Below are 72089 nucleotides of genomic sequence, written 5' to 3' on the forward strand. Positions count from 1 at the left end.
CATAAAGTTGTACGGTAACTGTACGATTATAACCTACATTGTAGTACTTGACTGTCCTGTTATAAATCCCTTTTCTCTATGGATAGGGCTTTGTTGCTAAGTCAAATTCATTTAAAATCCCAAAAGACTATCAAGCGCCCTTTCTTTAGATTAGGCGATTGCTCTTAGGTTGTTTGTATAGTAATCTATACAATACCTTGTAAAGTAGTCAAGAAGAAAAGATGGCAACATGATGATTTGGCAGGGTAAAACTTAAAGATACTATCACTTTCTAGTTATTTTCTATAGTAAAGAAATAATAGTTACATACTAAAAAGCTATAAAGGACTCTGCTTTTTGTCCTTTACCATATATATTCTCATTTATTCTTTAATATATCCAGATTGTCAAGCGAACTTTCAATGTTGCCCTTGAGATATTTCAATCTGCTTGGTATCATATTTAATTAATAGTATATCCATTCAATTTAAGAATGAATTAATAGATTAAATACAAACACTTTGCTATAGTTAGTTACTTCTCATTATGATGCAAGTTATGATAATTCAATTTGAGTACCAATTAATATTTTAATGTCCTATAATAGCTAATCAATTCAATATCATGATTGTCTTTCAAAATAGCTATGTTCTATTCATTAAAAGCTAGAAATTGGATCGTTTAACTACGGTTAATCTATTTAGGTCATATTATTGATTGAATGCCCTATACTTGTTAAACAGTATATAATATCAATTCGATTTGAGTACCAATTAGCATTTTAGTATCCTATAATAGCTAATCAATTCAATATCATGTTTCTCTTTCAGAATAGCCCTATTTTATTCAATAAAAGCTAGAAATTTTATCGTTTTAGATATAGAAATTGAATCTTTTAACTACGATTAATCTATTGGATCATATTATTGATTAGATTGCCCTATACTTGATGAACTCATATTTAAAAAATAATGGCTACTATGGTCGATGCTCTAAAATCATGATCAGTTTCATCGATAAAATCACATAGAAATTTATTTTTTCAATAAACTGATATAAAAATATACCATCTCTTTCCAGTACAATTTTTTATAGGCTATTATTATAGCTTTCACTGATGAATGACTCCACAATACTGCTAGCGGTCGCTAAAGATGATTCTAGTAGAACTGTTCCAATAGTCTTTTACCTTGCTTTAGGTACTGCAGCAATCTTTTATAATGTAATGTAGAGTACACATATCTAAACTTGGCTACGAGATTAGTAAGGGGGTAGCAACCAATTACTGGATTGATTATCAATACGTTGGACGGAAAACTACCCTACTGCAATCGAGTAGAATAAGGGAGTATAGGTACTCTAATATGGCATCGTTAAGCATAGATTCTATACTAATTTCCAAATTGTCTCTAAATCGATATTTATGGGTGAAAATGAAACGAATATCTGGTCTAGATTGTGCCGCCTTTAATCGCCAAGTAAGAAACAACACTAACCTGTTTTAAAGTACTTAGCAGGTTTATACAAGATAGTAGGCAAGAACTTGCTTGAGTGTTAGTATCACATAAATTGCCAATTTGAAGGACATTCTATAATTGCCTATATAATGAAATGCTCATCATAATCATTAGAAAAGAAAATATGTCGAATTACTATGGCTAATGTTCATTTTTTGAAATGAAAGGAATCACTGGCCCAATTTACTGTATGTATATCAGATTAACCGAATTGAATAGTAGATTCCTGTATGGGAGTAAGCAAAAACTTGCTTAGAGCGTTGGTATAACACCAAGTGCCAGTTTGAAGGACGCTTTATAATTGCATATGCAATAAGATGCTTATCATATTCATTGGTCTAATTACTATGGCTAACGTTCATTTTTTGTAGCTAAAGGATTATCATGGGCCCAGCTTACAGTATATCATGTTAACCGAATTGAATGGCATATTCCTATTCGTCAGCATAAAAGAATCTTATCAAATGGTTGATACAGTGGAAATTGAGTGTACTTGATAGATATTTCATAATTAGATACCCTGATATCCATTCCGAAGTGATATTCTTCAGAAAGGGAATAACGCCTGCTAAATATAATTAACTTTGATTTGAAATAGCGTTAGTGGTCCAGCCTATATCCTATTACTCGAATTTTTCGGATAAATTCTTATGGCGTAGTGTGATAGAACCGTAAATATTGATTTGAAAAATATTTCGTAATTAGTTGCAATGAGATATTACATATACGCTTACAACACAGCACGCCATTATCATTTTCGAAGGAATGATGGTATTCATTTCTAGATACATTATGGGCAAATTACAGTCCTAGTCACTTTAAGTAATGCCTTTTCTAAATGATTATACCTTTTATCTTTTAATTATGCTCCAATATATCAGAATGATAAACAGAAGTTGTGACATACCATAGAATTTAATTTAAGGTATACCATCTGTTTCATGTAATATTAAATGGTATTATTAATCGATAAGAATTGAAAATGAAATAAGTTATTGTACATGCCCAACGATAACTGCTTCTTGCAACAATCAATCAATTCTATGAAATTTAAATTGAATTATAGGTTAGTATTTTAACAATACACGATATACAATCAATATCATGTTTATAAATATCATTTACAATATTCGTTTATACTCCTTACAGATCAGAAATAAAGTGATCGGTATATACCAATTCAGTTATTTAACCATTAATTCATTAGAGGTAGCTATCAGATAATAATTTACACATTTCCGAACTACTATTGAATAAATGATTATTACGATGGTGGAAAGTTATCAAACTAATGCGGATTACAGAATGCGAAAACGTTTTTACTTTAAAGGGATTATTTTATCAATCTACAGAATAGATGATTATTGCTATAATACAAGAGAGTTTGATGATATTACAACGGTACAACAAATTATATTGTGGATAAAATTATGTAAGAAATTAATACTTTCAATTTAGGCAGAAATATAAATCCAGGTAAAACTTTCTATAGCTGTAGTATCTGCAACTAAATAGTAATAACGATAAGTATGGAAAGGTTCTTTTCAGATACTATTGCAATACTGATGGAGAATAACTGTACTGTATATAATAGTTGATCTATTTTTTATCCTTATGGGGTGCTTGAAGTTATAATGGAAACTCTCTCCTCGTGGATAGACGATAAAGAGTAGCCAAAGGGCCATAAAGCAACTTTTCCTAATTTAAAATGTTGAAATGACAATGGTATGCATAGAATAGTTGCAAAAAATATTACACCTAGGAGGAAATGCTCGACAGCGAATAAAATCCCAAAGGGTAGCCAAATTAAGTTGCCGCAAAATAATAGACAATTCTAGGAGGACAATCAATGCAAGGGAGATATTTTTAAAATCAAGAATGGTATATTAAATCTTCTGGCGTGCATCTTAGCATTAAAAATACAGAAGAGATAAACTTTAAGCCGCTTACTACTAATATCAGTCAATCCATTTTTATAGCTACGTTATTGAGTTTGAAATGCTATCGTTACGATATGGTGCATCTATTTTAGCGTAGCATCCAACGATAGGGTTGACTATTTTCGATGAGTGCTGCAACTAATTTATCCTATAGGTGTAATATATATATATATATATATATATATCGCAGCTATAATCCAAGATTTTTTAGCAAGGATTATTATACAAATGCAGTAGCAGTAACATCATAAAGACTAACCCCGTCATCTTCCATGGTAAATGGATTTCTGTGAACGATATCCTTGCCAAATGGTAATAGCGTCAACATAGACATCTACATATGAAAGAATTGAATGCTATCAATTATTCTCGTTGAAAACGGCTACTAAAGTACTTGTATTGTACTAGCGATTCTACCTTATATTGGAATGCGCGTACAAGTGCTTACGAAAAGTAAATCTCCTTTTATTAATCTGAATGATATAAAGTAGTAGGGAGCGAAATATTCTAATGGAACTATACCTTTATATCGATTAAATACCACTAACTGGTTAATCTAGTATGATAACTTTATGAACCTTGAAAATATGTAGAGAATTTTACCTTATGTATAAAACTGTAGGCAAACATACCTTAAAACAAACAAGTCCACATGGAATACCGATAATTGTAATGGAGAATAAAAGGCCAAAAAGCAACCATTGAAAAGAGATGAGAAAGCCACCAAAAATTAGCCAAAGAATATTACCACACCACTTATTAATAATAGAAAATTGTTCAATGCTCATTAGTACTCGTAATAGAATCTGCCAAGTCTATTAACGTATACTGTAATCTATCGACTAATTAACAAATCATTGGAAGTCAATTAAACATTTCGCTTGTTCTGAGTAATTTTACTTCTTCGATCTTGTTGCGCGTTAATTAATAAGGGTCAATTAACGTAACCAATCTAAAGTGCAGTATACTGCTGTATTAGAGAAATTGAGGAACTCCCATCTTTCATCTACTACTGATAATAACGTTAATTAATCGCTAATATAAACTAAGATGAAAGAAAATAAAATGCTCATGGACGTGATTTGCAATAGCCAGTTTAGTAGTGTGATATTAAGTGGCAATAGCATTTAGAATGAATTATCATCCAATTTCAATTCTCTATCCATCTCTTTGAAAGTTAGTAAAGTGCTGCGTGCGAATGAGAGTTTGAATGATACTACAGTATTAATTGATGTTCTACTCAGTCCACAGTCCTATCTTACCAACTGACAAATAAAGATTATTCATCCATTAATTATATAAATATTGAAGGATGAAAAATCGATCAATAACTGTTGTAAAGCTAAGGTGATGCATTTTTCTCCAGTTTATTAACGTGGTGCTTATCGATTCATTAACAAATCAGTAGAAGTCAATTAAATATCCTATTTTTCTTGAGTGATTTCACTTCTTGTAATTTATAGTATCTCTTATAAAAGTACAGCATAGGGATTGATCTCTTTCACTTAGTATTGATTCCATGGTTGATAGCACTGTCGTTAATCAATGCCCTATTTAAGCGACTAGTTTTATATAACGAAAAAGAAGATATGCGATTTACGCGTGCAATAGCTACTTTAGCAGAGTAATATGAAGTAGTGTTAGTATGGACGATGTTATCTAATGTAAATCGTCTAACAAGCAGAGATCGTAGTATTATTATTTTACAGTGACTATAGGCTATGGATTCAGTTCAAGATGATTAAGTTAGTAACGATGACAGATTAAGAATCATTTCTAGCTTACATCGACGGCATCGCGAGAATCGTAATCGTAGGTAATATCAGTTCGAGTAACATAAGCGCCATTTTCTTGCCTCTGATACATGATGGAAGAGAAAATAGATTGCTGGATACAGTCTATCTAGGTTACGCAGCTAAGATTATGCCTGGCTAGGCCTAGATCGGGAAAAATTGTCAATTTGAATGTTAGCGATGAAATGGTCACCAGACGTAAATAATAATACTAATAAATTACGTCTCATTGTAATTAGGTGAAATATAACTAATCCAGTTGTACGGACTTGGATGCAATCACTCATTGCAACCTAATCCTCACCGAAGTATCAATTTTCTAAATAACCAAACTATGCAATGCAATTCTACTCTTCTTCTTCCTTATTAATGTACACATTATTATCGAGTAGAATGGATAGAATCGTATAAAATTGTACTTTTTTCACCACGTCGTCATGGCGATCGGTTGTATGCAATCAACCACTACAGTAGAGTATTTGTTGGCCATGTAGGCCACATTTCCCTCATCGGGTTGAAATAAAGCAATTCTACTCTTCTTCTTCCTTATTAAAGTACACATTATTATCCAGTAGAATGGATAGAATCGTATAAAATTGTACTGTACTTTTTTCACCATGTCGTCATGGCGATCGGTTGTATGGCATCAACCACTACAGTAGAGTATTTGTTGGCCATGTAGGCCACATTTCCCTCATCGGGTTGAAATATAGCAATTCTACTCTTCTTCTTCCTTATTAAAGTACACATTATTATCCAGTAGAATGGATAGAATCGTATAAAATTGTGCTTTTTCACCATGTCGTCATGGCGATCGGTTGTATGGCATCAACCACTACAGTAGAGTATTTGGCGGCCATGTAGGCCACATTTCCCTCATCGGGTTGAAATAAAGCATTGACTAGGTTACCGACATTGCATTCCATATCTCTAAGATGGCTATGACAAGATATTGCTGAAATTTTACCTGTTTACTGCCTCCAAACAACATTGTGCAAGTCTCTCCAGATCCTTTTAGGCGGGTAATGATGATTTTAGATGTCCTGTCAAGATGACATTGGTGATGATTTTTACCCCTAGTCACTATCATGGCGTTGCAGTGTTTACCTTAATATTGTAGCTCATGTTTGGGTATCTTCCCTATCGGGGTGGAGAGGACTTTGAAGAGGTTCTTCTAGGTTTTAAAAATACAAACGTAGTGTATACCCAAGTATTTTAGCTCATGTTTGGGTAGCTATACTATTAGAGTACGGATGATGTCATCGCTTTAACCATCCAAATAGAATTGCAGTGTTTCCCTTAGTCTTTAAGCTCATGTTTGGGTAGTTGCATACTCTGAGTATGGATTTTCTTTATTTTTGCATAGTGTTGAAAGTATTACTACCGAAACATGACTTCAGATAGTAGTATAATCACTATATGGCTGGAAAGTAAATTGAAACGTCCATCCGCATGCAAGTATGTTCCACATAAATAATGGCGTTGAAAATGTCTGTGGGCCTTGGCGTTATGGTACATCAACAGAAGAATTCTTCTTGTACATCAATGGAAGAGTTCTTGTATAGCAGTTTATAGCAGTAGATTGGTATTTTAGATATCTAATAGACAATATTATTTTTTGCACAGCACTATACATATAATATGGGGAATCGTATATTGATGTTAAAATTTGTATAGTAGTTTATGGCAGTAGATTGGTATTTTATGCATATAACATACAATATTATTTTTGCACAGCACTGTGCTGTACATAGAATAGCAGGGGAATCGAATATTAATGTTAAAGTTTGTATAGTAGTTTATGGTAGTAGATTGATATTTTATAGGTGTAATGTACAATATTAATTTGCGCAATACTGATCTAGGGGAGTCGTATATTGATGTTAAAATTTATATAGCAGTTTATGGCGCTAGATTGATATTTTATATATCTAATATACTGTACGATATTATTTTTGCACAGTACTATACACATAATATAGGGGAATCGTATATTGACGTAAAAACTGGTATAGCAGTTTATGGCAGTAGATTGGTATTATATACATATAATATACAATTTTATTTTTACACAGCACTATGTACATATAATATAGGGGAATCTTATATTGATATTAAAATTTGTATAGTAGTTTATTGTAGTAGATTGATATTTTATACGTGTAATATACAATATTAATTTGCACAATACTGATCGAGGGGAGTCGTATCTTGATGTTAAAATTTGTACAGCAGTTTATGGCAGTAGATCGATATTTTAGACATGTAGTATGCAATTTTATTTTTGCACAGCACTATACATACAATATAGGGGAATCGTCTATTGATGTTAAAATTTGTATAGCAGTTTATGGCAGTAGATTGGTATTTTATATATGTAATATACAATTTTATTTTTGCACAGCACTATACCGTACATATAATATAGGGGAATCGTCTATTGATGTTAAAATTTGTATAGCAGTTTATGGTAGTAGATTGGTATATTATATATGTAACATACAATATACACTGATCTAGAGGAATCGTATATTGATGCTGATCCCGTATTTCATACGTATGATACGTACATGGGAATCGTCTATTGATGTTAAAATTTGTATAGCAGTTCATGGCAGTAGATCGATATTTTAGACATGTAGTATGCAATTTTATTTTTGCACAGCACTATACATACAATATAGGGGAATCGTCTATTGATGTTAAAATTTTTATAGCAGTGTATGGTAGTAGATTGGTATTTTATATATGTAGCATACAATATACACTGATCTAGAGGAATCGTATATTGATGCTGATCCCGTATTTCACACGTATGATACGTCTATGAGAATCGTCTATTGATGTTAAAATTTATATAGCAGTTTATGGCAGTAGATCGATATTTTGTACATGTAATATACAACTTTATTTTTACACAGCACTATACTGTACATATAATATAGGGGAATCGTCTATTGATGTTAAAATTTGTAGGGGAGTCGTCTACATTAAAATTGGTATAGCAGTTTATGGCAGTAGATCGATATTTTGTACATGTAATATACAACTTTATTTTTACACAGCACTATACTGTACATATAATATAGGGGAATCGTCTATTGATGTTAAAATTTGTAGGGGAGTCGTCTACATTAAAATTGGTATAGCAGTTTATGGCAGTAGATCGATATTTTGTACATGTAATATACAACTTTATTTTTACACAGCACTATACTGTACATATAATATAGGGGAATCGTCTATTGATGTTAAAATTTGTAGGGGAGTCGTCTACATTAAAATTGGTATAGCAGTTTATGGCAGTAGATCGATATTTTGTACATGTAATATACAACTTTATTTTTACACAGCACTATACTGTACATATAATATAGGGGAATCGTCTATTGATGCTAAAATTTGTAGGGGAGTCGTCTACATTAAAATTGGTATAGCAGTTTATGCCAGTCGATGCGTGGGTATGTAATCGATATTATTAATTGGGACAGCACTGATCTAGGGGAGTCGTCTATTGATCTCGTATTTCATCTATAGAATATAGGGAAGTCGTCTATTAATATTAAAATTTGTATAGCAGTTGATGGTACAAGCAGGGACTACTAGAAGAGAGAAAAATGGAGTCCTTGTCCCTCTAGTCGTTAGCACTTTCATGATGACTGTCGGAAGCCATGATGAAAGTCATGTCTAGATGGGTTGGTGTTGATACAGTAGGTTGACAGTCTAGAATCTGACTAGGTTCTGGTAAGTCATCGTTGTTGTCTAATGGTCATAATAGGTTGGTGTCCATACAGTAGTCTAAATACATAGTACCTGACTAGACTACTCAAAAGTGATCGTCCAGTATAGAAAATTGCGTCAGAATACAACACTCCTCATCCATGACTGACTAGGTTGGTGTTCATACACTAGTCTTATGGCATAGAATCTGACTGGACTACTTGCAAATGCTGGTATGGTCTTGATAGGAAAAGGCACTTTTCCCCCCCCTTTCCTATAGTGTTGGATTGGATGACGCCCAATAACAATGATTTACTATCATCAAGTCTGACCTGATTGCGTAGTAGGATAGCTAGTATCGCCCATTCCTCTATAGCTATAGCCACGGTAGGACGGCCTACGTTGCCAACAAATGTTGGATGACCAGGCGATTCTACCAGGAGGAAGAAGAAATAGGAGAAAATTTCAATCATGTTCGTCTATCTTTTAATAATCGTAGAGGATGATTACAGTATCGATTGACTAGTTTATGTATTGAGAGATTTTGTAGATGTTGTATTATATCGATTTGATCGTTGGATTAGGAGTAGAAAAAAAAAAAGAAGCAATTGTTTGAGTATCATGTAGGATGCGATTGAATTCAAAATCATCATGTCTTGTAATCTTTACAGGTCTAAAGTATCCTTCAAGATTACGCTGACTTCTGATCCTAAACTACCCTTTAAAGTGTAAGTATAGTATCCACTTGATACTAGGATAGCTAATGGAACTGTTAAAAAGTATGTTTGAGTCATCAACGTACTTTTAGCAGCAATCAATAAAGTAATTCAGAAAGTTATTCTCCCCATTACTGCTCTGTTAATCGACGCGTATTGTGTCCTTGCCATTATGTCATGGATTAATATAAATGTCGCCAATAAATCAACGTACTTTAGCACAGAAAGCAACCTAGTTCCCTTCATCGCCTATTCTCTTCATATCGTGTTGTTATGATAACGTTGTAGATTAGTAAATAGGGCTAAAATGAATCAACGCACTTGAGCAGAGAAAATGACCTTATTCTCTCCCATTTCGTTATTGATCGGTAAATACTGTATGCCCATGGATCATCGCAGATCAATTGAGCAGGATTAGTAACCTAATTCTCTTCATCGCTTTTGACCTTGATACATATACAATTATACATGTACTATATTGACCATTTCTCGTTACATGTCTATGAGATGTTACTTTTATTCTAATACCATTTTTCAAACCCCTACTATTAAATCATGCCACTATATCGAAGGATAAAAGTGATTAACCTAATATACGATAGTGAATTAAACATGCTTCAACAGAACTGCACTATAATTTATTGAATGAACACGATACAGTATATGTACTGTACTGTATTCCACTACACGTTCTTAAGCATCTTCATTTTCTGATTCTATTTCCATTGCAATACTGTATAATATCCTTAGCATTACATGCTATATAGTGATATATTCTTACGTACAAGTAAGTAGTTGCTGTAACGTTTCAGGATATCATGGCTAAGCGCTAGAGACTCTCTTTGATAAACAGTGCCATACTTTATTTGATGGATGCGATGCGATCCGATCCCACGTGTTGGTTCTCCCTCATATTTACAATGAAAGGATAATTTAAAGTTATCGAAATGTCCTAAAAATATCCTGAAAAATTTTGACTAAGAAATTCAATTATACTTATAGTTGATAGATAACGATAAAATAGTAAATATACATAGCTTGATCAATAATGCTGCTTACGATACTGCAGTGGAATACTTGCTCGATATAGCGTATATTTATTCGATATTGTGTTGAAGTATACATCTCTACAATAGAACTAGAGTTATTCTTAAATAATTATAATCTGAAAGATAAAAATTGACAAATTGGCGACTTACAATTGGATATTTGAGAAATTTTATACAGTAGTTATTTGACGCACGTACCAAGTATATGTTATCAAGATATCATAAGACAAAATCAAAAATTTTAAAATATCATTCTTATACAGTGATCGAATAAAACGCTATCATCAGTAGGGTTCCTATTGGTGATAGGATTCGATAAAGAATGTATCGAAATTTTCAACATATCCAAACATAATAGACTACTCACTTGATGAAAGCCCAATAGCATGATAGCCATCTGAGTTTGGTATGAATAATAACGACTTGCATTTCAGTCTTTCATGTGTGCCTATTATTCTTATCACATAAGACATTTTAAATTTTTTTACGCTATATACCTAGAATAAAACGCGTTACGGCACTGTAATAGACTGTGCTGGATAGTGATAAGTGTTGTCAAGCTCAAATTGATCATGCTAGTGTCTACTCTCAAGTTTGCTACTGTATTTTGGCAATGACACTATTCCTTGAAGCTAAAAGTCATGGATTGTGCCCAAGCACCTTCATTTTCCTACTCTACTCGTAGTTATATGATCTCGCTAAGTTACAAACTGTATATTCTACGTGGAACTAAATTGTCAGCATAGCCAACATAATTATAAATTCGTAATTAATACGATGTAGTCATAGCGAAATAATAGGGGACCATCACCGGGTAGATACTGTATAAAATAATACTTAATTGACTAATTATAATATAATCACTTAGAGATGGTATTTTAATACTGTGTGCCAAACTTACTAAAGTATAATCGTACTATGCAATTTCTACTGTTACAGTCTCAGTGTACCAGAATCGACTCCTTTTACAGCTGTTTTGAAATTTGCGGCCGAAGAGGTATGTTAAATTTATAACATTATTACAGAAGAGGCATTCCTTTTATTTTAAGATATTGATATAATTTCGGTTAAGAATTTAAATTGGTTACAGCTGGTCTACTTTAAATTAGAATTAGTATAGTACTATACAATTTCAGAATCAGCTTTTGATTCAGTACATTACTTATGATTGTCACATTATCCATTTAACATATACAGGAACAGCGTAGTTGAAATTTATAGAATTGAAAATTACAATTTAATCATCTAGTATTTCTTAATATTTCTTCTATGCTTCGGACTGTTCCAGTCGGTGGTGTATTCAATCGCTATTCAAAATTCTGCAATAGTTATACTAATTTACCATAAATAAATAACGATGACTTATACGAATTAGCTATCAGCAATTGCAGTTGCGATATATTGCTAAATGATTAAGAATAACAAAGAATATGAAACTATTAAATTTTTCTCTTGTAGTTCAAGGTCCCGCCTGCAACGAGTGCCATCATAACTAATGGTTAGGAATGTGTAGTATTAAGATCTGATATGGTGACCGATTTTAAAATTCGTTTACGTTGCTGTAATTTCTTCATTTAGTGAAATGTAGTAATTACTTGATCACGGTTGTCTTTTCCCAAATACATGTCATTAGAACGGTAGATTATGCTCTATACGAGTATTACTAAAGTAAACATTTTTAACATCTTTCAGATGGTATTGGTATCAATCCCTCACAAAGCGCAGGTATAGTATCGTTGACCTTATCCTACTTTTTATGTCCGTTTAGAATATTTAAAAAGTAATATTGATTACATGCCAATACTGTCGTAATAACCATAAAAGTTTTGAAATTTTGAATTTTGAGTAGTGTTCAGCAGTAGCTACTAATTTACTATCTTTTCATACGTAAAAAAGAAAGCATAGTAATGCTACAAGTTAAAATCTAACCAGCTGTCCCTGTATGTGGTATACGTACATATGTACATTATAGGCAATGTCTTCCTAAAACATGGATCAGAACTTCGACTAATTCCACGAGATCGTGTTGGTCTAAACTTGATGTACTCCGCATAGACTCAATAATAAAGTGATTATAAAATTAAGTATTCGACTGATGGATCGCACGATTATCTTATTTAAATGATTTAAAAGTCGCCTAATAGGCCATTACTATTAACAACTGATAACTTAAAAGAACAAGGTATTAAACGTCAAGCTACACTTTACTATTACAATACAGTACGTCGTCTAAATTGAAAAGAAAGAACATTCATTCTACCGTACGTTTGTGATATTATAGCATGCAAATAGGATGCCATGAGTGACAACTTACTGCTACCATAATATTCTAATATTTAGTGCAAACCAAATATTGAAATATTAGTTAATTATATTACTGGAATGAATTTGTAGATGTTTCGGCTGTGTCGTAGGCATAAATAGCATATTAATGCGCCAACAACTACTTTCATGCCGTAGACTGCAATTATACAAGAATTAAGGCAAAATTCTTCGGTAGAAGATTAAAAATGACTCTATTAGAAAAGTTGGGCAGAAAATGAATACGCGTGTATCGGACTAAGTTTAATGATATACATGCAAAGAAGTACTTAACTAATACAGTAGGATCATTACTTGATACGATCACCACGAAGATCTATTGATGTATTATGTATAATTTATCATCAAAGATCTAATAATAAAATTACCAACACTCGGACGTTATAGCTCGATCAATGACATACTTAATGACTGAAACAGTTAAATTAGAACGCTAAACTAAACATCACGAATGCAGCACTAAAGAGTTGACTAACTTAATGAATAACATTAATAAGATGTACATATGATTACAAGACTATTCCATGCATATCAAAAATGATCAGAACACAATAGATTAATAATGTTCCACTTTACATTTGCCAATTACGTGCCATCTACAAATCGCATATCTACATTTATTATACCAACATGCATAATAGATATTATCTGTTTTCGCATTACTTTTTCTTCTTTCGTTTTCGTGATTCAGCATTACTATCGGCCTTGCGTTTGGATTGAGCAGCCTAAAGAATTATACGGCATATGAATTTTTTTCATTACACATACATAGCTACAATCACTTTTCAAATTATAATTAACTACATGTATGGTATTATATGATGGTACTAATTACCTTCGTAGTTGAACTGGCTCTGCCACGCTTTTTACGCTTCTCTTGTTGTTCTTTTTCCTCCAATTCTGAATTTTCCCTTTCAATTAAAGTTATAAGGGTATTGCAACGTCGTTGAAGTTCCTGCAGTAAGATTTACAAATCGTCAAATCAGATCACCAATATAGCAAAAATTATGTAAAGAATATTACAATATTGCTGCCTCAGATGATGACTGCTACACACTATCGAAATTTCGATTAAAATAATCTGCGAGTATATACGCGTAAGCAATTTTTTATTTCAAGGTTTAAAAACAATGTTGATTGTACCGTTGCAGTTCTCGATTTTAAAAACCAATCAAATCGGAACTGTGGAGCACTCCTTGCAGCTGATCTTAATTCCTCATAAACGTTTTCTTTGTCAATTCCGAGACGATGCAGCATGCAAACCTAATATAATAATCATAAAATTAGTTTATATCATCCAAATACTAGTTAGTTTACATCAGTAAACTATTTTACATATTCAACAAAATTGTATACAATACGAACCAAATATCTATCTTCCTCTTCAGTATAATTTTTTCCTTTGTTGGTTCCATACGCAATTCTCAACTGATGAAATGGTGTTCGATATCTTGTAATCTTAGAATACACGGAATATCAATTTTTAGAGCAGATAAATTATTTATTATGCAAAATAATTTACCATTGACTTACTTTCCAATCTAATGCCTTCCTGATACTAATTCGTCGTTGTATTTTACCCTCACCACGTTCAATTTGAGCCAAAATCTTATCAATATCTTGTAGCTCATTACATCTTTCCCAAAATATCTTTGCATATTCTACTACCTGCGGTTATTAAAATATCTCGGTATTACGCCAATATCACCCGCATTGAAATGTATATGACTAATAGTAATTCATAAATCATAAAGAGACCACCAGTAAATTAGAAAAGTTGATCCAAGAAAAATTACCTCATCCGGTGTTTTTCCCTCAATATCAAGCCTAATATTGTCGATATCATTTCTGCCATACTTTTCACATGCTTTCACAAATTGGTTAAAATCTCTTTTCGACCAGTTAGTAAAGCCCTATAAAAGTAATAATGGGAAAATGGTTTTATGATTAAATTTTAATATGTACAGTATTAAAGTAAGAGTCGTTATTATATTACCTTTTCAAGAAGACCTTCTTTCTCTTCGAGTTCTTCTGCTGTCAATGGCTCTGAGGCATCTACTCTTGCTTGCTCTTCACGCTGTTGGCGGACACCATCTGCGTGGGGTAAATCTGGGTTTGCGGGTACCTACATACAATAGGCAATTAATACGGTAATATTAAACAGTAAGTTAATACTTTACCGTATAAATAGTGTAGTTGTATGGATAATATTTACCTTATAGTTGATACTTTTTCGGAAAGCGTAAATCTCCTTATCTAACAATTCGAATAAACGAGGCGGAAAGAACTGAAAGTCCTGTACGTTAGGTTGCTTAGGAGGACGAGGAGCCTAAATATTGCATATTTATAAAATACCGACATATGTTATGACTAATAAGACAAAAAAATATTACATTTGTACTGTATCATTTTAACATTAACTAATATACTGTCAGATAGCTGATTATGTACAACCTTGGGAGTTTTAGGCTCCGAAACACGCAAAGCTTCTCTAAAGTAAGCATCGACGGCATAATTAGCTTTACGTTCACGCTTTGGCGGCTCTATCCAATAGCTTCGAAGGTTGGACTAAGGATTTGAAAAATTCTCAATTTAATCTTCACGGCATAGATACAACTACAGTCACAGACTTTGTATAATCAGAATCTCACTTAAAACTATCTTCGATAGTATGCTTTATTAGACAAATGAAACACACGTTATAGAATCAATTTATTCCAATTACAATTTTATCAATAATATATAGTTAACCCATTAACCTTTTGCTTTTCTCTGTAATCTTGACCTTCGAAATCAAAAATACTTCCTGGGGTATCCAGAGAAAAATCTCGGAGTGCAGATTCACCAAGATTTTCTAACTTTTGATTAATCGCTGCGGTCTAATAACATCGGAACGATAGTAACACTTTTAGCTAAACTAGTTTCCTAGATAATAACAAGTAAGTTTATTTTGAATATAAGATTTGTATTTAGTACCTTTCTTTCAGCTTTATCTAGAATTTCATCAATGCTATCGTCAGTTATCTCAGAATCTTTGGAAGCGAATACGTGACCAGCACCATGACGAATCATATTCAACATTTCATCTTTACTAACTGTACGGCTTTGATCTACAAGTCGACCTTGCTGGATGACAATTCTATCCAATCTTAATTTTGTTTCAGCTCTTTCGACTATTCTCTCTTCAATAGTATTATCAGTAATGAAACGAAAAACTTTAACCTCTTTGGTTTGCCCAATACGATGTGCTCGATCCTGTCAATAAAAATGGCTGATTAGGAAACTTGATTATTTTAAGTAGTCAAAGTAAAATTGAAAAAAATCGAAGAATTATTATACTTGGGCCTGCAAGTCAACTTGAGGATTCCAATCGCTATCGTATAATATGACGACATCTGCGGTTGCTAAATTGATGCCCAATCCACCAGCTCGAGTACTGAGCATAAAGAGAAACTTATCACTATCAGGCATATTGAAAGCTTGTATAGAAGCCTAAAAAAAAGTTGACCGATGGTTATGAATAGTAGTAATCTATTATATATTTATTATCATATAGGTTTCAATATACACATACTTGACGGTCTTCATGTGGTGTTGAACCATCTAAACGGCAATATTTATAACCTTTCCACATGCAATAGTCCTCCAAAATATCCAGCATACGAGTCATTTGGCTAAATACTAACACCCTAGATCCTGTTGAAAGAAAATAATGGTTACATAACTATTTGTAGCTAATTACTATACAGCCAAACATAAAAATTGCCAACTAGCTGATACGGCGCATATGCGTATCACGTATCCAACCTTGTGCTTGCAATCGTGGTAAAAGCTTTTCTAATACAACCATTTTGCCACAATTGGTAGCAAGATGGGTATCAGTTGTGTAGGGTGGACCTAAAATTTATAAGATTAATTAAGAGTGTGAAATTTTTGCTATTGAAACTACTGTAAGTTAGGCATTTCTAATGTTGGATTAAAATACTATTCATTGAGAAGTACATTAAAATTCTTACCAGGTTCAGCACCATCAAAAAGATATGGATGATTGCAGCATTTACGAAGTTGCATAAGAATATTTAATAGTCTCATCTTATCCGTTTTACCAGCACCGTTAACGATATCAATATCTTTCATCAAAATTTTTGTATACCTATAAAACGGAAAGGGTCATCAAATTAGTATTTCGACACCGAATGTTGAACATAAAATATTTATCACGAACCATTCGCGCTGCATACGACTGAGTCCGACATAAACTTTGACTTCCTTTTTTGGTTTTAATCCTTTCTCTACTTCTGATTTCAACCTTCTTAAGAGAAAAGGTCTTAAAACCTAAGAATACAGACAGAGTAATTTTATATGTTAAAATTCGTCCTCCCATGAGAAATAAGTTCAGCATTATCAAGCTCAATACCGCATGCAATCTTTCAACTAAACTGTTGTCTCCAAGGCAACTATTCGTATCGAACCATGCATCGAAATCCTAGTCAAAGTTCAATTAATTATAAGCACGTTAGAGTTACTTGCAATCGTCAATTGCAAAGAACAACAACTACTTAGGCAATATTAACACATTTTATTAACTGTGAAGAGTTACAACCTCAGAACAATTGAAAACATCCGGTAAAAGAAAATTAAGCAATGCCCATAATTCATGCAAGTTATTTTGCAGCGGAGTACCAGTCAGTAAGAGCCTATTTACGGACTTTAACTCCCTTACAATTTCCGACAACTACCAATAACATAGAATTAAAATATTTTGTTATAATTTGTTCATTTCCAAGCCAGAACAATTTAATTATTTAATTCATTGAAAAGTAGGGAAATTTTCACTAGAGTACCACGTACCTTCGACTTTTCATTCTTTATTCTGTGCGCCTCATCAATGATCAAATAGCGCCATATAAACTTTTTAAAGACAGCTTTTTCTCGTAACATCATTTCGTAAGTTGTGACACAAACACTCCATTTGCCAGGCAACATTGTTTCCCTAATAAATGTAGCCTGAAAAAGGATTATAATTATCCGATGATGAACTACTTCTATTTCGACGTAATTGAAAAGGTAATTACTTACTCTTTCTTCCTGATTGCCAATCAAGCAGACTACTTCCAGAGACGGACACCATCTCCGAAATTCAGATGACCAATTATGAAGGGTTGATTTAGGCACTATGACCAAGTGAGGGCCGTCTACATTTCGAAAGTGCTTCATGTAGCCTAATAGAGATATAGTTTGCAAAGTCTTACCGAGACCCATTTCATCGGCTAATATTCCATTGATGCTATTCTCGTGTAGTGAAATTAGCCAATTCAAACCACGGATTTGGTAATCTCTCATTGCACCATTTTTGATATCTATTCAAAGGTAGTTATTGTCATAAGAATAGTAAACACTGTACATTCTCCTTGTTTATCATGTAATGTAAAGCACTTCAGGTAACTTTCATTATTTTTTTTCTTACAGAGACTGCATCATTTTGCGCATGTTATTGGTATTTTATAACAATACTTACATGGAGGTGAACTCTCAAATCTATGAAAGATGTCCTTATCTATTTGACTTTCTTCTATAAGTTCTTCATCTTCTTCTTTTTCAGTCCTTCGATGACGGTGACTACATGATAAATTGGATAAAAAGAGATGATAAGAATGAAATGGTTGAGTCGTACTCGTATCTCCATGTCTACAATTTCAATATAGTAATTTTAAGGTAGGTGGCGGGTACCATACTGGTATGGGGCATGGATTATTATTTTAGAATAGAAGTTCCTGTACTAGTCCATATTTAACTAACTTATTTATCTACAACTGTACAGAAGACACTTGGAATTGGTCTATCTACCAGTCCTTCTCTCAGTTGTCCCTGACTGTTAGTACAGTACATTGTACAGTAGCAATGCTACAGTACCTTCAGTCTACTGTACTGTACAGTACAGTACTGTTTGACTGAGCTCTTCACTACTACAGTACAGTACAATGTAAGTTTGTACCATTGTACTGTACCGCCACAGCACAGTCCATACTGCCACTAGCGTGATTTTCAATCCTTTCAGTTTCGGAAGCCCGTAATACAGTAATAAAGGTTAACACACTTACTGCTTCTCGTCCTTGGTACTAGTACCAATGATCAGTTTAGCTTCTAGCAAAAATGGCACATTGTGGAAAATTGAACTTTCACAGACTAAATCTGCTGTTTTTTTTGAAGTCGTTTTGATAAGTACTATCAGCAGCCAATGCATAGGAATAAACAGATCTATTGTTGGTATTACTATAGCGTAAACTAAGTGTTGCTGATAGTTTGATTAGACTGAATTCAATGTATACAGTCGATATTAACATGGACATTGTACACTACGGCGAGACGATGAATGAATTAACATGTCAAAAAGAAGTAAATCGAGTTAAGATTATCCCTTGCGCTCGTTTTATGATCTCAAAGAATTGTGCAGTCCCAATTACTTTTAATAAACTATGACAATACAATGTTACGCACTTGAAAGAAATGAGATTCCAAATTTTGCTACCATCGAACAAAAATACTAGGATGAATGAAGATACGTCATGTCAGGATATCGCTATTCCCACTGTACTCGTGGTACTGTACAGTACGTACAAGGTATCATACAAGTATATGGTTCAAATCAGGCGCTCCATCTCAAATTTATTATATGAAGATTGGATAGACTAAGCGAATTGCTACTCAGAGACCGGAAAATGATGATCATTCTTTCTCTTAAATCACTCCAGTAAGCAAGCAAACTGCTTTCATTGAACAGTAAATTAACGTACCACAAGTGGTGTTAATGTATTAAAAGTGAAGTGTACAGTTGACAGCGAGGAATACTTATTACGCTCTTTTTATTCATTCACTTGATACTGTCGGTCTACGCGTATGGTGCTATCACTACTAGATAGAGTTTGATGTCCAACATTTCGTACTGTATTGCCAAAGACGCAAATTGAATGTATCGATCGGACTTCAAGTAGCAATATGAGCTACAATCCAAAACTCGGATGGCTATTTTTAGTATAAACAAATGTTAGCGGGTGATATTCTCTACTCAACTCCATCTGTCATTGATACAGAAAGCTGGTGGCCAGATCATACTACTCACTACAGCATACAATGATTACCAAATTGAATGAAAACGGCTGCAAAGTGACGATACGTCATGAAGTGAAGAATGAAGCAAATCAAGGTAGTCAAAAAAAGGATTCAGTATTTAATCCTTTAACCTTAGCATGAGCTGATGATATCAAGTACAACTTCAATATTGTTCTACTGTACTTACTCTCCTGATTCTTCGCCAGATTCATTGTCTATAGCTTTTTTAAAGATTACAGGCTTGACCTTTAAAGGACTCGAAGGTGCTTTTTTTACGCCGCCGTCGATGAAGTGAGAAAAAATTTCAGTCTGATCTAACAAGTAGCCAAATCGTTTGGACCGATCGTTAGCCTAGAGTTGAAAATCACAATCACAATAGGTTAATCGATGCTGTAGTTATGCATGTTCTTAGTACGTAGTTTTTACTTTTGTGATACGGGATATTTTTAGTCAAGTTATGCATTGCGATGATCACAGCCACTGTTGCTGTAAAATCATCCTTTAAAATCTTAGCCAATACTGTAGGCAAAAACTTACCAACTTTTGGTCCAGTTCTTTGAGTGCTGTCGGCGTAGAACGTTCCTTTATTTTAATATCGTGCACCATTTTCTATTGTTTGAATTAATTAAAATCAAGAGCTACATGAGATGTTGATCAAATTGCAATCTCTACCAGCGAAAGGCTGAAGCGTCACAACATCCACTCATTCTCCCAGCATTATAATATTGACTATCATACAGAATGGACAGTAATATTTTAACGACTTATCGTAGCGCTAGTAAAATTGTAGAACCTCCATCTACTTGAATACATACATTTTCAATCGATGATTGATTGCCAGGTGGCGGATTTCGCGGCATCAATACAATACGACTGCACTGACGAACGGTGAACTGGCGGCTAAAATAGTGAAAATAATGCTTACTAATAATACAGTACGGTAATATACTGTATTGCAATGATTGGGAGCGAACTGTGTACAGTACTATAGGCAAATTTACTTTTGGGACTGTATAGTACAGTACAATGTACAGTACAGTAGTTCAGTGCTGTACTGTACACTGTACACTGTCTACACGTGACTGGACTTTTTATTGTGTCTCGCCGAAAACAACTTAGGTACAGTGTACAGTGCATTGTACTGAGCTAAACTCAGTGAATAGTACTGTGATGGCTTCATGAAAATTTTGGGATTGATTTTACCTACAGTACTGAACTATACATGTGTACACTGTACAGTACATTATACTGAGCCATACTCAGTGAATAGTACTGTGATGGCTTCATGAAAATTTTGGGATTGATTTTACCTGTACAGTACTGTACTCTACCGTGTACAGTACATTATACTGAACCATACTGTACTGTACTGTACTGTGATGGCTTAATGAAAATCCTTTCGATTGATTTTACCGACAGTGCGCAGTACATTGTACTGAGCCATTCTCAGTCAATAGTACTGTACACTGTACACTGTAAAGTACTGTGATGGCTTCATGAAAATCCTTTTGATTGATTTTACCTACAGTACAGTGTACAGTACATTGTACTGAGCCATACTCAGTCAATTGTACTGTACTACAGTATGATGGTTTAGTGAAAATCCTTTTGATTGATTTTACCTACAGTACTGTACTGTACACTGCACAGTACTGTACTCTACAGTGCACAGTATATTGTACTGAGCCGTACTCAGTGAATAGTACTGTACTGTGATGGCTTCATGAAAATCCTTTTGATTGATTTTACCTACAGTGTATAGTGTACAGTACATTGTACTGAGCCATACTGTACTCAGTCAATAGTACTGTGATGGCGCAATGAAAATCCTTTCGATTGATTAATTTTACCTACTGTACAGTACTGTACTATTCTACATACTGCTTGTATACTGTATGAGTGTACTGTACGTACGTACAATGCAGTACTGTACTGTACAGTACAGTGTACAGTACATCGATTTTACCGCAAAAAAAAAATGATACTGTACTAGTGTAGTGTGTCACATATTGTGTATACGCGCAATTTCTCTCTCTTTGACTTTTGAAAGGCTGTAAAAGGCCCTGTTCTCTTAATCCAAGTGAGTTATCGATGTCGTGCTACTCTCTGATTCTCTGTGTTTCTTCTGATATGATTTCCAATCATTCTACTTTCTCTCTATAAATAAACTGGCTTTCTCTGTATTATTTGTATGAGTATTGACTCACGTATTCCATACAAAACATGACATACTCTACTGTACAAGTGTACAGTACAGTACAGTACAGTAGAGTTCAGCCCGCTCCACATGGCAGTACTGTAATCCCCTTGCTAATGTAAAACTAGTGATACTGGAAGTATTATCCAGTAATATCTACTAACTTTTACTGCAAGGAGGGAGAAGTTTCTCATAACGAGACTACTTATGCAGATCACTAGGAAAATTCTGACGTTACAGCAACCGCTGCATTGAAAAATAATACGTCACTATAGAAATGAAAAATTGCAACTGAGCAGATGACTAGACATCTTTTGTTCTGAAATCAATACTGTACGCTGTATATAAAGTAGAGTACAGAACTGCAAAAAGGAGAAAAACAATTGTTAATAAATAAAAGGACTTGTAAAAAAAGTCCCTGATGGTACAGTACTGTACAGCTTAGTATCGCAATCTTTCCAGTACTCTTTCCAAGGTCGTACAGTACTGTAATAACAGGGACAACTAGAAGAAAACCTTTCTACAACTGTCCATGACTGTACTCAACCAAGTCCCTATTCGCAGTCACAGATGTAAAAGTAAAAGCAAACCTACAAATCTATAATGTACATTGTACAATAGACTACGTACAGTATAGCAGCTAGAATTATATAGCACAGATAGAAGCCAGAAAATTGTACAGTCATCGATTAAAAAACGACTTCTAAATTTTGATACTACAGCCTGGACAGTACGCGTCCGCATGTTACGTATGAGCACCGTACTAGAATACAGTATATTGTACAGTATAGCGTATTATGCTGTCGTTTGCAACTTTGTATTATCAATTTATCACTCGCTCATGATTCCATATGGAACGCAACCCATACGGCTTCACTATACCCTACTGTACATGCACAATATTGAAGAGTAAAATAATGGGTTATCAATACACTTTACACTACAAAAAAACTGAAGCTAAAATCACGTCATTAAAAGTGTCCTATCCAGCCGAGCCGGTGAGCATTGCCATTGCTAATACACACATAATTGGTTAATTATACTCGTATTATTGGTACCAATTCGATTTTATTACATTTGCTGGTACTTTACTTAAATATAATAGTTTCAGATAAACAAATTTATACATCACTATTACTTTGATAAAAACTAACATGTACAATAAATAATAATATAATTATCATATTACGGTTGTATCGAATAATGATAGTAGTAGTGCAGTAAAGATAAACAGTAAAACAGATGATATCACAAATAGACAAGGTAGAACATGATGCCCTATGTCAAAAAAATTTCTTCACTTTTTTATCATATAGTATAAAATTTCAGACGTATTGCTGTAAAGCTGAGCGACAGTAACCCTTTGAGAATTCGAATCCTATATCGATTGTATTATCGGTGCAATTTGATGACTGAAATAGATACGTTAAAAACCCTTCATGTAATTGGTGTCTTTACAAAATTACAAATAAAGTTCGGAAATCCAATCTCAAAGCCCTTCTTGCAGTACTTAACAGGACTTTCGATTAGAATAGGACGTATTTCTTGGCAATATATCGAGTAAATATCTAGCATAAATGTCATTTTATACATCTGCAACTCATTACCACTTACAATGATCACGATTAGACACCAATATTTCTCTACCAACTTACGATAGGGTAACAATAACAATACTGACTGACTCATCAAATTATTAATATAGGATAACATTAATTTCCAGATAAAAGAACTAGATTAAATCGGAAATCTACATTACATACTGACTTAGATGATCTTGAGATAATAACGGATCGTCATCCTGTCCTAGGTGATCACTAGCTATGTTGGTGGATGGTAAAGAGCTAACATTATTCATAGAAAAATTTGTATCTTGCATAATCGGTGACTGATTTGGCTTATGTGTCACCGAGGCCGGAGACTTGTTCGGTATAGGTGAAGCACCGATTTGATAAGACTGAGCTGGCCTTGGCGATAGAGATATATGAGGAGGTGAGGCCATCATAACATTAGAATGATATGACTGGTTTCTAGGAGATAGCGCTGATTGTGCACCATGAGCTTGTTGATTGGCCATTGTAGGTGACATCACTTGTTGTTGCTGAGTTGGCGTTATACCTGCGCCACTTCGAATTTGATGATTTTGAGGCGATACAACAGAAGCATTAGGCATTGATTGAGTCGGAGACATCACCTTTCCTTGGTGATTTTGCAGTCCCCTTGGGGATAATACATTGCCTTGAGGTGATACCATAGACGACGCAGGCAATGATTGAGCAGGAGACAAAACTCTCTGAGGCAGAGGATGCATATTTCTCGGAGACATAACTGGCGATTGTTGTTGAGATACACCGGCTTGCGATGTATGAGGAGAAATAACTCTATCTTGAAAATTTCTAGGTGGTATAATGATACTTCTTTGATTCACGTTCGGTGGTGCCTGAGGCACTGAAGGTGTTGATAACACTCCTTGTTGAGATGCTGATAAATTTCTTGAGGACACCGCTGGATTTTGCCCTATAAGTCCTTGTGAAGACGAAATAACCTGTTGCTGTGAAGATACCACATTACGTGACTGAAAACTGTTACGCTGCTGGGCAATTCCAGCCGGCGGTCCATGGGTTGACTGAGTTGGTGACATGACTCTTTGCTGTGGAGTCATAGTATTTAGTGATGTCTTATTAACGTTTTGATGCAATGGGCCTTTTACAACGCGTTGCTGAGACATTCGTGGGTTTTGACCCATAACTGGCTGCGTCATAAATCTTTGTGATTGTTGCACACCAGATGGTTGCTGTTGCATAACCGAACCTGATTTTATTTGATTATTACCGTTAATAGGATTCGATGAAATCATTTGCGTCGGATGTGACGCTTGCAATTGCTGCTGCGGCATCTGCACCTGTCGAATTTGGTTATGTTGAAGACCTTGAGGCCGTGATTGTTGTTGCAGCGGTTGTTGAAATTGTTGTGCTGCCATTTGACGTTGTGGTGGTTGCATTTGATGCGACTGTTGCTGCTGCTGTTGTTGTTGTTGAAAATGTTGCCTATTTGGCTGATTATTCAAGCGTTGCATTGTTGGGTTAGCTTGGCCAGGATATATTTGCTGCTTATTCATTTGTTGTTGCAGTTGCACTTGCTTATTGGGAAGGAATTGATTTGATGGATCTTGAGCAGATTTCACATAGTTTCCAGTCATACTATTTGTTGGGTTCTGATTAACATTATTAGGTACAGAATGTTGATAGTTATTTTGTAACATCTGTAGCATTTTCTGTTTTTGTTCTGTCATAACTTTAGGCGCTTTTGAAGGATCCATATGTTGTACGGCAAGGTCATTGTTTCGATTTAAATTTCTATTAATGTCCGGTCGTACAGGATTTCGATAAGGTTGATAATTATTTTCTGAAGATGTAAACGTTTGTCGCCCAACAGCAGGATTATTACCCAGAGATGATGGTGACTGTGAGATCAACGATGGTGATGCGTTTCGTAATTGCCCTCTACCCATACCAATTTGCATTGTATGAGGATTACGTCCTTGTTTTAATGCGTCCTTAGAGCCGATGTTGTTAGGTGGTCCACGAGAAGGACCACCCTGCATCGAATTATATGCAACTTGACTTCTAACAGTTTGTTGAATAGGCTCTTGGGAGACAAATTGGTTATTGTATGCAGGAGTACTAGTTTGCATTACAGCCATTCGCCTTCTTGTCCATTGATCACGTTGCATCTGCTGCATACGTAATTTTTGTTTAATACTTGAACAGAATGGAACTGGACAATGGTTATCGTTACAAGTTTTTGCATGATAGCAACAAAGTGCTATGAGCTGCTTGCAAACATGACAACCAGAGTTTTTCGTTTTACAGTTCTTACTATGCTGAACTATCCACTTCATTTTATTACAACTTTTTACATCGCATCCAGGGCAAGTACAAGCATGCTGCAATGACCAGACACATCGTTGTATTGATAGGCGTCGTGATTCTTGTGGATTTCGAGATTTATCATCACCATTACATTCATTCCCTAAATCTAAGCCCAATTTCTCCATTTTGTGTTCATGTCCAAATTTATCATAACAGGATAAACATAAATCAAAGTCCTAAAAAATTCAGGATAGAAATTATTACAGACATATTATCATAATACTGATGCAACGATATACTTACATCACATATCGAACAATGGTATCTTGTTTCAACGTGATTACTACAATTGTTACACGTGTATACGAATCTGTCTTGCCCTTGATTATGCAATTCTACTAGCATTGCTATTGTCGAGTACTTTGCTCGCCTTAATGAGGAAAATTCAAAGTGCTTTTCACGAGCTAACGTTAAAAATGCATCACGACCATCCATTAAATCACAAGACATGACTAAGTCTGGATCTTTTATATCTGGTACTTCTTTCGCCTCTTCCACAGAGTATAATCGGATGACAAAGAATACCTAAAGATGTTAAACATAATGAAATAGGGTTATGTTTCTTCAGTTATGAAAACAGTGAGAATAGCACTGATAATAAAGAACCTCTTTATGTTTTTCCATAGTTGCAAATAGCCGCTGCGTAAGATCCGTTCCAGCATATGGATTCTTTTTATTTTTTCGTGTATTATTTGTCTTACTTTTGCTATTTTTCTTCATTTTCCCCTTCTTTGCCGTTTTTTTCGTACCATTAGAACCCTAAAACAATGAATCACGAAAGCATGATCAATACTTGATCTAATCTATCTAATATCGAGCTTTCTGAATAATCCAAGCCACAGCTAACGCTGTTGTCTACCTGTCCAGCAGCTTCAGCCGCCGCACTCGCCTTTCTCTCCTGCTCTTCTTGATCTATTTCCTTAATATTCTCTTCTAGAACATTTGGCCAGAAATCGCCCTCGAAATATGCCAACTGATTAGCACTGGTAATGTTTTCTTCCTGTGACATTCTATGGATATCCTATAAGTCAATAATCGATAGAAATTGATATTTATAATTATACGCTAAAAAGATTGTCTCGCAACTTAAACTAACCTTGTAATCAACAACTACACTCTCTTTCTTGGCCTTATCAAGCATCCTTTTGTACCACTCTTGCAGGCGCTTAGGTTTGGGTATCTTTTGCTCAGGTGGATGACAGTGAAAGATATAGTCATCACCTTCGCTTGGAGGACAAGCCCAAATATGTGCCATTGTATAACTAAATATGATAATAGAATAAGGAACCCTAAGAGCCTGCAAAATTTAATAACAATATCGAAGTTTAAACGCACCCAATTTTCTTAACAAATTCGAGATAACCAATGAGAATCTCATGATATACATCAGTTCGAAGATTGCTAGGCTTGAAAAAATGTACGCTGTCCAGATATGATACATATACTCGTCTGCAATGGACATAGAATATGGAAACGTTATCAGTTTCTTTAGTAATTATGATACAATGAAAAAGCCATATAAAACCGATGTTAATACAGTTGTACTACGAATGTTCATAATACATGAAAGATATCGCATCATCATTTAAAACATCTTACCTTTTGTTAGGGGGTGAGCAATCTGTTCCATATTCCTGAACATGCATACCAAAGAAGCATACATCTGTTCCGTCAATTTCTTCAAAAACGAATAGGGCTTTAGCACGATATGGGAATGACTCTGGAAATTGATCTTGAAATCTGTAAGAAATTAATACAATCTCTTAAATTCAAATGTATGAGGCAAAGACAACTCCAAAAGACATACTTACTTTGTCCTCATTCCCTGCTTCACCTCTACAGTTTTTTCAACATTCGATACCATCCGCACGGTAACATTACCGGCACCCTTGCCTTTTAAGAAATTATTGACTCTCTTTTCTATGTGATCACTTAAATTCGAATCTGGAAGTTCTACAAGAGATATTATATCTTCAGACCAATGTTACTTAAATAGTCTACGTACAGTTTAGTACTTACTGTTAGCTGAATATTTACTATCTCTTTTCCTTGATCCAGAAGTTTTCAAACAATGACTACATATGTACCTATCGTTAAATATTAAAACACAACTGCTCAAAAGGAGATCAATCTTTCCGACGAATTTTATCTTTTAACTTACCCATTAGATGATAGTTGATCATAGTGAAGGACACAAATGGAATGAAACTTTCGTCCACAGTCTATGCAAGCTGTCCAGCTGAAATCGTATCAAGGTGCACCTTAAAACACTTTCTGTTATGATTAGCTAAAAGTCAAGGAACTTACGGTTCAGGTTCTAAGTGATCATTTGTTTTCTTTTTAAAGTATTTCTTCGGTATAGCACTATCAAGATATCCCATACTGTTAATTAGTACATGTATACACAGTGACAAATAATAGGGTAAATATGTATATTCTGTATTACAAACTTTTTATTTACCTCTGAGGGATGATCGGGTCATCTCCTATTCTAACATTCTCACCTTCGATTTCACTATAACACTTTTCACAGAAATGGTATCTACATTTACGATTAGAAATCACGTTATAACATACACGTAGATAGTGTGATAATTGTAATAGTCTAATTTTAACATTACGATACCTGTCTTGATAAGTCCAATAAACTTTGTCTCTTGGGATAGTACACAGTTGTTTTCCATAACAACACAATACTTGAGGGTTGAAAACATACTGTAAAATAGTTATGGCATCTTAATATGTTATCTCATAACGACGTAAATTCAACATGCTTTCGAATTATGCTGTATATCATTATTAATGATGTAAAGGAAAGTACCTTTTTCCCGCAACAGTAATGAAAACCTCTCATGACAGGGGTAATTTCTTTTTCAAATAGCTCAGCAAGCTTTAACGTAAAATAGAGATATATTGAATCAGATAATTGTATTGCTTGCTACCAATATGACAAGTAATAAATGTTACCTTAGTGCACTGCTTGTGGACTCTCGTATTTTTCTTGTTGTATAACCAGGCATTTTCAAACATCAACCACATATCATCACAAAACTAATCCAAACAAAGTTATTATCAAAAACTTTTTTTAATACTTAATAGAGACAGTAGAGATAAACTGAGCACTTACTCCCCATGGGCTTTTGTACATTCCTTGATGCAGACGGCGACTAATTGTAGATAAATCCATAGGATGCTTTATGATATCAAAATAATCCTTTCAAAAGATAAATGCGATCGTTATAAAGAATCAAGCATATAGCTTGATAAATATTACTTCAACATATTTTCATTCTAGTGCATACTGGAATATTCAATACTTTCGGATCAACCGGCTCTCTGAAAGGCTCAGCATCAGCGGAGCTAGATAACTTCTGTAATACTGCCATCAAGGGTTGATGCAACTCCTCTTTGCTGAACACTGCAATGGTAATGATGAGTTAATAATGTACTACCACATATTTATTCCTTTATAGTTACAAATCCAAGTAGTTAATAAAGCAGTACTTTTCTTTTCGGAAACAGATTTCCGTGAATTCGACATTTCATCGCAAGGGGAAGATACCCTAGAAGAATTGTTGGACGCCGAAGGATCACCACCACGAGCCTATTTATACGAGCGCAAATACCGATGCGAATCATGTGTGATTAAATAGCCTGTTTCACCTTGTTAATACACCATACACAACTTTGCAAAGATAATTAGTTTATTGAGAATGTCTACCTTCGTGTTCGGTAAGGCTGGATTTAAATTTTGAATCAATTGTTTCGATATCGGTTTATCGTTGTTTGCTAAAGGCACTTGAGAATTTTCCCGATTGGGCAAAAAATTTACTCCTTCTTTCGCTTCAAAAATAATATCAACGACTACTTTAATGCTATAAACTTCATATCAATACACTAGTAAAAATAGTTACCTAAACGAGTTTTACGTTTTTCTTCCAATTCCTTCTTTATCTTGTAGATTTTCACGGCTAACATTTGATAATACTCTTCCTATATTTTTAAAGTTTGTTCAATTACTTAATGAGCAGCGTATAATTGAATACTTTTAATCTCACGCTACTTGGAAATAAACTACGGCTACCAGCCAAAACAACAATCCATTACCTTGCTATTAGCCTTTTGATACATATCACGCTCTACGTCATGTGCATACGTAATCAGCCGCACTTTGCGCTCGTCTTTAATCATAATTGCTGGAGGTGGAAGGATAGCTCCAATCCTAGTTAGAGTGACCAGAGTTTGTTATCTTACAGTCCAAAATAATACTAATCAATGTGACATTAACCTCAAACAAACAGGGACTACTTACAGTTTTTGCGCCATATGTTTTCTTAAACTGTTATGTATTTCGTCCCTCCATGATCTCGCATGATTATTAATGCTTAAAAATACGGAGTCAAATTTATTAATTGTAGCACAGGAAGATGAATATTATTTTAGGAATTAAAATAATAACTTGTACGCAAACTACTTCGTAATAATTGATTACCCAGACTTGGCGTCTACTGTCGCTGATATGAAACCTGCGGTACGATTTCCATTAGCTATATAAAATGATTTGCATGCGTAGCTTAATAACAAATAATAATTCAAGAAGCATCAGCAATTCAAAATAAAAAATACTTACCCAACATTGTTGATGTTATGCCGTTTCTAATAGCTAGAGAGAATATTAAAAATGTTCGTTAACATATTACTAATATTATACATTGAACCATATCTATCTTTAGGTAATACATACAGGCATTTGCAAATTGCATCATATCAGGGCGCAGCTGCGGCTTCCGGTTAGTAATCAAATCTATAGTATTGAAGATGCATAAAAATAATTAAAAAATTGATGAAGAAACCAGTAATACAATTGCATAGCAGAAGGCTATTCTCACGTTGATTTGGTCCCTTCAATATTCCGCATATTGGACAATCAGTACGAGAACAATTCTTCCAATGTGAAATTATCTGGCGTGAGGACGCACAATATAATACTACAAGATATTGAATAGATCAGAATACTTAAATCAAGCGCTTACTTAATTTTTAAATAATTCATAAAGTAGTAAAATAGACAAGCGAACAAGTATACGCAAATTCACATATCTATTATATAATCCTTGCATGGCTATTTTTACGGTGGAAAAAATTGACAGTAAAGATTTGTTAGTAGGGTTTTTATTTATACCTGGGCAGGATTTACCCTCCTGACAATTTGACATATGGGCCAAAACTCCTTTCATGGAGGTACAATGAGGTATTTCGCATTCTTTACTAGTTTCATTGCGGCTGTCTTTTCGTTGGCATTTATGAGCGTGGAGTAGAAGAATTAATTGCTGCTGGAGTAATTTACATTTATCCGGATCGTGAACGGTGATATTTGGCTGAAAAGGATTAACGGTATGATTTAAAATGTCATTGCACAAGGATTTAATATATTTGATTACACGATATAGGCTGAGAAATGAAATGCTTATTATAAACAAATACGAGTAATATTACTTTACAAATAGAAGGGTCAACAACATAAAATAGTACAGGATCGAAACTTTACGGTATCTGCAGTTAATAGAGTAGTTATACCAAATTTATCGCACATGCTATTAAATGAAAATGTGCCATTAATTACCAATGGAGTGTCTTTTAAATCTGTAGGGCATACTGAATTTCCAGGGTTAATCGCATGACCATTGCTTAACTTTTCTTGATTAGAAGAAATGGGAGATCTACCGGAAGACTAAATGTAGAAAGAATAAACAAGATGCGGCGGCATTAATCAAGACAGCACAAGTGCTATAGAATCATCGAGATTTATTGTATAAGCACTTCTGGATAAAAAGATCAATACATCTTCAGTTTCACATTTTAGGACAATTATACCGAAGAAAGATCGCGCGATACAGTAGCATTAAATATAACTCTTTCAATTTAATTAATTTATACAACTGATTAATTCATCATCTTATCTTAATACACAGTGTAAAGATGATATCATATACGAACCATGAAAAAGGATTTATCATAACTATCAGGCTCGCTTTTGACTATTGGCATAGCAGCAGACGGACCCAGCCTCTGCTCATTGCCAACATGTGGGCCATTGATATTGGCTGTGCCGTTGCTAAAATTATTAATGTCGTTTGCAAACGACATCATGGGCGTAGCCATACCAGCCACAGGTGGCGTCACTTGATTACTTGATGGTGTCGATGGTGCTGAAGTCGGTGCATCATTGTTATTGCCGCTAATATTATTTCGGTTATTGGTATTATCATCATTATTGTAAAGTTGGCCACTTCCGATGCTATCGCTAGAACCTGATGATGCTATGCCATTGGTCTCCGATATATTAGCTTTGCCTGTCGGCTGTAGAATATCATCCGGTAATTCATCCTCAAGATCATATAAACTAGATAGCTCTACTTCTATCAAAGTCAAGAAAATGATACAACATAAAAATGTTGCTATTGCAAAGTGTTATTTTGCAAGGTAGAAATGCTTGTCCAGAACCGTACAACATTGAAAAAGCAATCAATGAAAAATCTATCCATGTTTTAATTGACTGCGAAACAACATCGTTGCAAGTCAAGCCAATTTATTACATGTACTATTCGGTTAATAGAACCTCTTTAGCTATAGACTGGACTTACCATACATAAAGTAGCAAATTACTATCAGTATAGAAGAAATATTTTTAGTTTTATAATTGAACTGTTGATCATACAGACGATTGATCAACAAAAGATGATAGCCTGTTTGAAAATAGAGCGGAGCCATGTTGGAAATCTGAATTGAAACCGAATATTCAGGTATGCTCTTGTTTTACTCTGAGTCATGTACTTCAGTAAGAATACAACGGATTTTAGTGTCTGGTAATGTAAGACGTGAAAGTGTACCTATTCCTAAGAATGGCTGACAGGTTGGTAAGAAAAGCCTTGAGCTTTCTCGAATTTTGGCTCGTACCATCACGACCTTATAAAGGTAACAGCGATGGTAGAGTAGAGACTATGATAGAAGTCAAAATTGGAAAAGGTTTCTCTTGACATCAACTAGTTCTATATAGTGTAATACGGTCAAGATCGCAGTGACTCAAAAGATGATTTTGAATACAATACATGGAACTAGAGCTGATGATCGTAATGTAGGCACTATATTAATGCAAGGCTTATCAAGCGATCAGGTGTTGCTATCATTCAAAATTGAGAGGCAAATTTCATCATCCAGTTACTCACTCCTGACTGTGTACAAGCGTACAAGGCAAATGTGAAAATGCTTTGATAGAGTAGAGTACGATACGCATTCGTATGCACACTCTACTGACTACAGTGCAGTGTAGCACTATGTCACTCAGTACTAAAACGTAGTGTAGTGTGTGCATCGGTAAGGCGGAGTTTTATGCTCTTGTACTGCAGTACTGTATCTCGACTACAGTGTCAAGTCCAATAGTACTGTAGTAAGGCAAGTCTACAGTACTGTGGACAGTAAAGTAGGACGACCAGGATACTGTACAATGTTCTATACAGTGTCCAAGTCAGTCTATTGGCCTATGGTGTTTGATAGCCAATGATGATGATCCGAGAGCATCAGTATTGTCCATCATCTACAGTACAATTACTGTGCCTACAGTGGGATACTGTACACTGTACGGGAAAATGTCGGAAAAAATTGAACCTTCAAATCTCAATCGGCGGTATCGATTTTCTTCCTTAGTAAGCAGTTTATTTATTATTCAAACTTACGGGTACTTTCCACGGGAGATACAACAGATGAAGGCGGCGATAACCGGGGTTTCTTGATTGGTGGAGCGATGTCCTCAAACTGTGTGTCGGTTTTCTGACTCATTGTTAATGTAGAGAAAACACTGGAGTCGTAAGCGACAACACATACATCTGCAAATGAGGGGGAAAAAAAAAAAACCACTTACTAAAACAGCATGAAAAATGAACAAATCATCACATCCACACAATATCCAACAATAAACAACTATAGCAACATAACGAGTACAGTAGAAGGTAAAAGGTAGCTTCCAATAGCACCACAGCTAAATTGTAATTCCATTTTTACTTTTTATAACATTGTAAATGGATTGATTGCTTTTTTTACTATTATTGGACTTTTTTCTACATCTGTTTATCGCTGTCACGCATAGTGTGCATGTATCCATTTCCAGCTGTACAAGACACATGACTGTCATACACTGTACAATAAAGAGTTTCTATCTTCAGATAAACAGTCCAGGACGTCTAGTCTAATCACTGTACAATCCTACCATGATGCTACACTATACAGTCAATTTACTTTCTGATCCAGTCCAGCAGTGGTTACCGTACTGTAGCCTATACTGTGTTGTGTCAAGTGAAAATTGTAGTAGACAAGCTATAACAATTAGTGTATGAACTCAACATAGTATACAAGCTGTAGAGGTCTTGTGATGAACATGTTGAGTCACTACCCTGCAGTCAGCCAAATGATGGTATTGGTTATCAAGTCAACGGTCATGTTAGTGCTCAATCTGTCTAGTGACAGCGATACAGTATAGAGTTTTGTATGCAAAGGAGGAGAGCATCGTCAAACAACAAACACGAAATGAGAGAAAAAAGAATTTAATCGAGTATTGACGATGACTGGATAGTCATGCAATGGCTAGTAAAATACAGCAGGCTTCCTATTGGTATCAACATGTCAACGAATCCTACAGGGAATCAAAATACACCAATTTCAATAGTAAAAAAAATTTCCACTTTTACCATGACGGTAGCGCACCAACAGCAAAGAAATAGGATAGTAAGCGATATCACGTCGCTCACAAGAATATTTTCTACAATTAAAAAACAATTATCCAGGTAGCCGCGATCCAATGACTTTTCTTTGCAGATATTTCGTCGATGTTTACAACTTGTACAAAGCAAGTGATAGCGATGTTTTATCAAATGAAAGAATTTTGTACACTTTCCTAGTCCTAATTCTTACTTTGCGAAAATCCTAAAATAATACAGTACTACAGTATAGGACTGTGTCCCTAAGTGACTCGACTTGGTGCTCTATTGACAAAGATAGTCGCTGACCGCAGTACAGTGAGTCTACAGTGTACAGTATGTCCACTACAGTATTTTCATTGTTGCTGCCAGGGTCGGGTACGGTACAGTACAGTACAATACAGTACACTGTACTGTAGATTGAATCCTAGTACTGTACGGTACAGTACAACTTCTTGGTTTTTGTGAACGGTCAGTCAGTGGTGCGTATCGAATTGTATCCCTTCCATTTTCTCTATAGTAAACGCTGTTAAAATTGAAATTTCTTGACCCATTTTGTTGATCAAGATTTGAACATTTGTGTGTCATGTCGATGGTTCAAGTCGATTTAGTTTTAGCACAGTAAAGAAGTTGAGGTCTTGATGGTTGTATTTAGCTAACTTGGTTTTAGTTTTATTGAACCTCAATGGTTATAAAGGAGGGTTCCTATTGCAAGAAATTTCCATTTTAACAGCTTTTACTATGGAGAAAATGGAAGGGATCTCATTTTCATGCCCATCAGTTTAGAGAGTATACAGTACAGTAGACATTAGGGCTTTTTCTTCTTTCTTTTATCCCACTGCGCTGCGGTGTACTGTACTGTACTGTAGACGGTAAAAGAAAATGCTAGTGTTGCAAATTACTCTACAGTACAGTACGTGTTGTACAATGTACTGTACAGAGCAGCCGACCCTCCGAATTATTATCACTACGGCACTGCCCCCGCACACTATACTGTACAGTACTGTACAGTACGGTACAATAGAAATCAATCAAAGATTTTTCTTCTTTTATGTACTGTACTGTACAGTGTACAGTACACTATTTCTATTTCTTCATGTCTTTGGCTAACAATCAACATGAACTACCAGAACTATTCTTGTCAGTTGTCACTGTAGCAGTCTTTTGTACTGTGCACTGTACACTGTACAGTATCGTACTGTAATTGTAAAAAGAAATTGGAGAGGTTTTCTCTCGCCTACTGGATATTCTTTTCTTTTACCTTTGTAGGTAAAATGAAAGACAAAAAATGGCAAAGCTCATTCAGTGACGGACTACTTAGAAAAAGAGCGACAATAAGTAGCCTTTCAGTACAAAATAATGTAGAAGCTCATCCATTTTCCGATCGTCTGCTCTACCATACTGCATCAAAGCGAATCTACAGGCTGTCTTGGGATGTCCATTGGGGACAGTATAGCGTACCGTTGTAGAGATGCGATGCAGCTGAAACAACTAGTAAAATAATCGTCCAGCCTAATTGGACATACGTGAACTATCATTTCCCGACCGTACCCTGTCTTTCTTGATTGTCCTTGGTTCTAGTTACAGTATCTTGCTACGGTATATTGTACTGTAAGTCGACAGTATAGGATACAGTACGTGAGTACTGTACAGTACTGTACTGTACAGTCGATTATCGTTCAAATGAGCCATGTTACTGTTGGATACTTTCGGTAGGGAATATTCACATTTTGCGGGGGACTAAAAGGGCCACTTTACGTCCGTCTCCCTTAACACCGTAACTGAAAGTGTATCCAGTGAAAACTGTGATACCAGGCACGACAACTTGATGTACTGTACTGTTATTGTGCGTGGGTTGACGATTTTGGACGAATATTGACTTTCTTCTGTCTTTCAACAAGTCCAAGACGTCTTGAGTAAAGGTAAAAAAAGAAAACCTAGCTATGATTCGATGAAGATGTCAAGACTTGCTTGTCCAGTACAATGTACTGTACGTCCATTCGTGTTCCAGTGCATTACTATGGATTGCTAAATACTGTACAGTACACTGTAAGGGAAGTTGCGGTGAATCACTACACGACCTACAGTACAGTACAATACTGTAAGACCGTGTACTGTACACTGTACAGTACAGTACAGGATATCAATCATGGCGTCCTGTAAATATTCTACAGTACTCGAAGAAGGCAAAAAGGAAGTGCAACGGACCGACTCCTGACAGACGTGAAAAGGTCTAGTCAAAAATACAAATCATACAGTACGGTAGAATTGGCAGAAATGACGTGCAGTTTTTTAGGACACTAAGTACAGTACTATACAGTATTAGCAGAGAGAGTCCCTACTATGGGATGAAAATGCCTTTGGTTTTTTAAGGGTTAATCCCAGGCCCTCATTACTGACAGATTGACTGCCATGCAGACACTGCCACTTACTTTCGGATAGAAAACTCTCTTCCGCTTTCGTTGCAAAACACGGCAGTGCACACCATGATACAGTAGAATATCATGGACTGCAACGACACCAATACAATGCAACCACGAAAAGCTAAGAACATGCATACTGTCATTATTATTCTTGCTAAACTTACAGGAACAAATTCAAGTAGTCGAGTATATTCGAGGCAAAGTGGCTGTAGCTCTTTCAAAGTGTTGCGCCGATAGAGAAAGGTTGCCTACTTCCACCACTACTGTCTGTATTGCTAAGTAATTCCGGTACTAGCACGCTTTTGGTGACTTGCCCAAACCATTCTATTTCCTAGGCGATGATGCCGTCTGCCTGTGCCAATCGGTATGGACTTGTTTCGCTAAAAAACGTGGTCTTGACTCCCAAGTAGTTAGAGATCCAGTGTAGCAGATGCATGTAATCGCGATAGTACTCTATCGAGCATGAATGGATCAATACAGCAATAGTGTACAGCTTCCTTCTTATTCACTTTGAAATTCGAAGACAGTTCTTCTTGCCCAATCCGAAATCTAAAACATTATTTTTTTAAAATCCAATCTACAGCAGATGATGCCAATCAAATAATTGTTTACAATAAAAACAATGATTCTACGATTGTATTGAATATTGTATCCGATAGGAAATCAATTTTCTCAATAGGTATGAGTGTATCAGGGAATGGATGGTAGGTAGAAATTCACCCCGTTATATCAAGGCTAAACATCAGCAATAAAGGTTAACATTGGTTCAGCCAATCGATATTATGCTATCTTTGCTACTTCTCGTTTAAAATGAAACTCAGTGGATTTACTGTAATATTGGTCGGAATCCATTTATTGTTGATGTTGTAATCAGATATCTGTTTGGAGTGTTCTACGTAGATATTTGATAAATCAACTTCCAATTGAATTCTTCTGACCGTGACTGTTGAATGGGGGAGACTATGGGGCTAGTATAACTTCACATGATGGATAAAAATTATCCTCAACATTGAATAGGCTAGTAGTCATACTGTAGACTACTGTAGTCTTCACTGCCAATGGGTAACAATAAACTTTTCACAAACAAGTACCAAAGCCATCGCGGACTTGATTATTCTAGTAATCTTAACTGTTGAACGAGAAAGGAAATGTACTGTATATTGATAGTATTAAGACGATTTGATAGGCTAGACTTCGTACACTGCTTTTCACTATCAATTGGTTAGAGCAAACCTTTCACAAGGAAGAATAAAAAGCCATCAATGACTTGATTCTGGTAATCTTGATTGTTGAACGAGAGGGTGAAATGCAGTTTGTAGTAGGATACAGATTGAATATTATATGAATACTACCGATACAATATAATAGGCAACGCCTCATATACTATACCAGTTTTCACTGTCAATTGGTAAGAGCAAACCTTGAAATAGAAGAAGGAAAAAGCCATCATTAAGAACTTGATTGCAATACTGACTGTTAAAGCGGAAAGGAATAGGATTAGTGGGAGAATATAGATTGAATATTCATACTATCGATAGGATTCAACAGACTATTATTCGTATACTAGTCTGCACGGTCGATTAGTAAGAGCAAGCATTTCAATAGAAGAATGAAAAGTCCATCATGTGGTTATTAATCGCACTTGCAAAGGAACACATTCATGTTCATGAGGGGCAATCCTATCGAGGGTACTTTTGTTTGAATCAAATCATGCTCTTGATAAACCGTGATCAAATAATGTTAGCGATTGCTCAGTTTTTATCGCCTGATCACTATAAGCAAAATAGGCATCGTAAGGGACCTCTCCATGTAAAATGATTTCTCAAAAATAAAAAAAAATTGATCTATAAAAAATCTTTCATATTTAAGGAATCATTTTTTATCGACCAAGTCCCTGGCATTGTACAATCATTTATAGCCTTCCTATAATTTAGCACTTGGATATCAAAGCCATGGACTACGAGATACACCCAGATCGTATATCTAGTAGTCCATGCCAAAGCAATTCTCCTCAATCATAGTAAGGCCTGTAAGGATAGAAAGGACCGTTCCAATACGGTATATCTTCATCATAAGTCAATAGAAATGATATTAGGTGCAGTGTGTACGGAATAGATGTTTATATTGTCAATATTAATTACGTAAGAGTATAATGAATCATTATATCAGAAATATAAATGAATAATACCACCATATGGTATCGATAGCGGATTTTATATGTCTAAAAAGTCAACTCATATATACGCGTAGTATAGTCAATAGGCTGTTCTTTCAGTTATAATCTTGTAAGAGTTCAGATAGGCGTAGAATTTTATAATATTAAACTCAAGTTTTTCTACCTTTTACATCTTGATTACGGTAGCCCTAAACTCGTAATTATTAACACGATAATATGTTAGATGCATGCACGAAACTAGAAAACATCTTTACCTAGCTATAGTACCGTGTTGGAATAGGTGTAATTATTATTACAGGGATTTGCTACTGCTTTCGAAACTATCAAGAGTAGTAGAGTAGGAGCTATCAAAATCACAATATGCAGAATTAACGGACAAATTCTTTTCAATTTAAAATGTACAAATTGTCGATCGAGCCATAAATAGCGCAATTACACTTAATGTTAAACCGATCAAAGCTTATAAAGAAACAGAATTAATTGCCATCTAAATACAATAAAATCTATCCGTCCAAGATGAATCTTCTAATGCTTTTTAGTTATGTCATCGTCAATTGGATGCTTACGGTTACAACAGCAAGAACGCAAGGTAAAATGATAACCAAATTGATTATTAATAATAATGTCTCATTTATCCGTCAATGATTATTTCAATCCTTATCCATGGATAATTAAACAGAATTAAAAGTAATAATAATTAATATAATTATAGTTTTGTGTTATAACATCTTTAATAAGATCAAGTAACGTACTGTAATGAGGTAATGCAAAATACAAAATTTTATCTTTTGATTTTGATATTTTTCATATTTTCCAATTTGCTCCAACGACGATTGGGTATATTCACAGATGTAATAATTACGCCGCCAAGATATGTAAATGTGTTTTATGAAGAACAATCACCATTAGCTATTAGTCCTAATATCGAGCTGACATCATCATCGTCTCAGTCAGCTAATACTTCTGATAATCAAGTACAAATATCGAATGCCACAATAACATTACAATCTACATTAAAGAATATAACTCAAAATGACTGTTATTGCAATTCCAATATTTATGGCACATGCGGTGTTGACAGTGCAACCATTACCGATATCCTCGATAATTCAACTATAGAAGGAAGTATTCAAAAAGAATCTGGTTATTACTCATTTAATGGCAAGGGTAGACTAAAATATCAGCAAAGTTTACGCCTTTATAATCTACCTAATAACTTGATCGTCTCCATTTGCTTTCGAATTCAATCTAATACCCGTGCATGGTTAATAACTACTGTTGCATCAGATGACAACCTTCTCGTGTACGGATTATATCTGTACGCTGATCTCAATCGTATTCTATTTCGCTATCGATCATCACAAAATAGCTATTATTCATTCACTTTTAATAATGTCTTACTTGCACATGACGACTGGCATAATCTGGTCTTAGATATTAGCTATCCAACAGTAACATTAAATGTACACGGTGAGACAACCTATACGAAATCTTACACTCTAACCCAATATATGATTAATAAGGAGAGTATAATTTATAGTGGCTGTCAATCGGGTAGCAATTTTGATCAATGTCTTTATGGAGATATAGCCAAAGTCATGATGCGAACAGGCGTATTAGATCTAGCTAAAGTTTCTTTTCCATTGGATATTAATTCTAATAAACGACCAGATGCTCAAGGTATTATCAACTTTGATGGCACTGCATCTAGCGCTATGCTAGTCGATCGCCAAGTAACTCCATATCGATTTACAAATTATATGACCCTATCCCTTAAAATCAAACAGGAATTGGGTAATGATGGCGCAATCATCTCTCGCAATTCCGCTCCAGGTGATCAAATAGATTACACACTTTTATCTCTAGGAAGTCAGGATATCATTGAATTCTGGTACCGAAGTACGCAAGGTTTCAATTTTAATCAGAAATCAATACTAAAGTACAATTTAACTGAGAAAAACTATGCAATCGACGACGGAAAATGGCATAATTTGACGTTACATATTCAATATCCTAATTCAACATTATATATCGACACTATCGTTATTCAACAGCAAATGCAACTTCCAGTCTTAACTAATAGTCAAAACGAAAACTACAACTTACTTTTTGGACAGTATTCGAGTGAAGTAAGTAATTTCTATCCATTCAAAGGATCACTAAGTCAAATTATAATTCGTCCTGAATATATCACATTAAATCAGATATTATGCTTACAAGCCGGATGTCTTGGATGTAAATGTGCTGGTCAGTGCACATTCAAATGCCAGCATCAATTTATTTGTAAAGCAAATATATATCGATATCGATCTTGTGGTATATTAAAACAAGGGCTGGATATTGGTCAAGCTATACAGCAAACAGCTGAAAATTTACAACAAGATGTAGATAATAGTATTATTTTCAATGGTACCGAGGCATATATCGTCTCAAATGCTAGCCAACCTTTGATTCTAGATAATCAATTAACCATTAGCACATGGCTATGGCAACCGATGATTAATAATACAAATCATCGATATATTTTAACAAAGTCTACAAATGATCAAATAATTTTTGGCCTAAGCCTCGTAAGCAATGATACTGTAATTTTATCTTTTCGTCAGCAGAATGTATCATTCAGCCTTCAGCAAAGAATAGATAACGAACGTTGGCATCAACTAACTATATCAATCTCTGAAGGCTCTGCAACATTATATATTGATCATGATCTTATAGGTAAAGTGCTATAGTATCTATATGAGTTAAAAAAATACTAATCGTGTGGATCTTATACCAATTAGAAGGATAGTGTATATTATCCCCTTCATCTTTATTAAGAATTATTAATAGGACAGAATTTATATAAGTACATATATTGAATGATTACCCAGTATAAGCAAGTTGACAATGTCTCTATCATGTAGCTTGATCATTTTTCTTAGGTATCTTCATAATACAATAGTCTATCATCTATTAGTACCTCAAAATAATTCATTTTGACTTGGAATATTAGAAAATGATAGCTGGTAATTTGTTGATGTTGAATATTAATATTCGTTTTTTACCTTTCAATTCATCCAAATTACAGATAGTCAGTCTATACTTGACAATATTACTGATGATGGTAATGGTGTACTCGTTGCTGGAGCTTTATGGAATAGTCCCAATGCAATGGTAGGGTATTATACCGGACGTCTGAAAGCTTTAGCATTCGGCAATAAAGCGTCAACAGGTGTTGCAATCCAATGTTTAAAGACGTGCGGACAACAATTACTTGTAATTGATCCACCAATAAATACGAACAACACAATTATGGCATCCTATGATCAACAAATGGCTAAACTAACTTTACAAGGAGATAATATACTGCAAAATTATGCAGATATCATACGTAGAATCTATTATTCTAATAGTTACGAGTCACCAAATCCAATTTCCGCCATGACAGCAGAAATTTTACTGTATCCAGATGAATTAACGCAATTCAATTTGACAAGTTCAACTACATTTACTATCAAACCAGTTAATAATCTAGCACCAATTATAGATTTATCTGGGCCTGATATTAATTCTTATGATTATACCACAAATTTTATCGAAACACAACCACCAGTACCTGTTGCATCGTCAGTTGCACGCATATTTACAAGGAATCGATTATTTACAACGATGACCACTTTGATAGTGCAACTTATTAACTTTCCAGACGGCAATCATGATCAATTGCTATTTCAATCACGTCCTAATATTTCTATTGCAGCAAGTGATTTAACGGTTGATATTAGTAACGATTTTCATAATATTAATATCAGTGGACCTTCTACTTTGATCGATTATCAAAATCATCTCCTCCAAATTTATTATAACAACACTAGAGATGAACCAACATGTCGATCACGTCAAATTGATTTCTACGCTACGATTAACGATCAGCGCAGCTATATCACTTCTGCAAAGGTCTATGTTTACGGCTATAATGATAATAAACCGGTCTTTAACCAAACAAATTACTTAGCCTCCATGGTAGAAAATTCACCACCAGGTATATTTGTTGTACAAGTCGGAGCAACAGATATTGATGCTTGTCGCGGCAATACTATCAGTTATGCAATTGTTCAAGGCAATGAAAAAGGCAAATTCACTATTGATGCTGTTACGGGTTTAGTGACAACAACCCAATCATTTGACTATGAACAACAGTCATCCTATAATTTAAATATTTCAGCTATAAATTACGATGAGCAAAAGGTATTGCAAGGCTTTACTACTCTATCCATTTCGATCTTAAATATAAACGATAACGGATTTGTGATCAGATTAAATGGGATTCAAGATCCAAGCAATTCTCCATTTAATATTACAGGTAAAGAATAGTTTTTCTCTATTTGATTGATATGACTTTATGCTGACATTAATAAGATAATACTAAACTACTGTAAGCCATAATAGCATAAGATCAGGAGTCATATGCTGGTAGCCAGAGAAGCCTTCCTATGCCTATTTTGTTACATTTCATTTTGTATCTTAGTCTTTTGATGCTATCAAATAGATTTGTAGTTGAAATTCTTAGAATGTACTATCGCTATAATAAGTTTAGTGACGACAAAGTAACAACTAGAATATGCCATTTATGCATAGATTATTTATTTTACCATTTTCATAATGTTTACTCACGAGAGAAAAATTAAAAGATTTCTACTATAATTTTTAAAATGCTCTCTTTCCAGGATATAATGCTTCTTTGGACTATCTTGTCATATTCAATGATTCTAAACCTGCACAAGGTGTAGCTGTTGTTGGATCACAATTGGAAATCACTGATGGAGATAGCATTAATCCGTATATTACTTCGATGGATATCATTCTAACTAACATTGATAATTTCGATAATGAATTTCTATTTCTCAATTTATCCTTACTGGAACAATTTGGAATTCAAATCCAGCTCATTAATAATCGGTTAGATCGCCAAAAGTCTATCTTACTAAGAGGCAATGCAAGTCATGTAGCTTATCCTCAAATCTTAAGAACTGTAATGTAAGTTATCCTTATATTTTTATAATCGGCTTGTACTATAATTAAAGCAACACATGGTAATCTTTTCTAAAAAATATTACCTGACTACTACAAGCAGAACTCATAATATTTATTTGATCTATACAAGCATATTTCATATTGAGGAATTTAGATTCCACCTTAAAGTCATCATAACAGATTATATTGACTATTTTTAACCGTTAATTTCTTGTCATAGAACTATTTATTTTATAGTTTAATTTCAGATTGACACTAAATGTATTTATTAATATCGATCCAGGTATTATTCCAATGCCACACAACTCAGTGGAGATGACAGAACGATTGAGTTTTTCGCTAGCGATGGTCAATTTCAGTCTCCGATTTCGCAAACTTATATCAGAATCATCCATAATGATAAATTTCGCCCTCAGATGATTCTGACCCAAAATAATTTCGTATTTACTGAAAATTCCAAACCTCTTGCTATTGCTTCAACCTTACGTATAACCGATAGAGATTATCCTTATTATAACTTGACTTCTGCATCTGCGTTTCTTGTCAATCCAGCGGCATCTTGTCTGACCAATTCTATGCTACAACTTTCCTGTCGCAATTCTACGAATATCAAGAGGTATTATTTCATATTGAATTTCTCGAGCTTATTTGTAGACATTAATATACATTACAGAATACGGAAAAATCTAATTTAAATAATAATTAATTATTTGCTCTATGTCTGCTCTTCTATAGCTGCAACGAAAGCTGTGGTCAGTATCTACAAGTTGATTCCCAAATAGCTTCTGAACTAAGCTTAAATTATAGTTATGTTGATAATATGCTCTCTCTATCTGGTAATAAATCACCGTTAACCTATGAAGCTATTTTGAGAACATTAACTTATACTAGTATCGCTATTGAACCTAGCGGTATTGACCGCCAAGTGCAGATTATTGTTCGAGATGAAGCTTTTACTAGCCTTCCAATATCGATTAATATTAAGATACGCTTAATTAACGACAATTCTCCCGTAGTGCGGTTAAACGGATTTCAAAGTCAGTCTAGTGTGAATATATCGGGTAGGATTTAAATCGACTTATAAGATTGCATAGCATTAATTTAGCATTAATCACTTACTAATCAATGCTGTAATTTTCATGGACTATTCTACTTTAGGCTTTCGATCTGATCGAGATTACTTGACTTATTACCATGATGTCTATAATGGAACTGCCATTGTTAACCCTAGTATAATTGGCCTTATCGGTACCAATGCTACAATTTCTGATTTAGATAGCCAATATCAAGTACGAAATTATATTGTTAATACTACCATCAAATTAATGGAAATTGAAAATATCGGGAAAGAGCGTTTAATCACAAGTAACAGTATTCCAAGCGGTTTTACTTTGAGTTATCCGCCAAATACCAATTATAACCAATTTCATATTAGTGTCAATGGTAATGGTAGCCACAGCGAATATTTGCAAATTTTTCAACTTTTCCGGTAAGTTATTTCGTTACGAGAGAAGTAGAGTATATTAATGATTCTATAGCATACACGGGATCATAGTTCCACATGAGTAGATTGATTAAAATGCGCATCGGTAGCTGTCGATCAATAATTTATAAATTTATTTGCTAAGTCGATACCACAAATATTGCACCAAGTGGATATCTAACGTAAGCCTAGATAAAAGTAATATCATTTTATTATAACAGAGATTTTATTATCGCATTTACAAGAGTGTTATTTGATAATTTTATAGTATTAATAGGCATTTATAAGTGATATTTACACTTGTGATTCAAATTGAAAATAACATAGCTTTCAAGTTTATGAGTTATTAAACTCTAAAGTATGCAACGTACTTAAAATCTTGATTAGATTAATATTGTTTTCCTACTTAAGCGTAGAAGCGCCATTAATGTCTCTGCTGTTAATGCTTGTATATATAATAGGTATCAAGCAATAGCTGCTAATCCTCTTGCAGGGTTTCAACGAACTATTTCATTTACTGTTAATGATGGTCGGCAGGAATCCTTACCTTCATTTACGTATATCCGACTAATTCATTACGATAAACTAAGGCCTACCATAACGTTGACTAAAGCTCGATGGACGTATACACAGAATGACCAACCTTTACCTATTGCAGAAGGTATTATTATCGCTGATCTTGACCAGCCCGAATTTCTACTGGAGGAAGCTGTTGTTGAATTGGTTCATCCTCTATCACATTGTAGCCATCCTCTCGCTATTGAATATGGTTGCCGGAAGCAATTTGATAATCAAATTGGACGACATTGCGATGGCTTAAGCGTTAACGCTCAAATTGGATTATGCATTCTTAGTTGTGGTCAGTATTTATCTATAAATTCAACTCACGTAAAAAATTTACCTTCGTCTTCATCTTCTATAAAAATTATCAACGAAACACCAACTCGACTACTTATCAAGGGAAACGGAACATCTATAGAATATCAACAAATATTATCAACACTAACGTTTACCGACTATTCTAGTGAATTGAAAACATCAAGTAGAAAGATTCAGATCTCTCTTCGTGATACAGTTGCGTTTAATACACCGACTAGCATCACTGTTGATGTTGTTAATAATGATAATCATCGGCCCTATGTACGTTGTAATCGCCGTACATTTTCTTTACTGCCAACTGCATCACGAGCCCTTGCAGTTGGTCAACTTGGGCCTATGGCTATTATTAATCCATCTCAACAGTTAATATCAGAAATTACCATTACTTTAACCAATATAGCAGGCCTTGATCAAGAGGATATTTCTATTATAACGCCTGGCAATGTGAATGTAACCCATTCAAGGAGAATAGTTTATAACATCACAGGCCAAACTACAACGTATGATCAAATTATTAAAACTTTAACCTATACGAATGATCAAGCGAATTTGCAGGCTGGTTGTCGTATAATTACTGCAACTTTAGCGGATCAACTTGGGAACACTGGTATTCCTCTTGATATTTTTATATCGATAATTCCTTATCCAACTAGTTTATTAGCGATTGCGTTCAATCATAGTACTGATTTAAACTATTTTCCGTTTAAATTCAATCGCATGTATTTCGTATTGCAGACCGGACTACGTATAGTTAATACGGTAGCCAATGCATCGATTGAATCGATCCCTATTGCAGGAATTACGATCAAATTAAGTGGGTCATCGCTTACTAATCATGATTACATTCGTCTTGATCAAGGCTTAATTAGGCGATTTGGTTTAACATTATCCGAATCAAGTAAGTGTAATAAAATTCTGTAAAATTGCTCTAGTTCTTGGATTCAATTAAAGTAAAATATCTTAGATATGCTATTGCTAAGTTAAGTGATTCTATTGAGTACACAATTGCGGTGTACCATAGATTCGATAAGATCAGTTATAGGAATGAGATCTATAAATTTGATATAAGCTATCATTAACAACTAAAATAGCTGCCTTACGATTTTATTATTCGCATTTTAATTTTTGAATATCGCACCGGAATCAGTTCTATAAATTTTATATAGGTTATCATTCAGAATTAAATTTCCGTCCTATGATTTTATTATTCGCATTCCAATTCTTGACTAGTGTACCGAAATCAGATCAGTATTATTAATGTTCACTTTCGATTTACAGGTGATACCTATCACATAAATATTACTGGTATTGCAATAGCTAGGGACTATCAACTTGTCTTGCAATCACTTTATTATGTCAATAATGCTACTATCAATGTCCCACCGGAATATCGTTATATCAATATGGCATTGCAGAATATTAACGGTAGCATCCAGGAAGCACAAGTGATCAATATCTTTGTCCATCCGATTCATTTCTATTTAACTTGCCCTGAATCAATAACCTTCATTATTCAAGTCACACCGCTACCATTTTATCCACTTCGACTCGTTCGCTTTCGTTCCGAATTAGGCGACCATGATATCTTAACGAATGCAACAGTCGAATTACAGGCTTATCCTAATACTGGCGGTAGATTAATTTATAACGGAAATGATTCCACTGGATTGGAGATTATGCAAGAGGGTTCATTTACCTACTACCGAGTAAGTTATAATTAGTTTCTCTATCCTAATTTAAGTAAAAGTAAAATAGAGTAGTGTATTATATAGATCTTGAAGTTTTCAATTCGTTGGCGAGTAATGGATAATTTTATCGATTTCATAAAGTCTCTAATTATTTCATATAATATTTTCTTCAAGAATATTCTATCGCAGGTGATGTATAGCAATAATTGGCCTTTATCTTCTTTAACTGAGCAAAATTTAACCTTTACTTTATCAAAAAAATTCCAAACACATTCATGCACTATACCTATGAAAATTACCCGACCTTACTCCCCCTACGTTGATTTAAATGGTCCTTCAAAAATTGGAAACCATTTTGCAATGACGACTAATTATCCTAATGCTAGCACATTATCAATTAAAATAGCCGCATCAGATGCAATTATTGATGATCAACCACAGCTCGATATCAATCAATTTGAAATTAAAATACAAATTACCAAGCCGCTGACCAACGGAAGGCTAGGAATAACCTTATGTTCAGGAAATATCACAGATGGTTGTCAAATTGGGTAAATTATAGAAATTGCTGTGATTCTTATTGCAATACATTCGCTCCAAGTCTAATAGTCTACAAATTGGTAGAGAATTCTTTTTTATACCTATTTAATTTTATGTTTTCCTTTCCTTGCTATTTCATAGCCACGTTGGTTATACTGTAGCAATCTTCTATAAATGGTGTTAATTATTCCTTTAAGATATTAATTTCCGTCAAGATACGTAGTTCTATCAGTCATTTTGGTATTCATCAATTAAAATGGATACTAAAAGTGCTGTATTAAATATCAATTCCGCCACGATAAATGACATTATTTCCAAGATTGTCTATTAGTTTTTTATTCCGTTAAAGTACCGAAGAGGATTATATCATAAATTTCATCCATCGTTTTTTATGATAATATAAAGTTGCTTTACATATCGATCTAATTACAATTAGTTACGTTACCTTGAAGATTATGGTTTTCATTTTTAGTACTGCTTAATAGCATATCAAGATTTTTTAACATTAATGGTGCGACCATTGAGAGCTTAACTGATCTTAAGTTAGAACTCCATTGTGAAAATAATCTATTTCTCTTTTTTTAGAGAATTTACCAATAATAGTCTATGGTGCCAATGTGGCACTACTTTTGAGGGTGCCTCCATTACAGTGGATTCAAGTTCTGATGGAAGGGTCTTATATTTACGTCAAAACGTATCAAAGCCCTTCAACAATGATACTTTTGCTTTACTTCTTCGTGATTATGTCGTTTTCATGACCGGTCTAATGGCGCCTGCAAGTAACTTCACTACAGCGCAAATAACTTTCTCGATTGTCTATAACGGGAACACCAGTATACCAAGTACTGCAAGCATTACTTTCTTGACTGCTTCCTTAAATCCAACAGTTTGCCTAGATTCAATACAGGTACAGCTATCTTTTAAATACATTGCTAGCCTAAAAGCTGATATAATTGCATCTGTAGTTGTAGTTTTCCATTGCAATAAAGCGTTAGTGGACGATCAATTGCCGTAGCTGCAGAGTATTTTAGAATACGGTATTATTCTGGAAGTGATTTTCATATGGCTGGAGCCTGGATGTATTATCTTTTCTTTTTATGATTTAAAATTTGTTCTTGGATGAGAAGCCAATCAGTGCATAATTTTTTTGATCGAAAAATATTATTGTAACTGCTGCAAGGATTTCGATCTTACATACTTATATCCAACTTTAAACACTACAAAAGGAGGTTAACTTCCATAGTGTGTCTTCTTGTAGTCTCGAATTTTTCTTAGGCTGATAAATTAACATTGAAGTCTTTTACTTTCTGGATATTAGAATTGTAATTACAAGGTAGAAATTGGCGAGAAAACAACGTGTGTTAACGTTATTCCTCCTACAATTCAACTCCATTATAACTACTTGATATCCAATATCACGGCTTCATTGCAATACGTCGATCCTGATCAAATATTAGCGATAAATAACACGGATGGATTTGTCATTCAACAAGTTAGTTTATAAGCCTTAAGGAGTATCAAAAAACTTCGTATTAGAAATATTATTTTCTACTGTTAATTCTATAACGTGCTTTATCCAATTTTAATTCGCTTAAGACAGTTAAGTATTTGAGTAAAAACTGAGTTTCGTTTCGTAATCTCATTTCCGTAAAATTATTATTTTTCTTCCAGCCTAGCAACAATACCTTAATCATCACTAGTAATGATGTGGCAACATCACCTGATCGCTTTCTGCTTCCACTACGAAATTTGCAATATTGTTATTTAAAGATAGGAAATATTATTGCCAATCAAGCCGATGTATCTAATAAGTAAGTTTAAGATAGGCCTCGAACCCAAATGAAATATTGGTTACTGTGATTTCGTATGGTTTATCGTAATAGCGTCCTATCTTAGATTATTACGAGTTTATCATATACTACTAAAAGAGAATCTAGGATTTCCCTTAGTAATATGCACTTATGTCTCTATAGATGTATAATTAATGGCTAGAATATTCTTTTACTTAATTTTGTGCAGTGCTTATGTTACATCCCTCAATTACATATGGAATTTCTCTAGTTTTTTTGCTTCCTGTGCGAAAAATTAGTCAAAATTTTAATATAGCTCTCGCAACAGTTCTTCATTTCATAAGGCTTACTTACATTGAAGCACGAAAGTAGAATAAATAGATTAGCGCCGTATCTTAGATTATTATCATGTACTACTAGAAGAAAATATAGGATTCCTCTAAGTAATCTGTAGTTATGCTTCTATGGATGTATAATTGAGAATAGCTACTAGCTATTCTGCTATTCAATGTTATTCAATACTTATGTTATATTCCTCAATTGCACGAGGAATTTCTTCAGTTTATTGCTTTCTATGTAGAAATTGAGAAAAATAGTCAAAATTTTAGTATAGTTTTTGCAACGGTTCTCCATTTTATAACGGTTACATTAATGGATGGAAGTAGAATAAATAGAAAACATGAGCTAGGATATATATATATATATATATGTATATATAATATACTCGTATCACAGTAATTACGAGTAGAAGATTGTTTAGGCACGCAGAAATTATTTCTCATCTTCCATAGCTTAATATATGAAATGGTAAAGAAGCTTGATCCCCTAAATTAATGTTATGGATATCATTACCTTGATGGGCATTAACTAATTATTTTTTGGATCATAATGTTGCGGTAATTATAGCATTTAATACGATTTTATTTACTTGTAATTGCTACTAGATTTGTAGATATTACTGCGACGGGTAGCAATGGCATAACAAGTAACACTGTACAAAGTGAAATTACAGTTAAGTTATCATGCATTAGCCAGAATATTATCCAAATCGAAAATTATCAACAGCTGAAGAATGCCGGCCGCTGCCAAGAAGTACAAGAGTTAGATATTAATTGTCTAGGAAATCAGCAAAGCTGTGATATAGATTCTCTCAAGCCGTTAGAGAATATTACCGTAAGTAGAGACTTATACTATCTCTATTTTATTATTTGTTTAATAAGGAGTGACAAAACGTGCTGAGGTATTCCAAGCCTGCTTCATTATAATAATCTGCTGTTTATTGTACCGTATTACTCTATTTTATGCTGATTTGCAAATAGAAACTATTTTTTATAATTTAATGGCAGTTAAATTTCATGGCTTCACTAGGTTATTCGGGAAGTTTTACGTATTCGCGGTTTGCCAATCGTCGATTTAGCTGGCTTAGAAAATATATTGCAACTTGGTGGCATTGAAATTAATGACAATTCACAATTAATTAGTCTTGTTGCTTTAGCAGCTAATGCGCCAAATAATACCTCCGTTTTCGTTAACGACATTGCTAGTAGAGCTATTATTCGCTATAATAATCAATTAATCGATATTTCTATCCTACGTCGAGCTAAGGCTGTTTCAGGTATTGAAATTAATAACATTGTACCTATTATGATTAATATTTTCGTTATTAAGTATGAAATACGTCACATATTGATTTTTGACCTTTTCTAGTGGATTTACAATAGAAAATTGTCTAGTATGAGTAGATAGATCTAAATGATAGCTAGAATTTGTAAATGTTGTAATGATATTTCGCAGGGAATCTACACCTGGAAGGAAACGAAAATCTATATAATATATCTGCTTTATCCGGAATTCAGGAAGTCGGAGGAAATTTATACATTGGCAATTTATTCATTTCTAATTTAGACATTTTTCAGAATTTAAAATCAATTCGAGGGTCCTTGTATCTCTTTCAAAATCAAGTAGGTTATTAATAAGTAACAGGATCAGACAAATATAATTTATCGTCATACTTTAATAGACGATAACTAGTTACAGTTTAGTGAGAAGTATCCAGTTAGCTTGAATTTTCAGTAACGGTATAATTTAGATTTTACTGACAACGTAGCTGTAGGCCATGATAAATTAAAATGTAGCTGATCTAATTGTATATGCTATAGCTGGAGTATTATTTAATTTAAATTTATTCTTATGTAAGCATTATCAACCTTATTACACTAAACTGCAAGTCTTGATGTTACAAATACATCTGCAGAGTAGATAAATCTTAAAAGGAATCTAACTATAGAGTCAATTGAACTGTAAAATATCGACAAACTTAAAGCATGTTAAATTCAGCTAAGACAGCGTGGTATTATTCATGAAGTAATAGCTTATGTTAAGGCTGTTTTGATAGGATATTATAGCTCTAAATATTTATCGGACATAACTAATTAGCATGTTTGAGGTTGTGTTTAATCGTCATGCTTTTTACCTGCCATTCTTTTGATTTTTGTCAGAATTTAGTCAACGTCAATGGCTTGAGAAATGTACGAAGTATAGGAGGCATCGTATTTGTTATGCTAAATAATTTATTACAGAATCTAGATGGAATAGCCAATTTAACAACTATAGGTCAAAGGGTTTATATTCAGCTTAACAATAATCTGTGCTTTGTTGGGAAAGAATTAGTTGACGATCTTAATTTTTGGCAGGTAATATTAATTTCTTATAAAGAAAAACAATATTTAATTCTAACTTTCGTTAACTTAATTTTTTTCATCTTTCTCTCAATCTCATTCTTATGAACGTGTAATATTTTATGATGTGCTTAATACGGATCAGACAATACAACCCGCCGATGCTGCAAAATTAAATTTCGTTGCATATAATGGAGATTGCCCTAGTTACAGGAATTGCACGAATTACGGGAATCCATGCGCTGTCTCTATCAGCTCGCTATGCCAAAACGCAAATCAAAGTTATTCCTGTAACAATAACTAACAGATTATTACATTGCATTTATAAAGTTGATGGTGATGCTTCATAATATTTCAAGCTGCTGACCTTATATTTCTTTGTTTTAAATAAATCAATATTAGGCAAAAAGACTTAAAAAAGTAACCGTAAATATTTTAAGCTTACAGTACCAGAAACCTAACATTAGCTGATTGAAGTTACTGTAAAAGCTATTGATAAGAGATAATGTAACATAATAACAAGTAAATGGAAAATATTTATATAAGAGTAATTTCATATTAATTAGCTAAAATTGTTTTTAAGTAACCTACTTCATACTTCAGTGATTTTAATTCAAAGAGTAAAATGATTTCAGAAAATTCTTTCTTATTGTATAATGTACTAATCATGAACGAATATGGCATTACAATATCATGTTCATGTAAATGATTGTAATAAGTTATGTTTATTAATAATTTTCATCATTATCTAAGTCATGTTACAGTTGCAAGTTTTGCAAAATATTGAGATAATATACGCATACACGTACGTATATCAATAATTTAGGCTATTAAAATTGACTAATAATTAATACACATTAAAACTATTTTTTGGCTAAGCATTTCAATATTTAATTATTTAGATTTATACAATATTGACCGGCATATTTATAGCAAATATTATTCATTATCTCCTCGATCTTCATTTGTAGTCTCGATAGGGGGGATATCTGCGTGTCCGCTAATGCGCGATGCTAGGCTACGCTTCTTTCTCGGCTGATATTAATACAAATAATAAATAAAATTAACACTCAATAAAAGCTCTTGAAGGTAATCCGGCTATAGAAGACTGACCTTCTTTGGCTTCTTTACACTATTATGGATTAATTCGATATGTCTCTTTAATGATGACTAATAAACAGATCATTAATGATTAGTATGATACTACAGGCATAGTGGTATTTGTAGGTCACGATATTGCAAAATTCTTACGATATTATTATTTACTATATAATACCAAGGATAATTAGAGACTTGCCTTGTAAGGAAATTGTTCTTCACATATTGTACATGAAAATAGTCGATGCTGTTGGTGATGGGATCGAATATGAGAAATCATATTATTTCGCTAGGTGGTTATCAAACACATGCAGTATATTAGTCAGGGATGGTGGTAGATTTCAATTTACGACATGACACAGTAATCGTAAGGACAATAATTTACCCGAGTAAACTGACGATTACATATCGGACAAGGGAATAATATTCTTTCTGCATGATGTATTTTAAGATGTTCTTTCAACTGTTAATTAGATTATACACAAGATTATATATTATATCTGTGGTGAGACGGAATCGATATGTTGCATCACAGTGGATATCTACAAATACTGTTAAAAACTTCCTTACCAGTCTATTACTGGAAAGCAATTTGCCACACTCTTTGCATTTAAGTTCTAGTGATGAATAATTAAGGTAAAATATGTCAACATTTACTTTATTATTGCCATCGCCTTTACTATTTGTAAGGTGTACAGCACATAACACTCTGCATATACACGTACATCTTTAATTGTTTACGTTTTTGCTACTCACCTTTAGACTTATGGGTGCTAGCTATGTGTTTCCTTAGTAATAAATATGTCTCACATACTACAGAGCAGTCTTGGTATGTGCAAGGGTATCCTGGTAATGTCATGAAAATTAGTTATTCAGCAAAGATTTTATTCGTGTGTTTAGACCAAATGAGAAATTTAAGTTGCCATCGACTTTAAAAAAATATATATACATATATACGTGTATATATAAGCAGTATGAGAAAGTATCTGTCTAGATTACCTTGATGAACTTTTTCATGTCTAATTAATTTGCTTTTGGTTGAAAAAGTTTTGTTACAGTCTTTATGTTTACATGTGAAGCCGTTATGACGATTAAGCTGCTCGAGGTTTTCTTCGGTTTGAAATGACTATAATTTGATTGATTATATAATTACGTTATTGCTTACAAAAGTACAGTAGAGTATAGTACATAGGATAGATTATTAAGTGATTGTAGCAACTTTGGTATACGCATACGTATGCAAGAAAGATTAAAAGTGAAAGACTGAGAGTATTACCTTGCAGTTACTTTTCTGATGACGTATAAGATTTGATCGGTACATAAAAACTTTACCACAGGAGCATACTGATGCTGGTCGTAACGTTTGATGTAGAATTGCATGGCGCTGTAAGTGATATTGCCTAGTAAATGTCTTACCGCAGCCTTTAAATGTGCAGGAATATGGTCTCTGAATAGTAACAACATAAGAAAATTTACAGTTAATATTAATTCTAAGCAAATTACCATTTGTTGTTCTAAAATTCTGCATTAACCTATCGTCAAGTATTCTAGGTCAATACACTTTCCTAATGGAACCCATACAAGAATATACATAGATAGAGATATTGAATATACACCTTCTTTACGCCACTCATGCACTTACTGTATAGTGAATTAGATATAATCAAAATGGCATCGATACGTTTGTTACAGAATTTATAAGTTAGTTTTACTATAGTCAACTCTTCCCCATGTAGATTACAGTCTACACGTAGGTTATGAATGAATACGTTAAGATGATAATCGCAAGCAACATTTCAATATTGATATCTAACATTAACAAGCAGCATAGATAATTTACAGCCACAAATAAGAACTAGAATCATTACAACGGTTGATAGACTGACCTCGCCACTATGGATAATTGAATGTTGAGTAAGATGAGCTAATTTTTGAAATGATTTTTGGCATCCATCATAGCTGCATGTATACATGTTGATAAAAAAATAAATAATAATGCTCGAATGGACTCCAGCTCGCTTGCTACCATCTTAATGAAGCGTTGTCATGGTCAAATCATCTGGAATAGGATGCTTCATGCAAGTTAACCAATACTGTCGCTCTTGCTGTAAGATTTTTCCTATATCTAAAAATTTTTCGATCAATGCCGCAGCTCGGAGCATTAATTATCGGCTGATCTTGCAAAGCAGCTCCACGAAGTGTCGGTAGGTTGTACTATAACCGTACTGTAGAGTACTGTAGTTACTATGGATTCCATGCCAGCGGATCTATTTCGTAGGGTGGTCAATAATTGAGGAGCCATAGACGACATTATTTTTGCTAATAATTTATAGTTGGTGCTGTAGTTTATCCTATACTATACTCAGTCAGTATATCATAGTAGTATACGGCATCTCGCTACTGAAAATTGTGCGTAAAAATAATGTCACTACAGGTGTAAAACCGGTGTCCCTCCCCGAGGCGGATCAAATCAACGTCATCCTTATTGCGCATGACTGCAGAAATGATCGTACGTTACTCGTATCCTAGTAACTGGATCGGGTGCACAAAGGCTAAATCGTTGATAGTGTTGCTACGCAACTTAGTTCTGCTAGAAGCAGAGAGAGATTTGACTATTTTATTTACAGTAGGACTGTTCGTCAAGATTACTGTGGTAGAGTTATAAAACTCAAAAAGTTACTGTAAGTTATCATCAAAAGGACTGAAACGATATCATGAGCGGTTTGGCGAGAGAAGTGATTAAGTGGTTACAAAGTTTGGATCTATCGGTGTCTGTAAAGTATCCAAAAAGGTATCAAGATAACAATTTTGACTATTTTAGTAGCGTTGACAGCTATTACATGCAATATACGCACTATTATTGCTGTAAATCTCGAATAAATCGCTATTATGATATTAGTATGAAGAAGGAAAGAGAGATAGTTGGTGAAAACGAATAGATATGATGAAAGCTATTTATTTCCATATTGAATACCAACTCAATCTTTTACTGTACTTCATTAGGGATTTCGCAAATGGATTCTTGGTTGCTGAGATCTTTTCTTGGTACTTCCCACAAGAGATACATATGCATTCTTATTATAATGCTCCATCCCTACCTAAAAAAATTGGAAATTGGTCTCAATTAGAAAGGGTAAATCGATTTTCATCTGTCCGAACTACGATACGAACTGATAAGAATGATATCACATAGCGTTAATTATGTTCTAGTTCAACGTTAGAGTAAACAAAATTAGATATTTGGTTTAGAAAATTACGCTAATGAATCCTTAATCTTGATCCTTTTAGTTATTTAAAAAGCATGGGATTGACATTCCTAAAGTATTAATAGATGGTACAATGCATAGTAAACCTGGTGCTGCCATATTGTTGGTGGAAAGAGTATATACAATTTTAACGAACAGAGCGTAAGTATTATATTTAGCTGTAATTACTAACTTAGATTATTTGATCTATCCGTATGCTGACTGCTATCTAAAACATGAAATGTTTTTTATGAAAGTGTTAAAAGAACCCCTGTAAAGCATGAGCTTGACTTTTCTGACAATGGTTATCAATCTGAATTACCACCACATGCAAGATCAACAGCGTCTCAAGTAAGATATCGTATCCGATTATGGTTATTGTATTAGATATCTTGACTACTTAATTCCGTTATTGATTTTCTAGCTCAATTTTAAATTTTTTAATACTATATTTTATTTCTAACTTTAGGCTTTAAAAAATAATTTGGCAATTACGGAATTTGACACTGACCCAGATCAAATTTTTCGAATGCAGAAGGTAATGCACGTGCTGCGTACGGTCAAAGTTTAGCGAATAAGTTTAATGTTAATTTAATTATTATTTTATAAAATTATATCTATAGGCCCAATCAATTCTGAATAATCATATTGAAAACAGAAGGAAGGAAAGAGAGGAGAATCCAGGTTTGGGATCATTACTTATATTGCTTTCAATGTTTTCTCTTTTTAATGGAATTGACTTTTACGATATTGTATTATCACAGAGCGCTTTGGCATTCGACCTTCAATTGGACAGCTAACTCCTCGTAAACTACCCTCTGTAAAGACAAGAAAATCTCAACAGCGTGACTCATTAATATACCCTATGGATTCTGCAAATGGTAAAGATCGCATTCAGTTAAAATTTTAAACTTCAAACATGAGCAGATCTTTTATTTTTTTTGATTAAGTGTATGTGCTATTTAACATATTGTAATTATTATTATCATTTACACAGGTGATGAAAGGCATTCTAATGATACAGTCGAAAGTGGCCAAGTTCATTTTACAGAAATACAAGTGAAACAACTGAATAGAAATGAGCAAAATGCTCTTCGTCAATCGTTATACGCTGCTTCTTAGAATGATTAGAAGCGTGAAATATATTGGAGAGGTATTAATGACCTCATCTGAGAGACAAATAACAAAGAATGAAGAATTGTATTGCTTATTTCTATTGTCTTACAATTAAGAATTTTAAACATTTAATGTAAATCTATAACAGCTAAAAGCAAAGATACTGTTTATCCATTTTGTGATGCAGTGACAATTGTAAATACACAATTTTTAGCATTTTACAGTTACTTCTTTTGATCTACCATTGATGAAAGTTATCTATTTAGCATATGCTTGTGTAAATGTAGCCTCATTTTTGTAGTATTTAGTCTCGGAAAGCATCTTTTAATCCTTAACATGTGAGTAGCTCCCTACCCTTTTGCAATTATTATTCAAATCCGTTGTCTTGTCCGTATACACATAGAGAATTATCTTCTAAATTTGAGATGTCGTTAATTTGTGAGAGTTTTACAAAATTCAGTATGATATGACAAACTGTTTTCATATTTTCTGCTTTGGTAGTAGGGTAGTGATTGTTGTTGTTTTAATTCTATAGTAAGGCAGGATCATTTTATACTGTTACTATCATCTCATAGTAATTCTGAACTAGTGTCAGGAATAATAGCCGACAAATATTATGATACGAGAAAGTATCTACGATTAGATTTCAGATAGACACGTGTTATTATTATTTAATGTCTATGATATTAGTTCTAAATTTGGAAAGTTACGTCTGTTGACTGAGTAAAATGGGGTATAATACGCAAGTGTATTATATATTTGAGATTCAATTAAAATAATTGTAACTAATTCGTATAGAGTATATCTATTTCTGTATTTCGATCCTGTAGCAATAATGTTGGGTAATAAAATTACACTTGATAACTGTTAGGAAGATTTTTAAGACGTGCAAGTTTATTAATCTAAACATCGCCTTTAGAGCAATATTTAGCTTTGAGGAGGTATTGTATCTCGAAAAATCTCGAGTATAAATATGGCTTAATCGGTTTGTACTGCAGAAGATAATTGTACTAAGCCATTCTATTATTTGTACAATTAATAATACTATACATTTAAGTTGTAGAACATGAAATATTCCAATTCTTCTCCATTAAAGTAATTGGATATTTTTGATGATTCTAAATGATAAGGCATGTCATGATTAGATTGCATGCTATTACTGCTCAGTAAAAAATTTTCGATAGGATTAGTATTTTAAGCTTCCAATTCATAGTTCTATAACTGCCTCCTTCTAGGGTTCTCAACTCACTTACTGATCACAAGAGGACGATAGCAAGTGCAGTAATTTTGATTATTATATACAATAAATGGATCAATTAACTCGGTTGGGCTTTAATCCTTTAAATTAATTAAAAACTGAAATTGAAATTACTTCAAGTCTAGGCCGGTAGAAAAGTCATCAGTAGTCGTCGCAGATAGATGGTATTTGCCGATTAACAGCATCATCGCAGAGGAATGAGTAGTCTACCGGCTGTACTATGTGACATATTTACGATTTACCATTCTACTATACTATCCGTTATAGCTGTAGATATTGCCGTGCATACAGATTTATCCACTGCTTTATAATCTTCTAATTAATCCATCAATTGATTGAGTTATTATTCTAGTCAGTACAGTATACGGAGATGGCTATTTTTCAGGCTATCGATTATCAGGAATTCAAGTATTGTAATCCTATTTACTTCATTTTAACGTTGTACTGCGGCATAGCGCAGTACAAAATGAAAGTACTGTTATGTATGATAGACTGGTAATGTCTAGGAATTAGGGCAGATAAATTACATAGCTGCCTAACTGATAAGATAACTATATGATACTAATATCGTAACTGTATTGATACGTTCACTAGTAATTTACTAATACGTATGTAATATATATATCACTTGTGGGAAAGGCAACCCAGAATAAAGAAGTGGACTCCACGCATCAGGCTACTTTGCAGTGTCTAACCGAGTATTGCATGATTGATCTAGGGTCGCGATAGAGAACATAACGAGTACTATCCATATATAATTAACCAGTGGCTAATAAGTACTAGAGAGCAATATTCCTCACTTTAGGTAAAGGTGCAACTTGTAAGTTATAATCTATGTAGGAAGTTCTAAGTGCAATCATAATAAGAATTTTAAAAGCTGCCATTGCAATCTTTGTTGCATGGTGACATTATTTTTGCTAGCAACTAGCTTCTTCGTCATACTACTTAGGCATATGGGTTACTTACTAGTGTAACATTAGTAACCCATGGGCCATGAGCGTGCCAAAATTGACTGTAGAATACAGTAGCAAAAATGATGTCACCTGACCCTTTCTCAGGTCTAAATGACTGACTAATACAGTCATACAGGTCTCTGTCATACAGAACAGTATTGAACATTACAGTACATATACAGTAGTAAACACAATATAAAGTACCGTACCGGATACTGTACAATGTACTGTAGTGCACATCGATTAAAATTGCGTGGAACAGGATCTCGTTGAAAGCTCGATCAGATTGCAAATGTTGAACTGATTGAACTCAGCAGCCCAATTCTGGATATAGCAATCCAGGTAAAGCAGCTTACAAACGATATACTAACCTATGAGACGGTGACGAATCCTATACACAATGAATCGTACTAGCGATCCTCGATGGCGTGATTACTATCATTACTGGTATAATAATAATAATAATAATAATAGTAACTATTATCCTTATTGCAACTGGCTGCCAAATTATCACACCATACCTCCCCAATTCAATCATAGTTATAATAATCATTATTATAATCAGTACTACTACTACTATAGTTATTATAATCAGTATTATTGGAATTATTGGAATCAAGTACACGATTATCATTCAGAATCACCCTCTGATGAAAGATGGCTACCTTATGGACATCACCAGCCTAATAAGGCTGAATACGAGTATGATCCTTCCCAATATAATCATGACGAGTATCTTAATGATCCATATCTAGTGAATAACAACAGGTTTTCAGGTATGCATCGTAATTCCCACATAGTGCACTTTGCTAGATTATTCTGTTTATAATAACTAGTACTAAAACTCAATCTAACAACGGGTGCTAACATCAGTATCTGATTTATTATGCACTGACATCGCGTCATTTTTATGATGAGAGAGTGTTTTGTACTGTCTAGTGGAGTCCTGAACCATTCATAGGCAGTGATAGTATTTTGTACTATAGCAAGCTTTCATCCTTGTCTGGTAACTGATGCATTAAATTAAAATTGATAAAAGATGACGAATTTACTCCATACTCCGATAATATTTACATGCAATAGTGGATCGTATTATGCTACATGCAGTATACGGACTAAGCACACCGGTGATACCGTAGGCGCTGTAGCATACTAATAGAGTCTCGTATATTGTCTTGTAGATTATATAATTATTAAATCAATATACAAATGGTATTTTGTGGAAGCATCAAGCCAAATGATATATATTTATTTATGAATAGAGACTACTTATCCTGCTGTAGAGGAAGAACCGGATGAAGTAGATGATGACAATGAAGGCGAAGAGGAACCAACATTTACCCTAAATGAAGTATTTCTAGAATATTTGATACAATCGGAGAAGCGTCGTCAAGGTATGAAATTGTAATTCAGTGATACTTATTTATCTACATATTGAAAGGGAGCTAATGTAGATAACGCTTACTTGTGATTTCATACAAGTGAAGTGAGTATAGCTACCTATTTTGCTATTAGAATCGATATAAAATTATTGTGAATGATTATGTAACGATTATACTTTGCCTTAAAAGAGAGGAAACTAAAAGAGAGACAAATGGAAAAAGAAGAAGGTACTTTGCATACAATATAATTTATTAGTACTTATTTTAAGTGTCGTGTATTATTAAGTATGCCGTTAGGTATTCGGTAGTGGCATCCGAGTCTTTGTAACTTTGACAGTTGATGAGTGATTGTAATAAAGTAATTACTAGCGTTAATAAATTACTCTTTGATTCATAGAAGAGAAAATGATACTAGGAGTAAAAATAGATGAATCTGCCGAAGATGCTACTGATATTAGAAAGGCAAGATTAAATGAAAAGTACGGTGATAGTGCTATGGAAATAGAGCAATTAGAAACTCAACTTCAACTATCGTTTAATACTTATTCTGATAAAAATCATCCGATACTATGGCCCGTTCTGCCCTTAAATTTACGTTATACGTCTGAAGAAGTGCAATGAAAAGATAAAGTAATGTATTTGCTATTTTACATTATGGAAGTGAGATAAAATACTTCCTTTTCGTCATAAGATTGTATCTTAGTGATCATTCTTTCTCGTTGATAAAAACGTTTTGTATCGTATTGTATATATATTCGTTTAATTTAATCAATAACTGTACCATTACCGTTATAGACAGCATATTGCCGCTATCTAAAAATTTTCTATGGTTATATCATTTCACCTTTTCTTTGTAATTGATTCTATAGGCTTAAGAGGTAAACACTTACGGCTGATTTGCATGAAACTGTAACCCTTAGTTTCAATGTTGGTGCCGTTTTTGCACATCTGATGCGGTTACCGCGTTGCGACGCGTATTTTACATATAAAAAATCTCTTCAGTTCGGATGTTTAATTAATTTAGATTATATCAAAGCAAGTTTATTTCATATGATAACGGTGTAGTGCTAATTGACATAATGAGAACTAGTACTTTAATATAGGTATTTGAAGTAAAATTGAAGCGTCTTTTCATATACTGAAATCAATTCGTATAAGGGCTTTGAGGACTTCCACTAGCATCTTGGGGTCTTGAACAGTACGAAATTGTACTATTGTATGCTTTCATTGTAAGGCTTGCATTGGACGTCACTGTATGGTTTATCTAAAATATAACTTAAAATACTTTTGGTATTCGGGACATAAAAGGGATATTTATTACATAATACCACATAAAACAGCAGCAATGATTTCCGCTGTGATATGATCCAAAGATGAATGAATGTACAATAAATATAAATCTATAAGAATTAAAGACAGTTTATGATTTTCTAATAATAGTAGTGTATTGCCACTGCTTATGAGAAATTGATATCAAGTATCAAGTTCATTTCAATAAAAGAATCAAAGTTCACCCTTGAAATACACATACATTGCCGGTTTTAATCTGTGCTAAACCAACAATGTCCACTTGATTACTTCGGATGTACAAATGAGGATCTATTACATAATGGAAGCTGTAGTGATTACAGCAGTGATTGCAAGATTCAACGTGTTCAATGAGTAAATGTAAACGATAATCTATAGAGTGGCTGATATACTCAGTTTTCAATAAGATAAAAAGCTAAAATTATAAAATGTTTAGCTAAAGTATACTGTAATGTAAACTGAATTTACTCATACACATACAATTCCTCACATTATGATGCATATACAACACAGGCATATCCTGACGTGTATTCGCACGCTTTATTATGAAGCAGTGTAATTACAAAAGGTAAGGTATGATTGAGATCAAAAAATCGCTGAAGTTAGTATATTGGTTAAGTCAGCCTTTGATCAACAATTTCAAGCACTACAGAAGACTCCGTAATAATTTATGGTAAACAGTTGCTATTTAAATCGATGTAATATCATAAGTACAGTACAGTGAGCCTTAAAGGCCGAGGTGAAATGTGCCTGTACTTCGATCAATTAGAAATTATGGGCATAACTTGTTTACAAAGTTTATAAATCGATATCCAAAGGTCCTAAGGAATGCAGGGCAACTTGGTCGGGAAGTTAGATACTCTATGGCCAAACGGTATTGATAGAAAACTTGCCTAATAAATGATCACATAGATGAAATGATAGTTAGTAGAGGTGGACACTATCTGCAGCATTAGGTCATTAAAAGTAGTAGTAGCTAAGGTACAAACCTAGAATATGGATTTCTTTGTGAAGTATAGCGCATACAAAGAAATCTGTAATAGACGAAAGGTAGCAAAATACTGCCACCACCACTGAAAAAAGATTTTAATTACAGATTATCATAATTACATTTGATGTCGAATCGCATAGTTATTCTAGTAATAGATAATCCTTTATAATCATATAGCTCCTTCGAGTGAATAACATACGAAAACAATTGGAATATAACCATGGGCATCAAGATAACTTCAGTAGACGCAGCAAACATCATCAACATTTGTTGCTTTTGATGAACGTAACTGGTTAATCCACGAAGCATCCTAGATGATAATGGATGTACAATGTAAGGATTAAGTTTCAAATGATATGTAATGTTAGCAACAGTAGGTACTATTATACATACTGGAATGATCCAGGGCTAGTAAGCTATGAATTTGAAGATAATTGTATGAGTCAGTAATAGTGGGTGAATCATTATAAAGTCTGACAAAAGTAAGTTATCATAGCTCTAGAAAATTTTATGATATAAAAGAGACCATACAAGATATTCAAGAGATGCTTACGTTTAATAGCGTAGTTGTGAATGTACAAGCATGTAATAGAGCAAAGATACCAACTGGAAATAAAACAGCTGAAACAGATAAAATCTTTAAGTTACCGCTTTTCATATTATAATTATTATTAATGCAATTGCAAATACATGCGCATATATAGTCTACCAATGTGTAAAATACTACTCTCGGATAAAGACACAAAAGCACAAATGAACTATTTTAAATTCAAAATGGTAAATCAAATAATGGTCAAGTTATTAGTAACCTTTTTACTTACGGGTTATCGGCATATGGGCCATAAAGAGGAAACAGAACAAAAGATAATGGAAGCTATCTTCTCGAACAAGTTGGTTTAAGTATTCGCGTGACATTTGAAAAGGCTAAAAGGAAATAACACAATCGTACTACTCTTTATTTTAACAGTTTCAAATGACATAAAAGGATGGCTGCCACTGTTCTATTACTGATGTAAATTGACTAGACTTGAAGACATGAAAAAGAAACAGAATAGAAGATAATAGAAGCTATCTTCTCGAACAAGTCGGTTAAAGCATTCGCGTGATATTTGCAAAGACTCTTACAGAAAGAATACAATCATACTAGCTTTCGTTTGATAGGTTAGGAATGAAATAAAATGATGAAGGTCTCCCGTCCCATTCATGATGTTAATTGACTGGACTTTAAAGTTGATGAAAACTTGAGGTACAATACAAAAACAGTAACTATATACCGTACAATAGCATGTAGAAGTACTACAACACATCTATTTAATAGTTATAAAGCAAAATTGAATTATTGATTTTGGACAGTAAACATTAGCAATATTGATTACTTCGTGTGTACGCTCATATCTCATTAATTCAATGGCTATATTTACCCACTACATGATAATCTAGGGACGAATACTAGATAAAAATTGATAGTTTAATGCACACAATTTTTTGGTTCGTTAATTAAAATTGGATTAACGTTTAATTTAATATGAAATCTACAATACGAACGTTGATGAACTATGGACAGGTACACTACTATCACAAAATACCCGTTGCATGATCATTAAATGATTTAACATAACTGATGTGAATTTTCATAAACATACAAGATGGCACATCAGATACTTAAAATTTGGATAGCAAGGCTTACAATCGGTAAGTACATCAATACACGGTGATTACATTGCTAGTTCTAATTACCGGAGAACGTTGATAAGTTCGTATGGAGGAAGTAATGGCACCACACATTATTGCTCTTCTGTAGTGTACTAGTTGAATTCTAGCGTAGAATAGGTAAAAAATTCATTTTCTCTTTATTAGAGCGTCTGTCTAGAGAATTTGATGGCGATACTATTTGCTCATTATTTCTAAAATTACGATCGTTTTTTCGTTATCATGGAAGTATTTTGTTGATTCTGTTCTTATTGCCTTATTCTCTATGCTCATATATATACAGTATATGCGAGTATACAGTACAGTAAATGCAAAAGAAAATTCCGACGTTTACAATAACTTACCCAGTAATAGGAAGAATATAAAAGATGCAACTCCATACTGTTACAATTCTGGAGATCCACATACAAGTCTGCAATTTATTCTGGGTTAAAAATTCCTATCCAAGAAGGTAAATGAACAAGGGATTAATTCAGAATTGATTGATTTTCACTTTCATGTCGTTTCGACTATAGTGGATAGTAGAGCTATACAGTTCCATCACGCATTGAACTATGCAATACACTAGAGTGGTGAACAAAGATATTCTCCTCGTTGCTCATTTATGTAGTGTCTATGCTCATACAAATTGAAGGATTTTTAGGATATAGTCCATATGAGAATTAAGATTGTTTCTCCACTAAAATACATATAGATCTCATTTATCTTATGGCAATTTTGATCCTATTTGCTGACAGGACGTATATACTATCCTACAATTGGACTGGTTGAGAGTGTTGATGCTACGATAGATAGTTATCGATTGCATCTCTTTCATAAGTCTATGGAACGTCATTAACTTGATGGCCTTAGCTACGCACGATTGAGGACCATCATTTAGAAATAGACAGTTTGATCCACGTTGATATAAGGACTACCAGTATAAATTGCAAAGAACTTGAAAAGTGAGGGAATGTAATTTACGCTAAATCGAAAAGGGATAGAGCCGATTGAATAGGTTAGTATCTCTATGACTAGTTTGCTGATCATTGAGTACAAGTACCGTCATTGTTGCATAATGCTATAGCACTGCAGTTAATACTAAAAGTTATATCAACAGTTACTCATTTATAGGGTGTAAGTGAAGGATTTTGATTCTTTCAGTCGGTGTGGAGAAGAAAATATGTAGGCTATCGCAATCGGGAACGATCCGTCTTTGTTTGGTCGGACAGACAAGGAAAGCGCTTTGCGGATCCCATTCATTTCACGTCCATGATCCTGTAGTGATGTCGCTGGCAGCACATTGATACTATCTACTATTTGAGTGATTGAACTAGCTTATTTTAGGATGGATCCTATCCCTTCGATTAGTCGTCATGATGACTGAATGGCTTTTAGTGTAGTATGATCCATCAGCATGATCACTTCTGTATGCTCTAGCTAATAAAGAAGCAAATGCTGCTGATGATCGTTGAGCAGCCATCGTCAATCCCTTTGATGAAATGGAATGGGAGACTATTGACACTACTGATAAGACTACAAAGAGGATACATCATCCATTGAACTTGTTCAATCCTTTTTTCTGTCGTTTATTCCAAGGATGGAATAGCTTAGTCGTCGAATGGCAAACTGTACAAGCAGAGGCATGGGCAAAGCGAAAAAGACAAATTGGAAATCAATGACATGATTGATGACTTAGTACAGCACTATCAACGGGGGGGGGGGAGACCAGAAAATAGTAGTTTCAATTCTTCCTTTCAAAAATTTTCAAGTCATGATCCTCTATGGGCTAAAAGCATTGGATGATGACTACTCTATCGTCGTTTATTACCTTCATAGATTGCGGCCTGGTGGCTTGCTGTTGGCTAGAAGAACTCTCCGACATGTTGTCTATTCTGATCGACTTTATGGAGGTTGTAGAGTGGAGACACTGTATCTATATACTGTATAGTGTATACTGTACACTGTACACTGTACACCGTATAATGTACAGTGTACAGTGCAGACTATGCTACAGTATTTTGCACTGGTTCAGTACAGTATGTACAGTACTGTAATGAGATCGTTGTGAGGTTGTACTGTACTGTACAGTAGAGTGAAGACACTGTATTTGTACGGTACACTACGGTATTTTGCACTGGTACAGTATGTACTGTAATAGGATCGTGTGACGTAATCACAAAGCATCATTGGCCCATTCGACTATGGATGACGATGATGGAAGATGGTCAAGTGTTGGATCATGCTGCCAAATTTCGAGAAATTTCCATGCCAAGTCAAGTATCGATTGGACTTTTACTGCCTGTACAATCTGAAAATAAAATATAGAAATAGGTATCTAGAGACAATCTGTCTACAGCATTGCACAGGGTACATGTGTCAAGACTGCTGCATTCAATCATGACTTGGATCATAATGAGTACAGGATGGAAAGTTGGCCGCACTTTCCTGTCTCTTTCCAAGTCGATGTTGGCCATTCCCAAAGGAAGAGAGGTCAAATATTCATTGATTGATGAATGAATAATGAATGATGACATGGAATTATGGTGTCTTACTGTATTTACGAGTATACAATAGTCGACGAAATAGACCACTGATGAAGCCAATACAGGAATTGCTGACTCAGTCGAGTCCAACGTCCGATGGTCCATCTATCACCAAAAATGACCTCAACATAAAACTGGTGTGGCCTAGGCTTTTCAAAGTTCAACAATAGCTCAACTTTCTCATACTCCAGCTGCAAATTACTGCACTTTAGTAAGCCTGTTTGATAGATCACGGACTACTAGAAATTTTCCAGGAAATATCTAGTAGTCCGGGTACACTGTACAATATAGGCTTACTATAGGAAATGGCAAATTTTTGAACTTTCAAAAGCCTAAGCTATACCAGCTTGACTCGCTTGTTACTTTTGTATGATATACAACTATAGACTTCATCTCCATGGATTCTACTGAGTTCGGAGTAATATTGCTAAATGTGTGGGAGCCTTATTAGATAGTCTATCTTACTGTCCTGCACAACATCCCAAAATGTGTAAAGCCAATATCGTATCTAATCGGTGAGCTATGTTGTCAACACCGGTTAAATCGCGATATCCATTTCATCACTGGTATACTGTACACGACATTCTGTTATACTGTAAGCAAAGCCAATATCAGCTGACTCAACTCCGTACTTCCTTTGATTGATGACAGTAACTAATTAATGTTATACGAGACCGCTATGACAGGTACATCGTCCGCAATGGCCAATACACAATTACCCATTTGTACAGTCGATCATTGCAAAACAGTGATCAATCAATCATAAATAGTTCAATTATCGTTCTAGCCGCGGAACCCAAGGGGAAACTGTGGAAGCAAAAGAAAGAAGGAAAATGCCAAGTTCCTGTATTGCAAAGGGAATTTCTATCTGCATCATATCTACCTGGGCATAATAAAAATCGAGTATCTGTTGATCGCTGATTGTGGATTATGACAGTATATGAGCTTAAGTGGAGTTACTACTTACGTCCATGTTTGGACAACGTCAACAATTAATGAATACGACACTGATTGGACAGTAGAAATGACACAATCATAATGAGTGTAGTGTTGTCCTATAGTACCGTAATGTGGCATTTTTACCCGTACATAGGAATGGTGAATACATTCGCTACGGCGGTATCGCGAAACTAGAAAGGCTCTTATTCTGAGCTGCCATTAAAGGGAAAATTCTCTTCCAATGGAGGCTAAATTTTGCCTGCTACTGCATTTGCATGACGTCATTCCTTTCCCTCCATGCCTCGAGCGCAGCTGCGCAATATCGTTCATACCATAGGCAATTGGGCAATGGGCATGCTTGCCGTAGGTCACGAGGTAAAGATCTCTTTGTCTTTCTTTTTCTTCGAGGTCACGAGAAGTGCCCGCTTAGCCAGGAAATTCGGGACCACTTCATTACCGTCACGGTCCGTTATAGTACCGGATCGGTCATGGACTCTAGGGCTGAACCGGACCGGGTTAGGTCCTGGTTATAAATCCACTTGGACTCCACACCAGTCCGGCAGTCTCAGTTCAAGTCGCTATGGTGATTTAGCCAATTCTCTCAGTCTGTCGAATCGGCTGTTTGTGGACTTTTATAGTAATTTTACATTGATAAAGGACATATTATCTTCGATCAAGGTGGTGTAGAGCTAGATCTACTTTAAGTCGTTGCTGTAGTCCATTGCAAGAGTTGCTACATTGCCAATTGGAGCCTATCACTACTAGATATACTGCATTGATTCTTTTAGCGATCTGTCAGCCGGTACTGGTCAGCCCCAACTCAATATCCTATTGGGACCCTACATCCTAATTGCTGTCCAGGCAAGCGGCAGGTGGGTGGTGCGCCGTCAAGAAAGACTTAATTAGAGGATCCTGTCCTTAACCACTTTCTCAAAGAGACGAATAACTCATTAAAATCGATTCATATCATTTCTCCAGAGCTGTGATACTAGCACACAACCATCAGCCTCTTACTGCTTAGTGGCACAGATAGGTAAAGTAAGATCTAAAATTAATCAATTAATTAATGATTGATCGATATCTTGGATACAAGTATCAATTTCATGACTGTCACGGAGTCGATGCATTAATTTATTGGCTATCGCTACAGGTGATTGCTCATTTGTCATATACGAGTAAAAGAAAATAGTCGTGATGGCTTCCAATACGACCACAACAACGACTGATCCTGGTCAGAATAATTCAAGCCAAAATGCTGCTCAAAATTCTACCTCACCACAAAATGATACGCAATCGAATGATTTAAACCTTTTTCGGAAGCAATTATGGCATGCAGCGGAGACAGGTAGCGGAGAAGAATTTGTAGAAACTATTCGATTGATTGCTAAAACGATATTTGGAAGTGATTGCTATTCTATTCAACCTCTTATTGTTGGTAAAAACACTCATGATGATAATCAATCCGATCAGAATAAAAACGATAAAACTCCATCACCACAACGTCAATTTTCCAATATTCTCATACGATCGAATGATGGCAATAAAAATGATAATAAAAATAATAACAATAATAATAATAATGATAATAACAATTACAATGAATCAAATGCCGTTAACCATGCTAGTAGTCAAATCGAAAAGGACAGGTTACATCAGAGTGCGTTAACTATCAATAAAGTGGGTTATGTTGACGAAAGGCTCAAGAATTCTAGTCAAGATAACCAACAACAGCAATCATCTGATCCTAATCAAGGTCAGACTGCACAATTACAGCAAGAAACGAACGATACTAAAAACGAAAAGAAAGGCGATAATCAACATGTTCATGATAAGTTGCAAGTGATACCTGACACAGCGGATACTAAA

At 34.3% G+C, this 72089-nt stretch overlaps 10 protein-coding genes across 10 annotated transcripts; 4 read left to right on the forward strand and 6 right to left on the reverse strand.

Moving 5' to 3' along the window:
- Positions 1-3524: 3524 nt before the first annotated feature.
- TRIADDRAFT_60971 (uncharacterized protein) lies at positions 3525-6545 on the reverse strand (the record flags this gene model as incomplete). Its single annotated transcript, XM_002116957.1, has 6 exons — positions 3525-3584; positions 3696-3770; positions 4069-4191; positions 5222-5293; positions 6197-6272; positions 6502-6545. The coding sequence occupies 6 exons, from the start codon at positions 6543-6545 to the stop codon at positions 3525-3527; spliced, it is 450 nt and encodes a 149-aa protein (XP_002116993.1).
- Positions 6546-8682: 2137 nt separating this feature from the next.
- TRIADDRAFT_63410 (uncharacterized protein) lies at positions 8683-12769 on the forward strand (the record flags this gene model as incomplete). The annotated part of the gene is made up of 6 exons (XM_002116896.1): positions 8683-8690; positions 9621-9677; positions 11654-11711; positions 12173-12212; positions 12407-12439; positions 12687-12769. The coding sequence occupies 6 exons, from the start codon at positions 8683-8685 to the stop codon at positions 12767-12769; spliced, it is 279 nt and encodes a 92-aa protein (XP_002116932.1).
- Positions 12770-13695: 926 nt separating this feature from the next.
- Positions 13696-21006, reverse strand: TRIADDRAFT_60972 (uncharacterized protein; the record flags this gene model as incomplete). Its single annotated transcript, XM_002116958.1, has 25 exons — positions 13696-13761; positions 13872-13991; positions 14180-14299; positions 14402-14494; positions 14570-14704; positions 14833-14949; positions 15033-15161; positions 15252-15365; positions 15491-15604; positions 15796-15915; positions 16013-16291; positions 16376-16528; positions 16611-16732; positions 16844-16933; positions 17053-17189; positions 17262-17371; positions 17454-17522; positions 17640-17771; positions 17888-18043; positions 18116-18258; positions 18289-18396; positions 18555-18655; positions 20334-20497; positions 20684-20755; positions 20962-21006. 25 exons carry the CDS (start codon positions 21004-21006, stop codon positions 13696-13698), a joined length of 3009 nt encoding a protein of 1002 aa, XP_002116994.1.
- A 3087-nt stretch (positions 21007-24093) lies between these two features.
- Positions 24094-30601, reverse strand: TRIADDRAFT_60973 (uncharacterized protein; the record flags this gene model as incomplete). The annotated part of the gene is made up of 21 exons (XM_002116959.1): positions 24094-26451; positions 26519-26800; positions 26882-27034; positions 27135-27296; positions 27372-27537; positions 27875-28015; positions 28087-28228; positions 28295-28362; positions 28437-28514; positions 28583-28657; positions 28737-28817; positions 28902-28990; positions 29097-29165; positions 29243-29326; positions 29403-29489; positions 29578-29693; positions 29780-29879; positions 29997-30118; positions 30190-30268; positions 30383-30497; positions 30588-30601. 21 exons carry the CDS (start codon positions 30599-30601, stop codon positions 24094-24096), a joined length of 4581 nt encoding a protein of 1526 aa, XP_002116995.1.
- A 465-nt stretch (positions 30602-31066) lies between these two features.
- Positions 31067-31635, reverse strand: TRIADDRAFT_31777 (uncharacterized protein; the record flags this gene model as incomplete). Its single annotated transcript, XM_002116960.1, has 2 exons — positions 31067-31263; positions 31458-31635. Coding segments are annotated over 2 exons (375 nt in total), but the record flags the coding sequence as incomplete, so codon positions are not given.
- An 11928-nt stretch (positions 31636-43563) lies between these two features.
- Positions 43564-43815, forward strand: TRIADDRAFT_8508 (uncharacterized protein; the record flags this gene model as incomplete). The annotated part of the gene is made up of 1 exon (XM_002116897.1): positions 43564-43815. A coding segment is annotated over one exon (252 nt), but the record flags the coding sequence as incomplete, so codon positions are not given.
- An 11912-nt stretch (positions 43816-55727) lies between these two features.
- Positions 55728-56769, reverse strand: TRIADDRAFT_31747 (uncharacterized protein; the record flags this gene model as incomplete). The annotated part of the gene is made up of 3 exons (XM_002116961.1): positions 55728-55922; positions 56124-56243; positions 56683-56769. The coding sequence occupies 3 exons, from the start codon at positions 56767-56769 to the stop codon at positions 55728-55730; spliced, it is 402 nt and encodes a 133-aa protein (XP_002116997.1).
- Positions 56770-57510: 741 nt separating this feature from the next.
- On the forward strand, positions 57511-59163 carry TRIADDRAFT_60977 (uncharacterized protein; the record flags this gene model as incomplete). Its single annotated transcript, XM_002116898.1, has 8 exons — positions 57511-57587; positions 57800-57929; positions 58085-58203; positions 58299-58392; positions 58511-58579; positions 58665-58725; positions 58806-58922; positions 59039-59163. The coding sequence occupies 8 exons, from the start codon at positions 57511-57513 to the stop codon at positions 59161-59163; spliced, it is 792 nt and encodes a 263-aa protein (XP_002116934.1).
- A 1622-nt stretch (positions 59164-60785) lies between these two features.
- TRIADDRAFT_60978 (uncharacterized protein) lies at positions 60786-63371 on the forward strand (the record flags this gene model as incomplete). The annotated part of the gene is made up of 5 exons (XM_002116899.1): positions 60786-60823; positions 61951-62144; positions 62631-62762; positions 62940-62978; positions 63148-63371. 5 exons carry the CDS (start codon positions 60786-60788, stop codon positions 63369-63371), a joined length of 627 nt encoding a protein of 208 aa, XP_002116935.1.
- Positions 63372-64830: 1459 nt separating this feature from the next.
- Positions 64831-68593, reverse strand: TRIADDRAFT_38348 (expressed hypothetical protein; the record flags this gene model as incomplete). The annotated part of the gene is made up of 9 exons (XM_002116962.1): positions 68570-68593; positions 67104-67198; positions 66787-66865; positions 65871-65973; positions 65603-65670; positions 65443-65465; positions 65249-65359; positions 65048-65131; positions 64831-64951 (listed from the first exon to the last, which is right to left on the reverse strand). The coding sequence occupies exons 1-9, from the start codon at positions 68573-68575 to the stop codon at positions 64831-64833; spliced, it is 690 nt and encodes a 229-aa protein (XP_002116998.1). The 5' UTR covers positions 68576-68593.
- Between the last annotated feature and the right edge of the window lie 3496 nt (positions 68594-72089).

This window comes from Trichoplax adhaerens, genomic scaffold, assembly GCF_000150275.1.
Source record: "Trichoplax adhaerens TRIADscaffold_19 genomic scaffold, whole genome shotgun sequence".
Lineage (NCBI taxonomy): Eukaryota > Metazoa > Placozoa > Uniplacotomia > Trichoplacea > Trichoplacidae > Trichoplax > Trichoplax adhaerens.